General features: G+C 47.2%; 3 protein-coding genes, 1 long non-coding RNA gene and 2 pseudogenes across 4 annotated transcripts; 3 read left to right on the top strand and 3 right to left on the bottom strand.

The window, feature by feature from the left end:
* Window positions 1-10346: 10346 nt before the first annotated feature.
* On the bottom strand, window positions 10347-11106 carry LOC103646480 (uncharacterized). Its single transcript, XR_002267561.1, has 2 exons — window positions 10938-11106; window positions 10347-10852 (listed from the first exon to the last, which is right to left on the bottom strand). It is a non-coding gene; the product is annotated as an uncharacterized lncRNA (long non-coding RNA).
* An 11762-nt stretch (window positions 11107-22868) lies between these two features.
* Window positions 22869-23685, bottom strand: LOC103646482 (actin-like; annotated as a pseudogene).
* A 2034-nt stretch (window positions 23686-25719) lies between these two features.
* Window positions 25720-27067, top strand: LOC103646481 (uncharacterized). Its single transcript, XM_023301777.2, has 5 exons — window positions 25720-26220; window positions 26308-26392; window positions 26473-26597; window positions 26689-26760; window positions 26860-27067. Exons 1-5 carry the CDS (start codon window positions 26028-26030, stop codon window positions 26934-26936), a joined length of 552 nt encoding a protein of 183 aa, XP_023157545.1. The 5' UTR covers window positions 25720-26027; the 3' UTR covers window positions 26937-27067.
* A 20706-nt stretch (window positions 27068-47773) lies between these two features.
* Window positions 47774-49086, top strand: LOC118476234 (uncharacterized). The gene is made up of 5 exons (XM_035965060.1): window positions 47774-47984; window positions 48077-48231; window positions 48320-48532; window positions 48607-48732; window positions 49033-49086. The coding sequence occupies exons 1-5, from the start codon at window positions 47822-47824 to the stop codon at window positions 49084-49086; spliced, it is 711 nt and encodes a 236-aa protein (XP_035820953.1). The 5' UTR covers window positions 47774-47821.
* A 2341-nt stretch (window positions 49087-51427) lies between these two features.
* On the bottom strand, window positions 51428-52296 carry LOC103648666 (trimethyltridecatetraene synthase-like; annotated as a pseudogene).
* A 5362-nt stretch (window positions 52297-57658) lies between these two features.
* LOC100281427 (uncharacterized) lies at window positions 57659-63029 on the top strand. The gene is made up of 8 exons (NM_001368010.1): window positions 57659-57942; window positions 59783-60928; window positions 61173-61263; window positions 61460-61617; window positions 61698-61749; window positions 61968-62047; window positions 62137-62227; window positions 62351-63029. The coding sequence occupies exons 2-8, from the start codon at window positions 59879-59881 to the stop codon at window positions 62848-62850; spliced, it is 2022 nt and encodes a 673-aa protein (NP_001354939.1). The 5' UTR covers window positions 57659-57942; window positions 59783-59878; the 3' UTR covers window positions 62851-63029.
* The last annotated feature ends 8130 nt before the right edge of the window (window positions 63030-71159 follow it).

A 71159-nucleotide genomic window follows, 5' to 3' on the forward strand; every position in this document is an offset into this window, starting at 1 on the left:
ATGTGAGGGTCCGAGCTGCTCATGACCGTGAGCACGGCTAGTATACCAGTTTTACACTCTGCAGAGGTGGCGCATCTTTACCCACAAGTCATGTTACCCATCTGCCAAGGGATCGCGACTTCCCATACACCTCTACCGAGGAGGCGAGGCAGGGTAACACTACGAGGCCTTTACAAAGTTCCACTAGCTTCAGAAAACCCGCTACAGTTTATAGGAAGCTCCAATGCAGGAATCCCTTGTAGGACCGCCATCGCAGCAAAATCCTCCCGAGGGCCTCCCTACACTGACCACTCCCCTACTGCCCTTGCCCCTTTCGGGTAAGGTAGTCTTCCACTAGCTTTCCTAATTAATCAGCCAAGGGCGTCCCATTAAACCCTTGTGGTAGCACTGTTTTCCCGGGTGGTCGCTCCATGTTCCAATTAACATAATGATCTTATCATGAACGATAAATATAACAACGGATAACAAAAGTATAATCATGAGTAATGTATCTTTATACCCAAAACCACATAAAGCACTAGCAAGTACTACCCAAAAAGTTCAGTGGTAACAAGGTATAAAGATAATCAAACTAGGGTAACCTATTGGGTCCCATCAAAATTAACCTATGCAGATCATTATGATTAATCAGAACATGGCTAGGTAAAAAGAAGTGATCAAGGGCACAACTTGCCTGGGACTTGAGATTCCAGGTACCAGGATGATCTTCAGATGACTCGTGACCTCACTGCTAGTCGTAGCAATACAGACAAACATTGTATAGGCAAAATTAACATTACACCAAACATATATGCAAAATACACAGTAATAATCTACACATTAAAATAAAATTCTAGGAACAGAAATCATAATTTTTGGACTTATAGATTTTAAGTTATGCATTTTCAAATGTTTTATGTGTTTAAAATGGGATTAAGTAAGGAATTAAATTTATTACTGTTTTCATGACAAAACAGAGGCTCTAAGTGATAGAGAATAAAATTATAAAATTTTAGGAACTGGAATGGAGTAATTTGGAGTTCATATGCATTTTCTATGAATTATTGAAGTTCTAGACATTATTTATACATTGAAAATCAATTTGAAATTTAAATTCTCGGGTTAAAACTATTCTGGACGGGGCCTCATTTTCTGGAAAACGCAGGGGCCGACGCGTAAAAATTCATAAGACTCAGATTCTACCCGCGGTGGACGGCGGGTTTATTTTTCAGAAAGCAGAGGGCTCTTTTGTAAAACGTCCACGGCGAAGGGGTATGGGGCACTGTGAGTCGTTCGATCCACTACGGACGGCATAGATTAGAAGCTATCCAAACAGAACCGGTACGCATTATTAACCGCTGGATCCCGAACCAAGCGCACGGATTTAATGAGATCTAGATCTAGCACTGACCGTCGATCCTGCGACCGATGGCCACGATCAAATCACGTGCTGAGTTGAGCGGCGTCTAATCTACACCGTCCAAATCTGGACGGACGGACCAGAAACCCCCCCCCTTCTTTCCCCGGCCAACAGCGGCGGCGCCGCCCGAAGCGCGGCGGCCCATGGCCGGAGAAATGGTGTCGGCCCTCCAGCGATCCAGTCGTCCCTAGAAACGCGCAAAACGAAATTCATGCACGTGCGAACTTGATAGAAGGTGCAGTACCAGATGGCGTGGCGCGGAGGGCACTGCCCATGGCGCCATGCGATCCCGCGGCGAGTTCTCAGTTCCGGTGAGCAGCCATCACGGATTCGCGCCCTCCAACGACGGATTGATGGCCACCGCAGCATTACTTTGTCTTGGCGCTCCTCTCCAGACACCCACCGCAGACGGGACGACGGTGTACCAGCGTCCATGGTGGCAGCCAGAATCTCCTTCTCTTTCGGTCTCTCTTCGCTCTCTCTCCTTCTTCGTTTGCCTCTCTGTTCGAGCTGGTAATTGCGGCGACCAGCACTTATATAGCCCAGAGCTCCAAGATCGCGCGGTAGCATCAGGCCGAGCATCGCAGAGTTTGTTGGGATCGAAATCACGGAGTTTGTTGAGATCCGGCAGCGCTATCGCACAAGCGGAGAGAAGATAGGGAGGGGATGACTGACGAGGTGGACCCACCGGTCCGAGCGCATGACAACAGGGGGAGGGGAAGGAATACAGGGTTGCGACGACCCGGATTCATCCCGTGATCCACGGCGCAGGCCCTCCCGTCAACTACGCGACGCGATTTCTGTTGCGCACCAAATCCAGGAGGAAGAAGCAGGTGTGGATGACTGACAATGCCGGCCCACAAGTCAGTGAGGGTGAGCCAGGCGCCTGCGCAGATAGGGAGGCTGACCCCCTGACCCCACCGGTCAGCGCGGGGGCAGCGACTGGGCTGGCGCGGACGGAAGGGAGTTGGTGAAGATGGGCCGAGTGAGGGGAATTTGGCCCAAGTGAGGCTTATGTTTTTCTTTTTCACTCTTTTCTTTTCTATTTCAAATTCCAATTATTGAAACTCAATTCAAATTCTTGTTTTGAACTCCAGATTCCAAATATCAAGAAAAAGTATACATGAATTATAATTCTACTGTTTGAAATAATATTATTTATTATTGTTATCTTATAATGTGTATTCTTTTCTTTTTCTTCTCTTTTCTCTTTTATTTCCCATATTCTAAATTTTCAAACTTAAACTTGTCTCACAAATTTGAATAAAAATGCAAACATACAAGAATCCAGCATGGAATGCACATTTATGTATTTATTTATTTGTCATTTGACTACTTTAATTCCTTTAGTTGAATATGCACGAAAAAAATCAAGAAATCCCCAAAACTCTAGCATATAAGTATATTTATTTATTTATTTATCCTATTATCTTCCTCTTGCACTAATTTTGGGCACTACACTGAAGGCCTGCGGACCGGGTGGTTCGGGCGAGGGACTCTGATCCTCCCCGCTGTCGTAGCGTCCCCCACGCCTGGGGTGGTAGCCTCGGCGCACCCTTTCCTCGAGGTGGGCCCGCGGTCGCGACGATGGTGCTCGTTGCCGAGGTGGCCCGGGCCCGCAGGCGTGGTGTTGCGCGTGCGCCCGGTGTAGACCGAGGCTTCCCGCATGAATCGGGAAGTCGCGGCATGAGGTTCCGAGGGGTATCCCTGCCTTCGGGAGGCAGAGCTCTCGGCCCGTCGGGCCGCAGCGCCTTCTAGAAGATTCTTGAGCTCTCGCTGGATTCGCTGACCCTCGGTGGTTGATGGCTCCGGCATCGTACGGAGGAGCATCGCTGCGGCTGCCAGGTTCTGACCGACCCCGCTGGATGCGGGTGGCGGCCTGACCCTGACGTCGTTGGCGACGCGGTGCTGGAAACCCTGGGGCAGGTGACGTATTTCTCCGGCCGGGGGTTGGCCCGCCCATACCTGCCCGACGTCCCGGCGGATCAACTCGAGCGCTCCTGCTCCCTCGTCGAGCCTGGCCTGCGCCCCGCGGACTTGCTCGAGCTGTGGGTCGTGACCCCCCGCCGGAACGGGGACCACAGCTAGCTCCCGCGGGATGTCGGCGCGAGGCACCGGCCTAGGGAGATCACCGTCCTCCGGCATGCCGAGATGGTTGCCTTCGGAGGGATCCCCTAGCTCGACGTGGAAACATTCGCGGCTTGGGCCGCAGTCCTCGTCGTCAAGGCTGCGGCTACCGTCGGAACAGTCGGAGAGGCAGTAGTCACATGCGGTCATAAAGTCCCGCATGGCACTGGGGTTGCCAAATCCAGAGAAATCCCAGCAGATGCTGGGATCGTCATCTTCCTCGGACCCAGAGGGCCCGTAGGTCGAGACGTCCGTCAATCGGTCCCAAGGCGACCGCATACGAAACCCCAGAGGGGTTGCACTCGCCTCAACGAGAGCGCCCGCCAAAGCGAGGTCGCTAGGCGGGTTGAGGTCGAGTCAAAATGACGTAGGATGGGAATCAGTCAGTACCTTTTGGTCGACGAGGAGCGACATAGTCACATCGGGGACTGATTGCGCCGTCGTCTTAGGTACGAGGGCGACGTCCTGCAGGCCCTCCGCGAGCGCGCTGGCATCGTCCACTTGCTCGGGATTGGCGTGTCGCGGGGGGACGGCGCTCGCCTTCATCTCAAACGCGAGGTCGACGCCCGACACGCCCCCCGTTGGGGCGCTGGGGACGTCGATTCGCTCGACAGCCGACGAAGCGTGGCCTCCCGCTCGGCCTTGGTTGCCCCGCCTCCTCCTCCGTTGGCGGGGGAGAGGACGGGGCGAGCTCGAATGTTGTTCTTCCACCACGCGGGGAAGATGTCGTCGATTCCGCCGCCGGCGGGCGAGTTGTCGGCCGCCATTGTCGTTGTCGCGCGGCGGTGGAAGGAGTATCATGTCGTAGCTGCCGTCGAGGGACATGAACTCAAGACTCCCGAAACGGAGCACCGTCCCGGGTTGGAGAGGTTGTTGGAGACTGCCCATCTGGAGCTTGACGGGAAGCTTTTCGTCAGCACGCAGCAGGCCCCTACCTGGCGCGCCAACTGTCGGCGTCTCGAGACCGGGGGTTCCCTAAGCCGACGAGTGAGTGTGTCGCGTGCCCCAGCCCAGATGGGTCGAGCGCGTGGGCGAGCGCGAAGGGGGGAAGCGAGGTGGCTGGAGACGGGCGTGAGAGAGGTGGAAATCCTGCGGCCTTCGTGTTCGTCCCGCGCCCAGGTCGAGTGCGCTTGTAGTAGGGGGTTACAAGCGTCCACGCGGGTGAGGGAAGCGAGCGGCCCCAAGAGAGCGTCTGTCCCGTCCTCGTCCCCGCGCGGCCAACCTTCTCTAAGAAGGCCCTGGTCCTTCCTTTTATAGGCGTAAGGAGAGGATCCAGGTGTACAATGGGGGTGTAGCAGAGTGCTACGTGTCTAGCGGGGGAGAGCTAGCGCCCTAAGTACATGCCAATATGGCAGCCGGAGAGATCTTGGCACCTACTGGTGTGATGTCGTGGCTGTCGGAGGAGCAACGGAGCCTGGCGGAGGGACAGCTGTCGGAGCGGTTGGGTCCTTGCTGACGTCCCCCTGCGTAAGGGAGCTGAGAGCCGCCGTCGTCACAGGGCTAGCGGGGCGCCATCATTGCCTATCTGGCGGAGCTAGCCAGATGGGACACCGGTCTTGTTCTCTGCGGCCCGAGTCGGCTCGGGGTAGGGTGATGATGGCGCTTCCTGTTGACGTGGCGGGCCTGTGCCCTAGGTCGGGCGACGTGGAGGCTCCTCCGAAGCCGGGGTCGAGTCTGTCTTCCATGGCCGAGGCCGAGCCCGAGCTCCTAGGTCGGGCGAGGCGGAGGTCGTTCGGCAGAGGCCAGGGCGGAGTCCGAGCCCTGGGGTCGGGCGAAGCGGAGTTCGTCGTCTTCTGGGGTTGAGCCCGAGTCCGAGCCCTGGGTCGGGCGGAGCGGAGTTCGCCGTCTTCCAGGGCCTTAGCCCGAGTCCGAGCCCTGGGTCGGGCGGAGCGGAGTTCGCCGTCTTCCGAGGCCTTAGCCCGAGTCCGAGCCCTGGGTCGGGCGGAGCAGAGTTCGTCGTCTTCCGGGGCGTAGCCCGAGTCCGAGCCCTGGGTCGGGCAGAGCGGAGTTCGCCGTCTTCCGGGGCCTAGCCTGAGTCCGAGCCCTGGGTCGGGCGGAGCGGAGTTTCCTATGGCGCCTTTGGCAAGGCCTGACTGCCTGTCAGTCTCACTCTGTCAAGTGGCACTGCAGTCGGAGTGGCACAGGCGGCGCTGTCCTTCTGTCAGACCGGTCAGTGGAGCGGCGAAGTGACGGCGGTCACTTCGGCTCTGCCGGGGGGCGCGCGTCAGGATAAAGGTGTCAGGCTACCTTTGCGTTAAATGCTCCTGCGACTTGGTCGGTCGGCGCGACGATTTAGTCAGGGTTGCTTCTTAGCGAAGGCAAGGCCTCGGGCGAGCCGGAGATGTGTCCGCCGTTAAAAGGGGGGCCTCGGGCGAGACGGAAATCCCTCGGGTCGGCTGCCCTTGCCCGAGGCTAGGCTTGGGCGAGGCATGATCGAGTCGCTCGTATGGACTGATCCCTGACTTAATCGCACCCATCAGGCCTCTGCAGCTTTATGCTGATGGGGGTTACCAGCTGAGAATTAGGCGTCTTGAGGGTACCCCTAATTATGGTCCCCGACAATCTTGTTTTTCATAATCCGTATCCTGACACTTAATAAATATGTACGTTGTAATGTTATGCCCTTCTACATGCTCTTGGATTTGCAATGCCTTCATTTGCTCATGTTTTGCTTATTCTGGCTCCTGACACAAGTAAACTATCTAAACGACATGGAGCTACTTCTATGGGGCAGGTAACTTACCGATTATTTTCTATCTCAAATCTCTGCCAACATATATTGTTTTATACAAGAATGAAGTCTGATGTTTCTTTATCACCGCACAGTATAAAGAGATGGTCAATTATTTAGCACTACTGGGCTGGGGTGATGGTACTGAAAATGAGTTCTTCACTATCGATGAATGCATAATTAAATAGTTAATTTGTATCGATCTTCTTTTCTTGTCATTGTTAAATATGGTTTCCTCAGTGTTCTATATAAAGATTTGTGATGAACTCAGCCTTAAATTTAAACTAAATGCGGGCTTTTTTTTGTCTTGCTTGAGTTTTATTATATAGTCACAGTAAATAAATGGAAAATAATTTGTGAATTTTAATATGTGCTTTTATATGCAATTGGTTTAATCTTGCTCTGATGAAGTCTGTCATTTTTTTAAAATGCAGCTTGCTTTCACTTCTTAGTGTACCCTTCACTGATCCTGGTTTAGATGCATCGGCCAAGCTGCTTATCTGTCCCAGCACCATAACCTTGACGCAAGCTACCAGATCGGGTTCTACATTGCAGTTCCTGGTACGAACACTACTGCCACTATCTGGTTCACGTATGTACTCTACATTGCATTATGCTTTCAGTAGTGAAGTCGCCTTCGAAGAAGCGATGGAGTGCTTGATATCCTAGATATTGTACTAGCTTCAGACCTCGCCGAATTGACACCTTCGAACAAATGAAGTCGCCAGATTGGTAGGCTCTGAGTGTTTCACCTTTGAACAAATGGTATAATTTTTTAGCATAGGAAATCGGCACTACTGTGCTAGATAGAAGTTAGAAAGCGCTGGCTTTGATACAGGATCATAAGAACTTCCACTTATGCAGGTGAAGGTTCTCAGATCAATTCAGAAAGTGATATGAATAGAGTGGGACAAAGCAGGGTAAGTAGCACACCATTGTCCTTTCAATAATAGAAAATGGACTCATTATCCTAAAAGTTTCAGCTAGACATCGACATCTGCAAGTTGATTTCAGTGCGCAAGGTACCCAAATCTGCACAGAAACAGGAAGAGGGAGGGCAATGTGCAGTTTGGAAAGTTTGGTCAACGTGGATGAGTACCCCAACCTGATCTATAGGGATGTTCCATACCATTTCCTGAAGGACTCAAAGAATCATCCCTCCAACCGTGGGGCTTATAGATGGTGTAACTAACTCTTTGAATTATGTCAAACATAATGTTTCAGCACTAGATTACTATCATCATGAATTCGTGCTGAATCATAGAATCAAGAAAGGCTTATCTTGGAACGTGCAATGCTTTTCTTTTTACATGGGAATGGCAAGATGGCTGTGTGATCATAAGGCTAATGAGCCGGACCATGCAAAATGGAATTGTAAGAAAACAAGGAGGCTGACAGATGCATCATCATTCACTTAAGGCAAAATGTCTGTTTTTTTGTGCTACTGTACTAATGAGCATTTATGATGCCATTTGGTTTTCTATGATTTAATTTAGCTCACCAGTGCATAGAGACGCTTGACTGAGGAAAACTTGTGTTTTCAGTGTAATCTGCATTTCTTTACTCAAAATGGACAACTTTTATATATAATTGAACCCAGCTAAAGCTAATTTCCCATTGCTTTGGCTAAACTAATCACGAAATATTATTATTTTTTATTTGATACTTGAGATCACATTTATCTCCTGATATAGGTTGCCATTCGTGGTGGCATTACTATGGATGGTGGTGGAGGTGTTTCCATTCCTGGAACATTCCACATTGCAACTTATAGGACAGTACATCACTTTTATTTTCTATAGATTTTTGTGGCGAGCTTATATTATTTTCTTTTTGATGCTTCATGAATAGTTTAACCGCAGGTGTTTGATATATTTTTTAACGCAACTATTCCAAGTATTTGTAACTCGAGAAGTTTATATTGGATTTCCATCCTGATGTTGCAGCCTTCTTTTATTTGTGGCATCTTAATAATATGGAGTGAAAAGTCTTTTGGTGCAAGCAGGCAGACAAGGCATCCATGTTGGATGAAATCTCTATATTAATTATGTGCTTATCGTAGGCGTCCACAATTCACAGTGGTGCACGGTTCTGCCGTCGCGCTGCGCGCCTACCATCTCCCTCCTTCCTTCCTTCGACGACGCTCCTTCCTTCGACGGCCCGCAGCGGCTCCCCTCGAATCTCGCCCGCGCGCCACCTCGCATCCCGACCGCTCGCCTACTATGGAATGGGTGTCCCTCGCATTCCGCCCGCAGCGGATCCCTCAAATCCCGTCAGCAGCGACTCCAATCCCCGCTCCTATCGCCATTGCTTGATAAATGATGACAATGGTGATGGTCATGATATATGCTCAATATTGTATTGATCTTTTTCCGAGTTTTAGGTTGTCATGTTGTTTGCTGGAATGGAGATATTTCATTGTTCACTTGGTTCATGTGACAGAGTTAATTACCTTATTTCCGTCCTTTCTTAGTACCCTTTTTCTGAGATTTGAGTTGTAAATAACACTTTCCTAATCGTGTTGTCATTATAACTCAATGACATTATTAAAATCATATATAAAAGTCTATATGGTACCGATGGTTGCAATGTAATGGTGAAATAGCTATATTAAAATAACAAAATTTATGTAGGGTAGGATCACAAATGGATTCTGAAACATTTTCTCATAACAATATAACACACATATGTACATAAGTTATCGTGTTATTATACGGTTCCGTTGCAACGCACGGGCACTCACCTAGTAAATAATAAAAAGCTTGACGACAGCTTTTTTCTTTGTTTTAGCACAAGTGTATGGCTTCCGTGTTCAACATTGTTGTGCTTGTTTATATGTATCAACTATAGCCATTATTGAGGAAGATAACGAAAGGGGTTAAATAAAGCATCCGTTCCTTTTTTTATTATATTTTTATATGTAATCTGGGATGGATTGTGAATAGGGTAAATGTAGTCTTTATATACAGTAAATAATGTTCTTTAGTCACTAAAACTAAATAGAGTACTTTAGTGGCTAAAGACTAAAGGAACCAAATAGACCAAAGGACGTGTACAACCTCATTAATTAGGTGGTCTCTAAGAGGTATGTAGGTGGTTAATTGAAAAAAAAATACAACCCATCTCTACACGATTCTTTATACGTAACTTTATTTATTTTTTAGGGGCTCAGAGTTATACCATACAACTTTTTTTGTCTACTTATAAAACCGTTCGACCTTCTCGTGGGCCTAAGGCCTTATGTGGACAATGTGGTCGGGTGGGAACGCTACGTACAGTGTGTCCTGTGTTCGATGGAGCCCATGAAATCGAGCGGTACGGTGAGCCTGGGCTTTAAGTTTCGACCCAGCAGAATGGGCGTATCTGGGCCAACCCGTGCGCTGAGTTGTCCGCTCGCAGCCGGACGTGTATATATAATAGAAATACTAGTTATATACCCGTGCGTTGCTACGGAATCAATATGATAAAAATGCATTAATATGCAAAAACACTAATTATTATTCTATATTTATGTTAATATCACTAAAAGGAGATGTTTAATATTCAGAATTGATGGTTTGGTACAAGATTTTTATATTACAAACATATATTAATATATTTTCTAACATATAAAAGTAAAATCCTAAAATTTGATACAATCTTAGAAATTGATAAAAAAACATGCTCAATCTAATGGTACCTAGCTTAGAATTATTTAAATCTTGCATACTCTGTTTGATTTTTATTTGCTAGTACTATATTTAGTCTACCTTGACTCGAACATGCTAATCACCATATCACAAAAAGAAACATCCTTTGTTTTCAGTTTCTTGTTTATAAACATGCAAATGAGTTCCGTTCGTTGATTTTAATTAATAGCACAAAATGGACATGGTCGCACAAGAGAATAATGTAACAAAACAACTTTATAAAGTAATGTGAACCTTTTTGTAACACAGTAAATGACTCCAGAGGAGAACAAAATACTTAACGAAAGCCATAAACAACTTATATATAAATCATATCTGAAAAAAGTAATAACTATGGGCCAAATAATGACGATACAGCTCCGCAGAGGTCCCAAGAAAGCAACAACATATGAACAGTGAGTTAGATGTATGCTACACATCAACAACGCACATCAGGGGGCGTAAGCAAGTCCAAAGATAAAAGCTTCTATGGGGGCTCTTGAGCTCCGACCATACCACCCTGGAGGTCACTGCCCCGCATATAGCATCATGATCTACCTATGATTTTTCTCTCTAAACAATCTATTGTCGTGATTTCTAACCCTTCCTGCTTCAGGCAGAAAGTTCCCTCGTGTCAGAACACATTTTCATCGGGGAGGCCAGACTCAGACGTCGGATTCAAAAAAATCCACTGGTCTTTATCCAAGGTTACTCAGGATTTCCCTGTTTTCTCCCGAATGGACGGACCGATGTTCCAATGCCTTTGTTACCATTTACTGGAGCAATTCTCAATGGGTGAGCTTCAGTATTGAAAACACACTCCTCAAAGGATATGACTGATGGAGGGGAGAAAAGTAGGTAGAGGTACTTGAGCGTCTCTGCCAGGAAGAAGCTCTGCATCATGTTATCTTTTTCACCAGTGTTCACCTGAACACAAATGTTCCAACAATAGCTGTGTCAGACAAATGTTATTCAGCAGAAATTCATCAATGGGAGTTATGAGGAAACATACATCTCTCAGTCCCACATATCCAGATTCTACACGGGAGTTCTTCTCAAATGCCTAGAATATGTCCCACCCCCAATCTTGGTACATTGTATTCCCCGTCAAGCGCCATAGGTACATAAGTGATTCAACAGTATCCGATCTCAAGATGTTCCACGATGTGCCCACACTCATGTCCTATGCTTAGTAGGAAAATAACATTCAGAATTGATGGTTTGGTACAAGATTTTTATTGTTGGAAGAGGAAAAATAAAGGAGTGCCATACTACCTGTCCAGCATGGAAAAAATAATTTTCGCCAACCAACTTTGTGGGAGTGGTTTGGTAGAAATTATAGCAGGTCCCAGCAAGCTATGACATAAATGGAAAAGGGAAAAAGTCATACCAGCAAACATAAAGAAAACCATATTCATTCTCAAGTGTGTCATGCAAAGACTTGAAATATTCGATAAACAGGAGGATTGCCACAAGGATTTACCTCTTTTGCCATATTCATAATTTGCTCTGATTGTTCTGGCCCATAACCAGAGGCTCCTAATGCCAGCATACCAGGGGCAAAGCAAGCAAGTTCATCCATCTGTGTTTGTCCCAGGCAGAACTTGTTAGAACTTTAGAGAAGAATGGGGGATAAGCTTCAGCAAGCAGCCTGCCATCAATAAAGAACACACAACTGAATGAGGATACATTACCTTGTCACACAATGAGCCACCATTCTTTTCACAAATGTAGTAGTAATTAGATGGTGTAGTTTTCTTTGTTAAACTTAATAGACCTTCCATTGATGTATCCCACATTTGTCTAAAATGAAAAACATGAATGGAATTGTTATCCATGTTGAATCAAATAAATTGCAATGCCTACTTAACATTATGAAACCAGGTTGACAATAGTCCCAAACCTATTGTGTTTTACATGCTCAGTTTTATTCCCCTGGATCCAGACCTTGAGCAAATATTCATAGAAGCTGAACAGTTGCCACGAGAGTTAAAGGCACAAAGTCTACATTCATAAAATCTAATCACTGGACTGCTGCAACTAATTTCATTTCAATAGAGGATACATGAAAAATGTAGTCAATGAGTACATGATTATAGGTTCAAATGAAGAACACACAAGTTTGTTAGTGACCACATACCTTTACTCTGATGAAGCAAGAGGCGTTTCTAGTAACTTTCAGGAGAAAAAAGAGACAGTGATTCAACCATAGATGTGGAACAGTGAAAAAAAACCTGACCATCAGAGGGGAACCTGGTACACTACAAATGTAGGATCTTAATACCATAGATGTGGTGCTTCTACCTCTCAAATGGAAATGCATGTGTGTTAGTGGATTTGAACATATATGCACTGAATAGTTTAGATATGGCCAGTAGGCACATCATAAAACATGTTGATCTTGCTTGCCTAGTAGAAGAGCAAGGAAAGACACTTCACAATAACAATGTATACTACCTCCATTTTTATTTATTTGACGCCACTTTATTCAAATTTGTACTAACCGGCAACAAATAACAATTAATGGTGGGACTACCTAGATAAGCAATTATATCATGTTTAATGATAGACCCAGCAATTGCATTTGACATTACTCTTACCCATAACCTGTACAAATACACTCCTTTTCTTCTCTGTCGTCAAACCTTTGCGTAAGCCTTGAAGCGCTTCATTCTTTGGCGGAGAATATTTCAAATGATATATTTTCCCTGTTACAAGATCAAGTCATCTTCCAACCACCCTTTCAACAAGGAGTTAATCTAGAACCTATAACAATAAAGAATGGGTTAAAGGCACAAATTCTACATTCATAAAATCTAATCACTGGACTGCTACAATTAATTTCATTTCAATAGAGGATGCATGAAAAATGTAGTCAATGAGTACATGATTATAGGTTCAAATGAAGAACACACAAGTTTGTTAGTGACCACATACCTTTACTCTGATGAAGAGTAGAGTGAATGAAAGAAATGCTGATATGTTGTGCTTCTTTGAGCCTGTCTCCTGTAACTGCAGATCGGTCCACCCTTTCACTTCCTGCAAGGTCCACAAGATGCAGAGCACCACGCAAAGTGTTACTGGTTTTTAAATCCTGGCCCTGGACATGGATGGTCACAACACCACACAAAATAAACAAAATAAACAAATTGCCCACAAGCAAGGTCTCTTTATACAAAGGACAAGCAGCACAAGTAACTTACCTGTGAGATCTGCTGCTCCTCTCGTTCAAGGCTGTTGCACTCATGGATCTATTGTTGTGCCCTGTTTGCATTAGTTCAATAACATGAGAAGTCGAATCAACAGGACACATTGTTGCATCAGGAACTGCAAGTCCATTGGGCTGGGTGGTATTCTGGATCCCTAGTGTGCGCAAGTTAAGGAAAACGAGTGGTTTGTTACATCACTTCAGTCAGCAAAAAACAATGGAATAAATTCCTACAAGCAGTATGATGGCAGTAGAATCTGAAAAACTGGTATCACTTAACTCATTGAGGTTTTAAAGAACTCAGATTTTTGGAATGATATATTGAGTGGTTGACTGAAGTCTTCCTCCATCCAAGTGCTCATAAGGCCTTGTTTCGATGTTCATGTATCCCCGCAATCCATGTGTGTTGGAGTTAGACCAATAGAACACTTTCTTTTTTTGTTCTGGTCACTAAGCAAGAAACAAAACTGAAACATAAACTGGGAAGTCACTATATTATAAGCAAATATTGACATCTTAAGAAACATTCATTGTATATGCTCAAGTGATAAATAGGTGGCAACACAAGACAAGATTATACTCCGGAATGTGTGCTCTGTATCTTTCCCAACACAAGTGTAAGGAACTTATGTGAAGGATGTTGACAGACCTGAGCATCCTCCCATTGAAGGTGACAGTTTTATCAGAGTGACCATCTACGTTGGCAACGAATGCTGCACAAACTGAACCAGCTATGTATACTGCTGCCTGAAGATAGAAGAATGCAGAATTTTTTTTATACGGACCAGACATTGAAGATAAAAAAAATCAGAATGAGGGAACCAGCTATGTATACTGCTGCCTGAAGATAGAAGAATGCAGAATTTTTTTATACGGACCAGACATTGAAGATAAAAAAAAATTCAGAATGAGCACTGGAGCATGAGGGACTCACCGGAAAGGCCATCTCGGCGGTGTCTGCTTCTAGTCGTGCCTAGACGTCGTCGTAGAACTGGTACTGGACTGCCTCCTCCCATGTCTTGAACTGAAGTTATTCCTATAAAACTTACTGACTGTTTCTACTATGTGAGTTAAGGAAAGCTCAGCGAAAAAGAAGTTGGTTAGGTATGCAGGAACCCATTTGTGCCTTATTATTTCATACAGTGACTGCAGCCAATTATCGTCTCTTAGGCCATACTTGTCAAGAATGGAGCCCCAGAGCATGTCAAAAATAACTGCGATATCACACCCATTGACACATCTCTTGAGCTCCTCATGTAACCCAGGAAACCTTGTGCGGGCATCAGTCAGTCTCTTCTTGCATCTAGACAAGATGCGCCATCTGCAAAGACGATGGAAACACTGAGAAAATACTTTTGCAATAGCAGCTGCTATTCCCTTACCTTCATCGGTAGTCAAGGAAAATGGTAACCTACTATCCATTGCTGTCAACCACGTCTCAAAAAATCCACTCCTCGCCCATCTTGTCGTCGGGCTCGGCAGCCTGGTCGTCGGCCTTGGCAGCGGAGGTAGGTTCTTGGGGCTACCGCTGAGGCACCGATACGTGACCAGTGCCGCGCTCTGGACCACCCACGCCGAGTACTGGCCCTTCACGCGAGCATAATCCGGGGTGAGGCCAGATCCGTGGATGGCAAGGCCGATCCGGGGAAGAGGTGGAGGTCCCTTCCATGGAGACCGAGCGGGGTTTAGGGATGACGCGAGCATCACGGACGCCTTCCATGGAGAGCGTGGATGCGGACGCGGATCCAGGGCGGAAGGTGGCTGGGACACGGATCTGAGGCGGACGCGCTTGTCGAGGGTGCGGGGGAGGGAGCTTGCCGAGGGCGCAGAGGGAGCTTGTCGCGACATCCTCGGTGTGGACGCGCCGAGATTGCCGCGGGGGAGAGGACGCTTGCCGCGGAGTGCTTGCCGAGGGCGCGGGGGAGATTGTCGCGGAGGAGGGGGCGTCTACCGAGGGGCTGAGATTGCTGCGGGGGAGACGGCGCCTGCCCAGGGCTCGGGTTCGAGGGTGGGGATCCGCGCGGAGGAGGGGGCGCCTGCCAAGGGCCCGTGATGGCGGACCGGTTCTGCTCCTCGAGCGAGAGGTTGAGCAGCGCGGTGACTGTGCTCTCCTGCGCCATGGGTCGGTGCTCCGAAGCAGCGGCACGAGCGCCGGGATGGCGCCCGACACGCCGATCTGCTCGCGGATGTCGGAGCGATGCTTCGCCAGCACCCGCACGCATGCTAGCACGAACGACTCCATGTGCTCCAGCGGAGCAGCGTCCGCCGACAGATCCATGGACTCGAGGTCGTTCAGATCCACGGCGGCCGCGTCCGGCACGTCGGATCTGAGCGCCGCCCCCGTCGTGGCAGCGAGGCGCTCGAGCTCGCCGGAGATGTCGGAGTTGAAGCCGTGGATCGCTTTCCACCAATCGCCAATCGCGGCGTGTGTGACGGGCGTGGTGCAGACGCGCGACGCGAGATCCAGGGGACAGCACGGAGGCGGTTGGAGAGGCTGGGGCGAGGATCCAGGGGACGGCGCAGTGAGGGGGAGAGGAGGGCGACGCAGTGAGGGGGAGAGGAGGAGGTGGCGGCGTAGTGAGGGGAGAGGAGGAGGAGGTGATTGCGTAGGGGCGCGGCGAGATTTCCGGACGCAGGGGCGTGGAACGAAGGCAGAACCGTGCACCACACCGGGTGGACGTCTACACTACTATCTTATAGAGTAGTATAGAATCAGGACAATACCCGTATGGTATAGTCAGGACAAAAGCCATACACTCATTGTACGTAGTAGAAGGTAGCAGAGAGATGGGAGAAGCATATCCATCAATGCATATCCATATGGTAACGACTGACTAGTGGGATGGGATTTGTACGAATGTATTCGGAATCCTATCCTATCGCATCACACTCCAATCATATCCCGGCGCAGAGGCGCAGAGCCGATTCCGGTCTGATTAAAAAGCTCCGAATCCCACGTATCGTGCCCTCATCCCATCGTTAACAACAAACAGCCAAGCTTGATACGGGTCCCCGTCTCGATCGCTCGAAGTTGGCTGGCCCAGGCCTAAACGAATCCTTTGGATTTGGATCTGGATCCTTCGATGCCCCGGTGCATGATCGTGTGCGCGCAGCCCCAGAGCCCGAAAAGTGGTCATTTGTCAAGCCCGCCCGCGAGAGCCTGGTACTCTGGTCGCCCGTCCCGATCCCACCCCATGTGCTCTAAGGCCTCGCGGGCGTGGACTTTGCACGTAAAGAACACGAGCCACTTGACCTGCAGACTGCAGTTCCAACTCCCAACTTGTGCAGCACTCCGCTCTCGCCCCGCGGCCGCCGCATCCAATCATGCGTGGCGTGGCGGAGGATTCCCCAGTCGGCAAAGCGCAGTGCGTCGTGCAATCACCAGGCAGCTGGCGCTGGGCATGGTGGTACATTTTAGCACTGGCAGAGTGGCAGAGATTCGTCGTCGTGGTTTGTATGTCGAGCACGTTCAGCGCGACCAGCCTCGGCTGAGCAACAGCTCCTGTTCGTGCGGCGAACCGCAAGGCGGACGGGCGGGCTTCCCTTTGTCTACTGGGCACGCGCGCGTCGTCGTCGACTGGATTGGACTGGACTGGACTGACCAACCAACCACGGCGCGTCGGTCGGCGGCGTAAAAAAGTAGCGTCGCCGGCCGGACAACTTTTCGGAGTTAATGCGCTGGGATCCTCGCGAAAAAGGTGCGGAGATCTTCGTGGCGATGCTTGGCCCGGTGGAGTGGAGCAGCACATGCATGCTCGGCCGCGTTGTTTGGAGGACAGCCTTTGACTTGAGTACGTAGTGACATGCATCCAGACTTTAGTAATCCTCCTACTATAGTTAAGCTTAACCAACGGGTTTCTTTGCCACTTGCGGCTGCATGTTTGTTGGTTAAGCTAGGAATGAGATATGATATACTATTCCCTTGTGTGTGTGATTGGGGTTGGGGCTTGCGAGTTATATCTCTTATGTTTCTTGTTCCTCCGAGTCTCACACGAACAACCACATCTTTGTTGAGCGTGTACCCCTAGCTATAGGTATAGATGGTCATTTGGCACTAACACGACGGGCCAATCCAGACACGACACAAAAAGCACGGCCCAGACATGACCTGGTCCAACTAGTATACTATAGTGCCGTGTCTGGACCACCATCTCGACCCGTAGTACTGGCACGGGCACGACACAATTACATTTTTTATTTTAAAAATAATAAATTACATATATTTAGCATAATAATTCACCATATCTCTACTAATAATTAAGATCCCTCTGTAAACCGCCCCCGCCCCCTACAACCCCGCGCCCACCTCCACCCACCTCCGCATGCCTGCGCGCGCCGGAAACGTCGCCCCCAAATCCGCTCACCACCGCCCACATCCGCACGACTGCGCGCGCCGGAAAACTCGCCGCCTCAGTCGCCTACCTCCGCCCACCTCCGCACGCCTCGATCCCAAGCCGCAGTCCCGCCTCAGTCCGCCGCGAAATCTGCGATGCCGCCCTACCACCATCCCCACGCCGCGCCGCAAGCCCGCCGAGACCGCCGCGAAAGCCGCTCGCACGCCGCGAACCGCCCGCGCCGACCATTGCCACATGCCTCAAACCAAGCCGCGGCCCTTGGCGAACCACCCTAACACCCGCCCTAACGCCAGCACGCGCGCAATCCCGCAAATCCCGTCGTGCGCCACTGCAGCCACCTCAAATCCGTTGCGGCGTCCATTGAGGCGGGACAAACTCCCTAATCCTACTCACTACGCCTTACATTGATCATATCCCCGCATGCCAACATCCTCTTTCCCCTAACTTCCCAAACCCCCGTCCCTGGAGGATCCAAAGGAAAAGGAGCTTGGCCCTCTGCCGTAGAGGGAGGAATACTAATATTGCTTCGGTCGCGGGTGCCTCAACCAAGGTATGCCATGCGTTCTCCTTCCAGATTTGTTAATCCGCGTCCCTAGCGCAGATAAATTCATGTCAAACTTAGAATGAGTACGGGACCTTCTTTTCTAGGGGAAATTCCTTTAGAATTTAAATACCCAAGGTTGTAAGGTATGTGCAAGGACATGTATGTTCTTGTACAAGAGCAGGTCATGCGGCTTGAGAGGGATGCAGTGCTATGTATTTTGGACAACTATAGAAACTTTACTGTTAATTCGTTAATAGATGATGCCAAAAGCTGCATTACATGCTTCCAAGATTTTCAGAAAGAACTCCAAGATAAACAATGATTAGTTCTATGTTACCTGTACCAGCTGTTACTTGGGATTTGATAGAATGCCCTTTGTCCCTAAACCATTCGGCAACAAATGGAACACCCAAAAACTTTAGTTAACAGAGGAGAATGGCATATCTGCCAGCTGCAATTTTATGTTTTGCGATCAGATAAGATGTCGGTTTCAAACTTTGTTTTCAGTTCTTAGTTAAGAGGGCATTAACAAACTCGAATGTGCTTCTTGTGCTTGTATTTTCTGGCATTTAGGCGAAGCAACTCAATAAGTGGTTGTAAAAAAACAGATATCCAGTTATGTAGCTTCCAAGATTTTCAGACAGAACTCCAAGCTAAACAATGATTAGTTCTATGTTACCTGTAGCAGCTGTTACTTGGGATTTGATAGAATGCCCTTTGTCCCTAAACCATTCGGCAACAAATGGAACACCCAAAAACTTTAGTTAACAGAGGAGGATGGCATATCTGCCAGCTGCAATTTTATGTTTTTACATCAGATAAGAGGTCGGTTTCAAACTTTGTTTTCAGTTCTTAGTTAAGAGGGCATTAACAAACTCGAATGTGCTTCTTGTGCTTGTATTTTCTGGCATTTAGGCGAAGCAACTCAATAAGTTGTTGTAAAAAAACAGATATCCAGTTATGTAGCTTATTCAATACCATATGCCAACTAAGAACACGGACAGCATAGAATCAAAAGCAAACAAAATATATTTAGCATCGAGGGACAGAAGGGCTGATTAGTAATGGCTAAAACCTGTGGCAGCTGTTACTTGGGATTTGATAAAATGCCCTTTGTCCCTAAACCATTCGGCAATAAATGGAACACCCAAAAAACTACAGTTAACAGAGCACAGCTTCTTACCTGGAAAAGAACAGATGATAAGAATAGCCTGAAGTGCACCTCTGCTTCGCTTCAGCATGCTGGATGAATTCTGCCTTATTTCCTTGCACATTGATGTGTAGCCGGTTTTTCAGTGTCTCTGCAAGTTTTTCTTCCCGATCCTTTTGAGCAGCCTGCAGTTTTAGTTTTTCATCGAGCTTGATATTATTGCAGAAAGAGTATGAAATGCAAAAGAAAAAAACAGGGATAGGAATAATATTGACCAACCAACAACCATGATGATATTAAGTTATTAACCAACTATCTGGAAGTTTATAGAACAATCCGGCTAAAGGAACGTACCTGCATTATCTCTTGCAGTTTTCTTGCATCAATCTGCTCATCTTAACCAAAATTATCAAGTGAAGCCATTGATGCCATTGCCAGCTGACCAATATATTCCTCAGAAAGCTCAAAGATATTTAACTATATAACTATATATTGAACCATATAATAAATAAAAGAGACAAGAAAAACTTATTCCATACCATATGCCAACTAAGAACACGGACAGCATAGAATCAAAAGAAAACAAAATATATTTAGCATCGAGGGACAGAAGGGCTGATTAGTAATGGCTAAAACCTGTGGCAGCTGTTACTTGGGATTTGATAAAATGCCCTTTGTCCCTAAACCATTCGGCAATAAATGGAACACCCAAAAACTTCAGTTAACAGAGCACAGCTTCTTACCTGGAAAAGAACAGATGATAAGAATAGCCTGAAGTGCACCTCTGCTTCGCTTCAGCATGCTGGATGAATTCTGCCTTATTTCCTTGCACAGTGATGTGTAGCCGGTTTTTCAGTGTCTCTGCAAGTTTTTCTTCCCGATCCTTTTGAGCAGCCTCTTCAGCATGGGATATAATTTTCTCTAAAGTTCCAAATACAATATACATGATGGTTAATCATGAATCCTGACTCTCTGAGCTTGACACCCTCCCTTTTGGTACAGCCTCTGTTTCCTACTAATAGGATGCAGCAGAATCCCTTTGTCCCTAAACCAGTCCACTTGGTAGCACTTCAAGTTTTATTTTCCTGCTGAGAGCAGCAGCAGTGCAAAAAAAAGGCACTGGACTGGTTTGAAACAGTTTGATTCACATATAAATAAGAAACTTTCCCATGATCCAGCAAGCCCTGGTTCCATTGAAAAGCTTCAGCAAGTAATTTATTTGTAACTGAACGTACATTGAGGTGCCGTCTTTCCCATGCGAGTCATACAGCAACCTGATTCTCATAAACAGATGCCAGTGCATAGTGCATCAAATATAATTTGATAACCTACACAAATGATAAGCAAGTGAGCATAAACCCAACTCACTTCAACAATCTGTGACCAGCCAGTCAACATGTGAAGTTGGGCAGCCTACTCTTCAATATTTGTGTTATATCGCCACGCCCATTTGAGGAAACGATGAACTTATTCTTTTAGTCCAGCTTTCTCAGGCTCGGTTAATTGTGAGTTCAATTCTTGTGAAATCTAAGTAACAAAAAGAATTCATTAAACATGAGATCAATTTTGGAAACAATGAACAGAACAAGGACACATAAGAATGAACACATAACCTGGAGAAGTTTTTCATGGAAAGCATCAAGATCAATCAGTCGGCCACCTCTCTCTGAATAATAATATACACCACCATTTTCAAAATTGGCAGAGTTCCTTAGGATCATTTCAATCTGTGTACCAAAATGTAGTTAGAACTAAAACATCTATGCAACTGGACGTTTAAAGGACATACCTTCGATTCGATTCCCAAGCTGGAAAGCAACTGTGGATACTTCGTTGAAGTATCCGGACATCTAAACTGTAGAACCTCAAGCAATTCCAAAACCTAAGTGCAACGTTTCAAGTGATATAAGGATCTTGAAAATGGCTATGTAGATCAAATAACATACTTGGCTAGCAAATAAATAAGAACCAAAGTAGCTTAAACAATATTTGGAAACTTTGTTTCAAAAGGAAAAAAAGTAATCTGCATGAAGAGTAACACTGCTCTTGTCATGATGGATTTACAGTGAAGTTTTTTAAGTCGTTGTGGTATATGATAGGTGGTGACATAAAGGAAACGTTAGATGAGTTTTTTAACCTGACTGCAGTCCAACACTGATTTAGAGCATCTAGCCAAATGAAAATGCTTGCATTGGAGGTGCAGCCCAAAACTTCGAGATTTCTTTCCATATTTCTATCTAGATTTCAGAGAACATGTACAATCTTTCTCTGAGACAGTTAATCGTGGATTACAATAGCTGGGTGTGGGAACCCATTTTCTATGCGCGATTCGATTTGCTATTTGCTTATGCACAAGGGGTGGTGCAATGACTAAGTGCTTTGTTTGCTCTGTTGGATGGTATTGAAAGAAGGAATTGAGAATCGAAGATTTACACTCATCTCCTTTTGTATATACTTACTACCTTCTATCATTAGTCTGATTAATCTGCATTTGTTCATTGGCTATGATGCAAGCTACACCAAAATATTGGACTGTCGTTGTCGAGTTATTTTCAATGAATTATTGAAGTGATAAATTAGTGCGGTTTCTGGTACATTTCAGATTGTGTGAATTTGGTAAAGGGAGCCAAGGACAATCATTTGAGGGTTAAGGGACCTGTCAGGATCCCTCCGAAGGTTCTCCACATCACCACTCCGAAGTCCCCTGGCGGTAAAGGTATCAAGCTATTTCCTATCCTCTGCTGTTGAAGCTGTTCTCCACATAACTTGCATTGGAGCTATAATCTGAAGCAGAGGTGAAGGCTTTACCAATGTACCTTTTTTTATGTTACCCTGTTTTCTGTTAAGTATGTTTGGGTCCTTCCATGGTCCCTTTTCAGCCTTAAGGCAGCCTCCTTATTCAATTCCCTGAGCAGTTTTTAACAAATTAAATATAATAATCATAAGAGATCAATTAAGAAAATATTATGCTATTGTTAATTTTATTTTGGATTCCATTTTTTTCCTTAAACAGATTTTTCTTACTACTATAACATGTAAAACTATTGTATCTATCCTGCACCATGGGAGGTGATTTTTGTTATTTTTACGTTATTATCTACTCCCTGTGTTCCTAATTATTGGTCACTTTGGCTTTTCTATAGTATGTTATTCCAAACTTGTGTGTATTTCGGGTATTTATTGGGGTAGTCTAAAGTTTATATGCATACTTCCTGTATATAGAGGTTGATGCTATTTATCTAATGATATATTAGTAAGGCTTAGCTAATAGTATGATTTGTGTACGGTGAGTTGTATCCGTTCACAATTCTCTTTCTCATATGATCCTCGAACCTTCTATTTTGTATCTGCCATTAAGTACAAGAACAAACACTTTATTATTTATCCCAATACAAACGATTTGAAGGATAAACAATTTATTATTTATCCCTGTACAAACGATAATATCTGTTTCATGAAAGGAATAGAACAAACAGCTCCAAGTAGAAATCATCAACACGCACGCCACGCTGGGGCACTGGCCACGAAATGCGAAACCTGTTCCACGTACTGGAGTGCAGAAATGGACCCAGATCTCACAAAGACGCAAACTGCACGGGCGACAACCGACACCCTTGCATTGTGTAAAAACCCATACCAACTGCACACATCAGGAACATCCTAATATGGCACTGTTGTTGGGAAAAGCAAACTAAACTGCCCTGAGGATCTATACCACTGAAGTACTGCACACGTTTCTTCATGCAGTACATCAATCGACTTTACCACCTTGCACAATGCTCCATGGCCAACTGCTCTTCAATATCCAGAAAGAATGAAGAATGCTAGAGAGACCACGGGAGAAACTTGCATCCCAACTAACTGAAAATGCAAGCAACATATATACTGCTCCTGAAATTCAGAAGCACTTCATGTGGACGATGCCCGGACCAGATTCGTCATGCTCTTCCTTGGAGATCCACATCTACAACACAATAAAAAGACTAAGTCAAATTTCAAATACAATAGATTGCAGAGCAAGCAGAAACGTCTCATTTAGATTTTGAGAGGGTAACAACCTGCTGAAAGGTACTGAGGGAGGCCAGAATGGAACCACCAATCCAACACACTGTACTTCCTCTCTGGCGGAGCAACCACCTTCACCTTCATGCTGCTAGGGGCAAGTGCAGTAATCTCCTTGCTCATGCGATCACCAATACCAGAGAACATATTGGAACCACCACTGAGGACAACATTACCGTACAGATCCTTTCTGATATCGACGTCACACTTCATGATGGAGTTGTGCGTGGCTTCATGGATGCTAGCAGATTCCATGCCAACGAAGGATGGCTGGAATAGAACCTCAGGGCACCTAAACCTTTCTGCACTGATTGTGATAACCTGGCCATCGGGCAGCTCGTAGCTCTTCTCAACACTGGAGCTGGTCCTGGCAGTCTCTAGCTCCTGTTCATAATCAAGGGCACTGCAGGCAAGTTTTTCCTTGATGTCCCTGAGGTTCATGATTAAGAAACTGGACTTGACTTTGTGTTAAAAAAACTGATACTTGACTCATGCGTGTATAAGCTGTCAAGCAATTCGCAGAGACAACCAGACTTTGGTGCTAGCTGATAGTCGATCCTGGGACCTGTGGGTTATGGCCCACCACGCTTCCATGAAGCCACTTTGCTGTTTACGTCCATTTTATCTAGCAGTGTTTATATCATAAACACAAACAAAAGATAAAACCGCGAACAAATAGATTAGAACAAGCATGAGAGAGCGCAAGAAATTAATACTCAGTATACATAATGTTCGAACTAAGGGGGTCTAAATTTCCAGGCCCAAGTTTTTGTTTTTTGATGGTAGTCTGCTGGCAGAGTAGCATCATTATGCTCCAGTTTAATTACCATGCATCCTAGAATAGTAAGAAGTAATAAACTTATCTGAAAGTAGCAGTGACACCTCCTCTAATATTTGGCTATTCCCTATTCTCTGAGAGTAGCAGAACTGTACAGATTATTTAACTTGATGCAGAGATATGAACGACTCCTCTAATACTGCTGCATCATAGGAGTTTGTGTTTGCAAACCATTTTTTAAAAATAAAAACAGTAGTAATCTAGGAATAATTCATGATGCACACTAGGTCACCAGCAAAAAAAAAGGATTCTTCACTCTACCCATGTTTGGATCTTGAATCGAGAGTCAAGACACACACAACAAACCTCGATATAAAATAACACAAAACACACACATATCAAAGTGATATATAACCAAACTGACAAGATAAAACCTCAGCTAGATTACCTCCGCTGCGGAAGCAACGATTCTGTTTGTCCGCTTTCACTGCTCAGACTGTGACGTTACCAAGCCCAAGTTTCTGATGGTAGTCTGCTGGCAGAGTATCATTATGCTTCAGTTTAAACTACCATGCACCCTGAAATAGTGAGAAGTAAACTAATGAGTCCTTGGACTGACAAGCCAATCAGAAAACTATATAAGGATACATTATATCCTTAGATTACTGTTATAAGTACTGCTGTTTGGTGATTTGACCAAACACATGACAGAACACTCCTCTGATAGTTGGCTGTTCTCTGAACGTAACCTCCTCTAATATTGCATTATAGGATGTTACGTTTTTTCTCGCCCAGCAGAAGAAGAAAATAATGCAAAAAAAAATACTTGTCTGAGCAGAATACTTGATTGGCCGTAAATTCATTATGTTCATAAGACACGGAGTAGGATTACAGGACTACACGTACGCCGGTAGCTTTTGCTCGTTATGCTGGATAAATTTACAGCATACCAGACCACCTATCCGAATCCCAGAGCCGAGGCGAGCATGACAAAAACAGCCGCCCGATGTACCCAGTGTCGCCCACCACCAGCACCCGGCTCTTCTCCATGGCTCTGGCTCGCGAGAGGACGACTGATGGATTGGGACGATTGAGGGTGCGGCAGCAAATAAGAGCGCATCATCAGGGCGGCCCGAGGCGGATTGCGGAGGGCGGGCGGGGATTACGGCGTTCGCGGCGGGGAAAATTATCAATCTACCTTGTTTGGTTTATTTGGAATGGCTAAAAACTCACCACTATATTAGGTCTGTTCTTTTCAACTGCCAGTAAGGTTTTAGGCATTGTGTCATCAAATGTATTTAGTATGAGCTGCAGACGCCGTACTTGAGCACCAACTGCGCAATACAAATCCGTCATACGCTATCATGCATGCCATCCACCTCTGCATGAGCTGCATACTGGTGAACTACAAGCCTTAATCACAGTCACACCTACAGTCCAAAATAAGTGCTCAACCAACCAACCCACACTGCTCCTATGCCGTGCTATATCAATGCATTGGACTATTTTACAATTTAGTTTAAAATATTTTCAACTGGTAATAGGTTTTGATGGAGCCAGCCGTATTGAACCGTGAAAGAGTTGCATTGGACAAGAAAAACAGGATGCCTAAGTAAGTTATATTATAAACAATATTTAACACAAGATTTCGCTATCAAATCTATGAACGTTATTTAGTTGCATGTGTAATATAGCTTCAGGTTGTTCGATGACTATAGCGATGAAGATTTTTATGGGGTACAACGGAAGTATAGTATTGTCGCTCGAGTTGAAGTTAAATTCCCGATTGAACCACGTTATCGTGACAGGCAACATTACATTTTATCTGACATCAATGTAAGACAACCCCTCTCTAGGTATCATTTACATAACTATATATAATGTTCGTACCACAATCTATTTTGTGCTGAAATCAAATTAGGGAGCCAAGATCGAGGCCATTGCAAATCGGTATGAGATAGTCAAATACTTCAACAGTTTGCTCCATGAAAAGCATGTCTACAAGATGCACAACGTATGGTTTGGTCTTAATCCGGGTGCATTTAATTTTCGACATCTAAATGGTACCATGGAGTTGTATTTCACCCACCAAACTGTCGTAGAGCCATACGCTGTCCCAGTTCAAATGCCGCCATTTCCAAAACATATATTCTTGAACCTTGATGATATTGCCGAGCTGCCAAACAGGACTTTAGTTGGTAAGAATATATCGATCTACTAAGCCTATTAAAAATTCCTTTACACAAAATTGAGTATTAATCCATATTAAATTGTGCTTTTTGTAGACATTATGGCTATTGTAGTCCACTTGGATACAATCCATCGCACAATGTGGGGTACATTCAGGAAGATTGTTATAATGGATGCTAGGTATATTACATTAATATATTACCAATATGATGTTAAATCTATTAGTACTAATCTATTCTTCACAAAATCAATGTCACAAGGTGGTCTTTACATACCATTAAAGTTTGGGGCGATTTACTAAACAAAAATGCACTACGCTGGGCGTTGGCTAATGAGAATTATAGCATCATAATTGGGACCATGTTTCGGCGGTTCAGAAAACAAGGTACAACATATGTTTACGCCTTGCAAACACATTATTCACTAATTTTTCTTTTATAATGATTAATATTGAATATTTAAATTTGCTATTCTAGAGTGTCTCGAATCAACTGACCATACAACAATACACTTCAAACCGTTCCATCACAACACCCATTATTTTGAACGTAACTATTTTATAAGATTACATACATCAAAATTATGTACTTGTTTTCATTATATTGTGAACTGAGTATACATGTGATTAAATGCTGCACTCATTGCAGCAATTCAAAAGGCTTTGGTGGCGCGAAACGATCGTCAGTTTGCTGTTAGATATCTTGACGAACAAAGGCGTAGATAGAGTCTGTAACTTTTGCAGATCTGAATTTTATGATGGAATACATGTACTTTTATTGATGCACCTTACATGTGTCAAGATTTGTAAAACATTTTGTTCTACTGTGACATATCAATGAATAAGTGGAACATCAAATCGTTTAGCCCGTACGTTTTCCATTTAGAACACTAATATTGGTTTAATGTTGTGTCATTTTGATATTAAATTAGTAACTTCGCTCGTGAAATTATGTCAAATATACAGATCAAATCCAGAACAACTTTAATGTACATTCGGTATACCGAAGCCCATCTATAGGAGCTAGGCATGCACCAGGAAGATATTCCACATCATCAGAGTTATGAAAACAATTACTTAGCGCGTCACCCATATCTATCTATGCAGTTCAAACTTGAAATATAATACAATATCTTATACGGACACCAAAATCGTTCTCCTATCAACTCTCTCTAGATCTTATCTCTTTATTCTTGGTTATGATGCTTGTTTCTATAACCTCTATTACCAAGGGCATCTTTTTTGATCTTCTATTCGCTTCGTTTATTGCAGTCATATCATTTCACCCTTGGTTCTTGCAGTATTATTTTTATGCTCATGTTTTCTCGGGTACTGTTCTTGTTATAGATCAGATGGGACATAATGCCGGTCGCAAACCATTCACAGACATCTCTAGCAATATCATTAGAGGTAAAGTGTAAGGAAAATGGACCCCGGACCATTTGGCTAAGTAAGTTTTGGTGTTTGATGATTAACACAATCTGTGGACTAACAAGTTTCCTAGTGTTTATGATTGTAGTTCACAGGATGCGAGAACTACTTGGACTAAGGAATTGAGGAAAGCAACACCTCAAAAGAAGACATTAAGAAGATCAAGAAAAGTCCAAGAAAGGAGGCGTGTGCTGCCTGCGGACTGTCTGTGCGTGGAGCACCGGACTGTCCGGTGGCACACCGGACTGTCCGGTGCCCACACGCCGGACTGTCCGGTGCACCTGGGAACTGCAGCCCAACGGCTAGTTCCAGGTGGCACCCGGAGCCTGCGGCGCCAACGGTCACCTGCTCTGACAGGAGGCAGACAGGCAACGGCTAGGCGCACCGGACAGGCTACAGTGCTCTATCCGGTGCACCACCGGACTGTCCGGTGTGCCGCAGAGAGCAGCAGCTTTTCTCCAACGGCTACAATTGTGTTGGGGGCTATAAATACACCTCCAACCGGCCATTCTCAAGAAGGGGAGCCCAAGCAACATACCAAGGCATATAGTGCACATTTCCAAGAGCTCAAACACCCAAGTGCTTAATAGAATCACTCGGTGATTAGCGTAGGTGCTTTGCGAAGTGCTTAGGTTAGTTAGACCGCTTTAGCGCTTGCTCTAGGTGAACCCTAGTTAGTTGAGTGAGTTTAGACAAACCACACAACCCCTCGGCTCTTGCGTGAGTCGTTGTAATTGTACCGAGTGGGGCGAGAGTCTTGCGAGACCGTGACAACCGCGTTTGTGTCACGGCCGCCACCGTGTACCGGAGGGAACGAGGCCCGCGGCATTTTGGCCGGAAGCTCGATAGTGGAGACGGCGGGGAGCGTCCGAGAGGAGCCGGAAGCGGAGCACCACTTGCGTGTGGAGAAGGCCCGTGGCTCTCTACGGAGTTACTCGACCGAAGGTGCTTGGCCCTCGCGTGGGCTTCCCTTTGCGTAGGGGCACCAACGAGGATTAGTCGGAACCTTGTGTGGTTCCGGATACCTCGGTAAAAATACCGGCGTCATCCACGAGAGTTTGCTTCTCTACTTTGCTCTTTAAGTTTCCACATTTATATTAAGCATTTAAGTTTCAATCTTGTATTCATACATATCTAGTGTAGATTGAAACTTCGCCTTTGCGGTAGAGATAGCAACACTTAGACAAAACCTAGTTTGCACATTCTAGTTTGTTTATTTGCATAGGTTTTGCTCTAGGGATTTAATTGTGGCCTAGTTTAGAGAAAGTTTTAGAAGTCCTAATTCACCCCCCCCCCCCTCTTAGGCGTCACCCGTTTTCTACAAGTGGTATCAGAGCCTGGTTTGGCTCATTTGAAACGTTTTAGCTTCACCGCTAAAAGAGCCGACGTTTTTTAGAGGAAGGGATGGATACCCATAGGCCACCGCATTTCGACGGCACTAACTTTCCCTATTATAGTGCTAGAATGGCTTGCTACCTAGAGGCCGTTGATCTAGGTGTTTGGAGAGTCACTCGTGACGGGATGAAACCCCTCAAGAATCCCGAGAAACCAACCACGAGCGAGGAAAAAGAAATTCACTTAAATGCTAGAGCCAAAAATTGCTTGTATGAATCTCTTAGCATGGATACTTTTAATCAAGTATTTACCTTAAAAACTGCTAATGAGATTTGGCTAAAATTGCATGAGCTCCATGACGGCACATCCAATGTCCGTGAGCAAAAACATTGCCTTGTCTTAAATGAGTATAATTCTTTTGCTATGAAAGATGATGAGCTTGTTAGAGACATGTATTCTCGTTTGAATCTAATTATCAATGAGCTCAATTCGATTGGCATTAATAAGCTAGGTGATGCGGACATTGTGAGGAAGATTATCTCCCTGCTACCACAACAAAGATATGGGAGCATCATCACCATCCTTCACAACATGGAGGACTTGAGCAACATGACCCCGACCATTGTGATTGGGAAAATCACGGCTTTTGAGATGTCGCGAAAAATGAGTCGGGAAGAGGAGCCAACATCCTCAAGACCATATGCTTTTGCATGTGACGAAAGGAAGGGCAAAAAGAAGGCTCCCACTCCAAGTTCCTCAAGCGAAGAAGAGGAAGAAGAAGAAAGGGATGATGATGAAGATAATCAGCCATGCACATCATCCTCCGAGGACGAAGAAACAATCCGACGTGTCGGAAAGGTAATGGGGATGATCCGCAAGATTAATCTAATGGGTGTCCCCCTGCAGGTCGAAGATATTCTCTTTAACATTGACAGGAAAAAGCAAAGAAAGAGAGGATGCTTCGCATGTGGGGAGAAGGGCCACTTCAGGGACAGCTGTCCAACTATGGCCAAACCCAAAAAGGAGAGGAGCAAAGGCAAGGCGCTAACAAGTGTTAGAACTTGGGATGACTCTTCAAGTGAAGATGAACCTCCAAGGACGCGCAGCCACCGGTCCTCATCACGCTCATCACGGTCATCACACAAATGCCTTATGGCAAGAGGTAACAAAAGCATTCCATCCTCTAGTGATGAAAGTAGTAGTGATGATGAAGGTGAGGGAAAGCCCTCCGTAGATGAGCTTGCGGAAGCTGTTGAATTTTTCCAGGATGTTTGCACTAAGCAAAAAGCCCAACTTAAAACTTTGAAAAATAAGTTGATTAGCTCCCAATATGATTACAAAGGTTTGCTAGAAAAATTTGAAACTTTTGCAAACTTGAATAGTGAGTTATCAACTAAAATTGAACTATTAGAGTCTAGTGCTCCATCCACTGCTACCGATGATGGCCTTATTAAAAAGAATGAAAAACTTAAGGCTAAGTTAGCTAGCTCCCAAAATACTATTGAAAATTTGCTAGAGAAAATGGAAATTCTTAGCATACACAATGATGAGCTAACTACTAAGCTAGAAAACATTGGTAGCACCCCAGTAGCCTCTTTAGTTGAAGTTTCTAAAATTATTAAAAAGGATGCTTCTACTTCTTGCTTTGATTTAATTGATGATTCTAACCCCTGCAACCAAGTTTTTGTTGAGAATATTATTGTAGAAACATCTTCGGATGAGGTTGCAAAGGAAAATGAGCAATTAAGGCAAGAAGTGGCTCGTCTTGGCAAGGTTTTGTATGAAAAGAAAGGCAAAACCAAACAAATCCAACCTCCACAGGATAACACCACTGCGGGAGTGAACAAGCCTATGGAGGGAGAAACCGTGATTTGTAGGTTATGCCACAAGGAAGGCCACAAGTCTTTCCAATGCAAGACGATGACCGGGGATAAGCAAAGGCAAAAGCTCAAGCAAAAGCCATCAAGCAAAATCTCCAACACCTACATCAAAAAAGTGGACAAAAAGACTGCTACACCATATTTGATCAAAAAGAAAAAGAATGGAAAGGTGATAGCTATCAAGGCCAACAAGCAAGCCAACAAAGGAAAGGGAGCCAAACGCATCTGGGTGCCAAAAGAAATAATTTCAACCATGAAAAGCACCAAGAAGGTTTGGATCCCGAAAGGGAAGTGAGTGGACCGAAGACAACGGGAAATTTGGAGACTTGGCAAAAATGGGATGTATATCATGGGATACATCATAATGGATAGAGTTTATTGCCAAGTGGTTTAGTAAAAGACTTTGGACCCAAATTTCCCCACCCATGACTAAGGTAACTAGATTTATTGTATTTACTATTCTTAGATATGCGTATCTATTTTCTTGTATCTAGCTCTACCTTTCATGCCTAGTATTACATTTGATGTTTACTTTTATGTATGCATACTAGGTAAATCACATGGTAGGATTGCTTGCTTTCAATTTATATCCTAAGCAAACCTACATGGCTTAAAACGTTTATTTAAGCACGGCACATAGCTTCTACATCACTTCATAGTAAATGATACATCATCGGATAACTATGAATTCTAGTAGTGGTAAAACACTCATATCTTACATTTGGTATCATTTAACTTATATGTGCCAAAGCTCGGATTATGGATAACCTGCCCCTCTTGATATCAAATCAAAGTGCATGTCTCCTACAAGAATTCAAAAAACTTGTATGCACATCTTTAGGGGGAGATTACTCTATAATCTAAGACTTTGAGACTAACACTCCTTTCGAGTTTATTTTCTTGTGATAAGTCTCATTGTAAGGAAAATGAAGTCCCCGGAGAAAGACAACAATCTTCCACTGCATATCTCCAAGAACTGTAATTCTACATCATTTACACGTCTTCTCCGACATTTGGTTAGACTACCATTTCATATCTTATACTTCCTTGTTGCTATAAATGCATAAGTGGCTCAATCATATTTTGTTATCTTTGCATAAGGGAAGTTAGTCTATTCAAATCCTGACTTGCTCCTCTAAATTTTACATGCTTTTTCCTAAGTAGTTGATCTCTGTCAGGGGGAGTATTTCTTCGTCTCTAAAAAGGGGGAGAAATTTCTTTCTAAAAGAGAACACTCATTTAGGGGGAGTTTTCATATGTTTTTGTTCTTCAAGAGTTTCAATTCCTTATGAGGGCAAGTTTTATTTACTTCCTACATGCTTTTAATGTCTTCCTTTTCGGTGGTTGATTCCAAAGGGGGAGAATTTTAGGGACCAAAGCAATAAAAAATGTATCAAACACCAAACACCACCACCAATTTATAATCTTAAAAATTCTGCAAGTGCCCTGTCGAGTGGTTTTGGTTATTTGGTCCAAAATAGGAAGTAAGTGAATTATGGAGTTAGGGGGAGGCTTAAGTCCATAATATCACATTAAGGGGACAATCATGCATCCTAACAAGTAGATTGCATATTTACACTCAAATACTTGTATTATTTGCTTGCTTTGGTTGTGTTGTCATCAATCACCAAAAAGGGGGAGATTGTAAGGAAAATGGACCCCGGGCCATTTGGCTAAGTAAGTTTTGGTGTTTGATGATTAACACAATCTGTGGACTAACAAGTTTCCTAGTGTTTATGATTGTAGTTCACAGGATGCGAGAACTACTTGGACTAAGGAATTGAGGAAAGCAACACCTCAAAAGAAGACATTAAGAAGATCAAGAAAAGTCCAAGAAAGGAGGCGTGTGCTGCCTGCGGACTGTCTGTGCGTGGAGCACCGGACTGTCCGGTGGCACACTGGACTGTCCGGTGCCCACACGCCGGACTGTCCGGTGCACCTGGGAACTGCAGCCCAACGGCTAGTTCCAGGTGGCACCCGGAGCCTGCGGCGCCAACGGTCACCTGCTCTGACAGGAGGCAGACAGGCAACGGCTAGGCGCACCGGACAGGCTACAGTGCTCTATCCGGTGCACCACCGGATTGTCCGGTGCACACCGGACTGTCCGGTGTGCCGCAGAGAGCAGCAGCTTTTCTCCAACGGCTACAATTGTGTTGGGGGCTATAAATACACCTCCAACCGGCCATTCTCAAGAAGGGGAGCCCAAGCAACATACCAAGGCATATAGTGCACATTTCCAAGAGCTCAAACACCCAAGTGCTTAATAGAATCACTCGGTGATTAGCGTAGGTGCTTTGCGAAGTGCTTAGGTTAGTTAGACCGCTTTAGCGCTTGCTCTAGGTGAACCCTAGTTAGTTGAGTGAGTTTAGACAAACCACACAACCCCTCGGCTCTTGCGTGAGTCGTTGTAATTGTACCGAGTGGGGCGAGAGTCTTGCGAGACCGTGACAACCGCGTTTGTGTCACGGCCGCCACCGTGTACCGGAGGGAACGAGGCCCGCGGCATTTTGGCCGGAAGCTCGATAGTGGAGACGGCGGGGAGCGTCCGAGAGGAGCCGGAAGCGGAGCACCACTTGCGTGTGGAGAAGGCCCGTGGCTCTCTACGGAGTTACTCGACCGAAGGTGCTTGGCCCTCGCGTGGGCTTCCCTTTGCGTAGGGGCACCAACGAGGATTAGTCGGAACCTTGTGTGGTTCCGGATACCTCGGTAAAAATACCGGCGTCATCCATGAGAGTTTGCTTCTCTACTTTGCTCTTTAAGTTTCCACATTTATATTAAGCATTTAAGTTTCAATCTTGTATTCATACATATCTAGTGTAGATTGAAACTTCGCCTTTGCGGTAGAGATAGCAACACTTAGACAAAACCTAGTTTGCACATTCTAGTTTGTTTATTTGCATAGGTTTTGCTCTAGGGATTTAATTGTGGCCTAGTTTAGAGAAAGTTTTAGAAGTCCTAATTCACCCCCCCCCCTCTTAGGCGTCACCCGTTTTCTACATAAAGGTCAATACACAAACTAACCATACATCGTCGAAACGTAGTAAGTAGGGAACACTAATACACTAACTTACATTATAGGTGATCAAAATGAATTGCTCGGACCAATGGTCGATGCTAAGGAGCGTAAGAGGAAACGGGATAGGGAAAGATATGCAGCGATGTCCGTTGAACAAAAAAACGAGAAGAATAGGAAGCGTCGTGAAGCACGTCAACAAAACAAGGGACACAATGTGATGCCCAATGTGTCAGGAGGTGATGAAAAACGTCCACTTTTGATTAATAAATCTGCGCATAAACCTACAAATGGAATGTAATTGTGTTCATATTTTATAGGTGACCAAAATGAACAGCTTAGGTTGTATAATCAGACACCAAGGCGGAAAGAGGGAAAGTTAGAGTACATAAGAAAACGTAGAGCACTGCAAGCAAGCACTTTGAATCAGGGGTCCATCGCCATGGAGGTCCCAACATATACCTCTGAGGTTGTACACCCTACAGCAGATGTATCAGAACCTGATTCATCCTCTGATAACGCATGCGACTGGGTTATCCCTGAATACACCAGTACATCTTTCATGCCAGCTTCAACATAAACTGAGGATGTCGATTCACCCGATATGTCTACTGGGCCACTAAGACGTAAACATCATGTTCTGCCTGGTGAAAGACAAGCTATCTTAGCCCGTCAAAACAAGAAATTTGAAGCAAACATTGCACGTAACATGACTACTTTGACTGAGGATACTATCAGTGACGTCGGACAAATGGATGATTCGACACAACCCGATTCAACTATAGAGATCAACAACACTGGTAATTATACTAACCAGTTTTAAATGGATCTTGCACGACGACGATAAAATGTAGTCCGACTAAACGTGTGTTTCCATCAGTACAATATAGGAATACACGCCAAAGTGCGATCGTGGCAACACATGGGAGTGCAAACATGGTCCAACCAAGAAGTGGGTTGGAGCAAAGCCCGTCAATCCCAAGGATCATTTCCAATGGTAATTGTTAAAAATCTTTATTGAGGTTATATATTTTCTCAACCCTGAATGCCCTGTCTTTTACTTGGATTGTATTTTCACGATCCAGTTGATGACGATGATGAGGGTGTCATATTCGGAGAGGATAATGATGAGAACGAGGGATATCTATTCGCTGGTAAATGTACTTATGTCAATTTCTATTACAATACCAATGCGTATATAAATTCAAATGTCTTAATCGTTCTTTTCCAAAAAAATATCAGATGAGGACACTAACGAGGACTTCGAGATAGATGGTACTCAAGATCAATCTGTTGTCACTGATATGCCTGACCCGTACGACAAGGTCTACAGTAACATCCCTGAAGAAACACATATGCTGAAGCACGTTCCCGACTGTGGTTATTGCACTGCGAAGAAGTTTGAGTATGAGCCGCCTGGGTTTTGCTGTCGAGGTGGGAAGGTTGAGCTAGCCCCACTAGAGACCCCTCCCCAGCTCAGGAGGTTGTGGGATAGTGCAGACTCTGATGCTAAGCACTTTCGTGATAACATCAGGTTTTTTAATGGCCATTTTTCTTTCACTTCCCTGTACTGTTGCCTCGACAGTATGACAACTAATATGAGGGATTCTGGTATTTACACATTCCGTGCACAAGGCATGATGTACCATAATATCAAGTCATTTGGTAGTGAATGTGGGGCAGAGCATAAGCACCTAGAGCTTTACTTTTACGATGATGATCCCAGTCTCGAGCATCGATACCGTAAGTGTCGTGAAGATCAGATTCAGAAAGACCAAGAGGTTATTAAACAGATAGTTGGCATACTTCGTGGAAATCCGTACTCTGAGCACCTTAGGAGCATGGGTCATGTTGAGAACCTTGCTGACTATCACATCGCATTGAACCTTGACCAGACGTTGAACCAGAAGACATATAACACACCTCTCACTTCGGAGGTGGCCGCTGTCTGGATCGAGGGGAGCGAACGGCGAGGCCAGTTCAGCAAGAGTGTTATGCTACATGGGAAGGATAGGTCAAGCCACGGCATCCGCTCATACCATGGATGCTACGATGCGCTATCATATCCACTGTTCTTCCCTAGAGGTGAACTTGGATGGCATGCAAATATCCCAAAGGTTGGTGTATCCATGGACGAAGTGGATGCATACCGGGCGACGCATAGGGCAAGTAATGCAAATGATGAAGATGCGGGTTAGTTGTTTCTTTGTAATTTCTAAGTTGTTCACATTATTAAATATGTTTTCGGCATCACTAAATAATCAATTCTTGCGTATGCAGAACCTCCTACCCATCTATGTGTGTCCGTGTGTGATTACTACTGCTACAAATTTCAGATACGTCCAGGGGTATTCAATCCAATACTTCATGGTAAACGGCTTTTCCAGCAGTTCGCGGTCGACACATACATTAAGATTGAGAGCTCCCGTTTAGATTTCATACGTAAGAACCAGGATCGGTTAAGGGCAGACCTATACCAGGGCTTGGTGGATAGCATGTTAGATGGAGATGTTAGAGGAGAGAAGGTTGGAAAGCGAATTGTGTTGTCACCGTCGTTTATTGGCGGTCCTCGTGACATGAGACGTCGATATATGGATGCTATGGCTCTGGTGCGGAAGTTTGGTAAACCAGACATCTTTCTTACCATGACATGTAACCCTAACTGGGATGAGATAAGGAGAGAGCTTCTACCTGGACAGACACCGCAAGATCGTCCGGATCTTGTAGTGCGTGTCTTTCATGCGAAACTACAGGAGCTAAAGCATAGGTTGACTAAACAGGATATTCTCGGTAAAGTCCGAGCCTACGTCTACGTCGTGGAATTTCAGAAACGAGGTTTGCCACATGCCCATTTTCTACTCATCATGCAAAGGAAGTACAAGCTCACGTGCCCTGAACAGTATGACCTTTTGATCTCAGCTGAGATCCCATCCAACAAGTACCCTGAACTGCGAAAGATGGTTATCAAGCATATGATGCATGGCCCGTGCGGGTCTCTAAACCCTAACTGCCCATGCACTAAGGGTCGTGCATCGTGCAAGAATCAATACCCACGACATTTCTGTGAGGCAACCATGCAAGGGAAGGATTCATATCCTAATTACAGACGTCGTGACGATGGGCGTAAGGCAAATGTTCGAGGATGTGAATTGGACAATAGATGGGTTGTCCCTTACAACCCTTACCTCCTTCGGCTCTTCAACTGTCACATCAATGTTGAGGCGTGTGGGAGCATCAAGGCTGTTAAGTACCTGTTCAAGTACATATACAAAGGCCATGATCGTGCGTCGGTTGTTATGAGAGATGCGAGTAAGGAAAATGATGATGTAGATGAGATCCAGCAGTATAGAGATGCAAGGTGGGTGACTCCTCCGGAAGCCTTATGGAGGATATATGGATTTGAGCTTAGTCAGAACTCTCCATCTGTGATGCAGCTGCAACTCCATCTTCCAAACATGCACATGGTGACGTTTCACGAGCGACAAATGGTCGAGCGAGTCGTCAACCGTCCAGGTGCTGATAGGTCAATGATTACAGCATATTTTGAAGCGAATAAGCTATACGAGGAGGCTCGGGGCATCCTGTATCGTGACTTCCCTGAGTGGTACACTTGGAAGCAGGGCAAAGTGTGGCAAAGGAGGAAACGAAATACGGGTGGACAAGTCGGTAGAATCGTCTCTGCTCTACCATCTGAAGGGGAGCGCTTCTATCTTCGGCTCCTCCTAAACCATGTGACTGGTGCTACCTCCTATGTGGATCTAAGGACAGTAGACGGTGACACACTACCATCGTTTCGTGAGGCAGCACAAAGAAGGGGATTACTTGAAGCAGACAACACAATAGATGAGTGTCTCAATGAAGCTTGAGAGCACCTAGAGGGGGGGGTGAATAGGTGATCCTGTAAAACTTAAACTTATAGCCACAAAACTTTGGTTAAGTGTTAGCACAGTTTATGCCAAGTGGCTAGGGGGGAGTCAAAACACAATAACCACAAGAATTCAATCACAGAGATGACACGGTGGTTATCCCGTGGTTCGGCCAAGTACAAAACTTGCCTACTCCACGTTGTGGCGTCCCAACGGACGAGAGTTGCACTCAACTCCTCTCAAGTGATCCAATGATCAACTTGAATACCACGGTGTTCTTGCTTTTCTTTTCTCAATCCCGTTTGCGAGGAATCTCCACAGCTTGGAGCCTCTCGCCCTTACAAAAGATGTTCACAAAGAATCACAGAGCAAGGGAGGGATTAGCAACTCACACACGACACAAAGATCACAGCGAATACGCACACACAAGACCCAGACTTGAGCTCGAAAGACTAGCACACTAGAACGGAGCTCAAATCACTAGAATGTCGAACAAGTGCGCAAGATTGATGTGTGAGTGATCAAGAGTGCTCAAGGAATGCTTGGGTATCTCCCTCCATGCGCCTAGGGGTCCCTTTTATAGCCCCAAGGCAGCTAGGAGCCGTTGAGAACAAATCTGGAAGGCCATCCTTGCCTTCTGTCGTCGGGCGCACCGGACAGTCCGGTGCACACCGGACACTGTCCGGTGCCCGATTTCTTTCCTTAAACAGTCCAGTCGACCGTTGCCGACCGTTGCAGATCTGGCGCACCGGACAGTCCGGTGCACACCGGACAGTCCGGTGCCTCTTTCCGACCGTTGGCCAGACCACGTGTCGCGCGCAGATTCCGCGGCCGACCGTTGGCTCGGCCGACCGTTGGCTCACCGGACAGTCCGGTGAATTTTAGCCGTATGCCGTCGGCAAATTCCCGAGAGCGGCGTCTTCGGGTCGAGGCAGCCTGGCGCACCGGACATTGTCCGGTGCACCACCGGACAGTCCGGTGCCCCAGACCGAAACAGCCTATTGGCTGTACACAGCCAACATTCTCCTTTTCTTCTTCTCTCTGTTTCTAACACTTAGACAAATATATTAGTACTCAAAACCAATGTACTAAGGTTTAGAACATACCTTTACTTGTGATTTGCACTTTGTTCATCCATGAGCATAAATTCACATTTAAGCACTTGTGTTTGACACTCAATCACCAAAATACTTAGAAATGGCCCAAAGGCACATTTCCCTTTCAATCTCCCCCTTTTTGGTGATTTATGCCAACACAACATAAAGCAACTAGAACAAGTGCAGAATCACTCCAAATAAAATAAATTTTAGTTTTATTCAACTTTGGCATATATGGATCATCCTTTGCCACCACTTGGTTTGTTTTTGCAAATCAAACTCAAATCTCTATCTCTAAGTCAAACACACATGTTGAAGTATAAAGAGAGTCATTCCAAAAGAGATTGATCAAAGATTTCAAAAACTCCCCCTTTTTTTCATAATCACTACTTCTCCCCACAAAAAGCCAACTTTTGACAAGAGAGACAATAAGAGAGTTTTGACAAAACAAAAAACTCTATTTCACTATTTTCAAAATTTCTCAAGTGGTAGCTGATCCATTTATTGCTTTGGCCTTTATTTTCTCCCCCTTTGGCATCAAGCACCAAAACAGAATCAACTTTGGCCCTTTAACCCCATTGCCTCACCAAAAATCTCCAATTAAGAGCAAATGGCAATAAGAGTTCAATAGATGGACTTGGAATAAGTTACCCTCTCATCGGAGTGCAGTGGAAGTCTTTCATGGTCCAAGTCCACCTTTTCCCTTTCAATCCTCCTTCGAGACTCCTTTGTTGAGGTCGGTGTGTCTGTCGGTCCCCATCGGCGTCTTTGCGGGCTTGGCGTCCTTCATCCCAAACCGCTTTAGCAGATCTTGCGTGTACTTTGTTTGGGAGATGAAGGTGCCGTCCTTGAGTTGCTTCACTTGGAACCCAAGGAAGTAGTTCAACTCGCCCATCATCGACATCTCGAATTTCTGCGTCATCACCCTACTAAATTCTTCACAAGACTTTTGGTTAGTAGAACCAAATATTATGTCATCGACATAAATTTGGCACACAAATAAATCACCATCACATGTCTTTGTAAAAAGAGTTGGATCGGCTTTCCCAACCTTGAAAGCATTAACAATTAGAAAGTCTCTAAGGCATTCATACCATGCTCTTGGAGCTTGCTTAAGTCCATAGAGCGCCTTAGAGAGCTTACACACATGGTCGGGGTACCGTTCATCCTCGAAGCCAGGGGGTTGCTCCACGTACACCTCCTCCTTGATTGGCCCGTTGAGGAAAGCGCTCTTCACATCCATTTGGAACAACCTGAAAGAACGGTGAGCGGCATATGCTAGCAAGATACGAATAGACTCTAGCCTAGCCACAGGAGCAAAAGTCTCCTCAAAGTCCAAACCTGCGACTTGGGCATAACCTTTTGCCACAAGTCGAGCCTTGTTCCTTGTCACCACCCCGTGCTCGTCCTGTTTGTTGCGGAACACCCACTTGGTTCCCACAATATTTTGCTTCGGACGAGGCACCAGTGTCCAAACTTCATTCCTCTTGAAGTTGTTGAGCTCCTCTTGCATGGCCAACACCCAGTCCGGATCTAGCAAGGCCTCCTCTACCCTGAAAGGCTCAATAGAAGAGACAAAGGAGTAATGTTCACAAAAATTAACTAGTCGAGATCGAGTAGTTACTCCCTTGCTAATGTCACCCAGAATTTGGTCGACAGGATGATCCCTTTGAATCATTGCTCGAACTTGGGTTGGAGGTGCCGGTTCCGCTTCTTCCTCCATCACATGATCATCTTGTGCTCCCCCTTGATCACACGCCTCCTGTTGATGAACCTGTTCATCGTCTTGAGTTGGGGGATGCACCATAGTTGAGGAAGAAGGTTGATCTCGTTCATCTTGTTCCTGTGGCCGAACTTCTCCAATCGCCATGGTTCGTATAGCGGCCGTCGGAACATCTTCTTCATCTACATCATCACAATCAACAACTTGCTCTCTTGGAGAGCTATTAGTCTCATCAAATACAACGTCGCTAGAGACTTCAACCAAACCCGATGATTTGTTGAAGACTCTATACGCCTTTGTATTTGAGTCATAACCTAACAAAAACCCTTCTACAGCTTTGGGAGCAAACTTAGAATTTCTACCCTTCTTCACTAGAATGTAGCACTTGCTCCCAAATACACGAAAGTAAGATACATTGGGTTTGTTACCGGTTAGTAGCTCATACGACGTCTTCTTGAGGAGGCGATGAAGGTAGACCCTGTTGATGGCGTGACAAGCCGTGTTCACGGCTTCCGACCAAAACCGCTCGGGGGTCTTGAATTCTCCAAGCATCGTTCTCGCCATATCGATTAGCGTCCTGTTCTTCCTCTCTACCACACCATGGTGTAGGGAGCAGAGAACTCGTGCTTGATCCCTTCCTCCTCAAGAAACTCTTCCACTTGAAGGTTCTTGAACTCGGACCCGTTGTCGCTCCTTATCTTCTTCACTTTGAGCTCAAACTCATTTTGAGCTCTCCTGAGGAAGCGCTTGAGGGTCCCTTGGGTTTCAGACTTATCCTGCAAAAAGAACACCCAAGTGAAGCGGGAAAAGTCATCAACAATAACTAGACCATACTTACTTCCTCCTATACTCAGATAGGCGACGGGTCCGAAGAGGTCCATATGCAGCAGCTCCAGGGGTCTTGAAGTGGTCATCACATTCTTGCTGTGATGTGCTCCTCCCACTTGTTTACCTGCTTGACAAGCTGCACAAGGTCTATCTTTTTCGAATTGAACGTTAGTCAAACCTATAACGTGTTCTCCCTTTAGAAGCTTGTGAAGGTTCTTCATCCCTACATGTGCTAAGCGGCGATGCCACAGCCAGCCCATGCTAGTCTTAGCTATTAAGCATGCATCTAGACCGGCCTCTTCTTTTGCAAAATCGACTAAATAAAGTTTGCCGTCTAATACACCCTTAAAAGCTAGTGAACTATCACTTCTTCTAAAGACAGACACATCTACATTTGTAAATAGACAGTTATACCCCATGTTGCATAATTGACTAACAGATATCAAATTATAACCAAGAGACTCTACTAAAAACACATTAGAGATAGAGTGCTCATTTGAAATTGCAATTTTACCTAACCCTTTTACCTTGCCTTGATTCCCATCACCGAATATAATTGAATCTTGGGGATCCTTATTCTTTACGTAGGAGGTGAACATCTTCTTCTCCCCCGTCATATGGTTTGTGCATCCGCTGTCGATAATCCAGCTTGAACCCCCGGATGCATAAACCTGCAAGGCAAATTTAGGCTTGGGACTTAGATACCCAACTCATGTTGGGTCCTACAAGGTTAGTGCAAATATCCTTAGGGACCCAAATGCAAGTTTTGTCTCCCTTGCATTTTGCCCCTAACTTCCTAGCAACTATTTTCTTATCCTTTCTACAAATAGCAAAGGAAGCATTTAAAGCACAATAGATTGTAGAAGGTTCATTCACTACTTTCCTAGGGGCATGAATAACATTCTTTCTAGGCACGTGATGAATATCATTTCTCCTAGACATATTTCTACCATGCATATAAGAAGAACTAGAAGCAAACATGGCATGAGAGTCAAAATCATCATAGGCATTATAACTCTTATAAGCATTTCTAGTTTGTCTCCTATCATGATACATAAAAGCATGGTTCTTTTGCACACTACTAGCCATAGGGGCCTTCCCTTTCTCCTTGGCGGGAATGGGAGCCTTATGGCTTGTTAAGTTCTTGGCTTCCCTCTTGAAGCCAAGCCCATCCTTAATTGAGGGGTGTCTACCAATTGTGTAGGCATCCCTTGCAAATTTTAGTTTATCGAAATCATGCTTGCTAGTCTTAAGTTGAGCATTAAGACTAGCCAATTCATCATTAAGCTTGGAAATTGAAACAAGGTGTTCACTACAAGCATCAATGTCAAAATCTTTACACCTAGTACAAATTACAACATGTTCTACACAAGAATTGGATTTATTTGCTGCTTCTAATTTAGCATTTAAATCATTGTTGACACCTTTCAAAGTAGAAATGGTTTCATGACAAGTAGATAGTTCAAAAGACAGCATTTCATTTCTTTTAGCTTCTAATGCAAGAGATTTTTGAGCCTCTACAAACTTATCATGTTCTTCATACAACAAATTCTCTTGCTTTTCTAAAAGTATATTCTTTTCATTCAAGGCATCAATTAATTCATTAATTTTGTCTATCTTAGATCTATCTAAGCCCTTGAACAAACATGAATAATCTACTTCATCCTCATCGCTAGATTCATCCTCACTTGACGAAGCATAGGTAGAGTTGCGAGTACATACCTTCTTCTCCTTTGCCATAAGGCATGTGTGACGCTCGTTGGGGAAGAGGGTTGATTTGTTGAAGGCGGTGGCGGCGAGTCCTTCATTGTCGGAGTCGGAAGTGGAGCAATCCGAGTCCCACTCCTTGCCTAGATGCGCCTCGCCCTTTGCCTTCTTGTAATGCTTCTTCTTTTCCCTCTTGTTTTCCTTTTCCTGGTCACTATCATTATCAGGGCAGTTAGCGATAAAATGACCAATCTTACCGCACTTGAAGCATGAGCGCTTCCCCTTCGTCTTGGTCTTGCTTGGCTGCCCCTTGTGACCCTTTAGCACCGTCTTGAAGCGTTTGATGATGAGAGCCATCTCTTCATCATTAAGTCCGACCGCCTCAATTTGTGCCACCTTGCTAGGTAGCGCCTCCTTGCTTCTTGTAGCTTTGAGAGCAAAAGGTTGTGGTTCGTTGATTGGTCCATTCAAGGCGTCGTCCACGTACCTTGCCTCCTTGATCATCATTCGCCCGCTGACGAATTTTCCTAAGACTTCTTCGGGCGACATTTTGGTGTACCTGGGATTCTCACGAATATTATTCACCAAATGAGGATCAAGAACGGTAAAGGACCTTAGCATTAGTCGGACGACGTCGTGGTCCGTCCATCGCGTGCTTCCGTAGCTCCTTATTTTGTTGATAAGGGTCTTGAGCCGGTTGTATGTTTGAGTTGGCTCCTCGCCCCTTATCATCGCGAACCGTCCAAGCTCGCCCTCCACCAACTCCATTTTGGTGAGCAAGGTAGCGTCATTTCCCTCATGAGAGATCTTGAGGGTATCCCAGATTTGCTTGGCGTTATCCAAGCCACTCACTTTGTTATATTCATCCCTGCACAATGAAGCTAGAAGAACAGTAGTAGCTTGTGCATTCTTATGGATTTGCTCATTAATGAATATAGGACTATCCGAACTATTAAAGTGCATTCCACTATCTACAATCTCCCATATACTAGGATGGAGAGAGAATAGGTGACTACGCATTTTGTGGCTCCAAAATCCGTAGTCCTCCCCATCAAAGTGTGGGGGCTTGCCGAGTGGAATGGAAAGCAAATGTGAATTTGAACTTTGCGGAATACGAGAGTAGTCAAAGGAAAAGTTAGAATTAACCGGTTTCCTTTGCTCGTAGTCGTTGTGGTCGTCGTCCTTTTGGGAAGAAGTAGACTCATCACTGTCGTCGTAGTATACGATCTCCTTGATGCGCCTCGTCTTCTTCTTCTTCCCTTCCTTTCGTCTATGACCTGAGCCGGAGTCGGTAGGCTTGTCATCTTTGGGCTCATTGACGAAGGACTCCTTCTCCTTATCGTTGATCACGATTCCCTTCCCCTTAGGATCCATCTCTTCGGGCGGTTAGTCCCTTTCTTGAAGAGAACGGCTCTGATACCAATTGAGAGCACCTAGAGGGGGGGGGGTGAATAGGTGATCCTGTAAAACTTAAACTTATAGCCACAAAACTTTGGTTAAGTGTTAGCACAGTTTATGCCAAGTGGCTAGGGGGGAGTCAAAACACAATAACCACAAGAATTCAATCACAGAGATGACACGGTGGTTATCCCGTGGTTCGGCCAAGTACAAAACTTGCCTACTCCACGTTGTGGCGTCCCAACGGACGAGAGTTGCACTCAACTCCTCTCAAGTGATCCAATGATCAACTTGAATACCACGGTGTTCTTGCTTTTCTTTTCTCAATCCCGTTTGCGAGGAATCTCCACAGCTTGGAGCCTCTCGCCCTTACAAAAGATGTTCACAAAGAATCACAGAGCAAGGGAGGGATTAGCAACTCACACACGACACAAAGATCACAGCGAATACGCACACACAAGACCCAGACTTGAGCTCGAAAGACTAGCACACTAGAACGGAGCTCAAATCACTAGAATGTCGAACAAGTGCGCAAGATTGATGTGTGAGTGATCAAGAGTGCTCAAGGAATGCTTGGGTATCTCCCTCCATGCGCCTAGGGGTCCCTTTTATAGCCCCAAGGCAGCTAGGAGCCGTTGAGAACAAATCTGGAAGGCCATCCTTGCCTTCTGTCGTCGGGCGCACCGGACAGTCCGGTGCACACCGGACACTGTCCGGTGCCCGATTTCTTTCCTTAAACAGTCCAGTCGACCGTTGCCGACCGTTGCAGATCTGGCGCACCGGACAGTCCGGTGCACACCGGACAGTCCGGTGCCTCTTTCCGACCGTTGGCCAGACCACGTGTCGCGCGCAGATTCCGCGGCCGACCGTTGGCTCGGCCGACCGTTGGCTCACCGGACAGTCCGGTGCACACCGGACAGTCCGGTGAATTTTAGCCGTACGCCGTCGGCAAATTCCCGAGAGCGGCGTCTTCGGGTCGAGGCAGCCTGGCGCACCGGACACTGTCCGGTGCACCACCGGACAGTCCGGTGCCCCAGACCGAAACAGCCTGTTGGCTGTACACAGCCAACATTCTCCTTTTCTTCTTCTCTCTGTTTCTAACACTTAGACAAATATATTAGTACTCAAAACCAATGTACTAAGGTTTAGAACATACCTTTACTTGTGATTTGCACTTTGTTCATCCATGAGCATAAATTCACATTTAAGCACTTGTGTTTGACACTCAATCACCAAAATACTTAGAAATGGCCCAAAGGCACATTTCCCTTTCAAAGCTGCTCTTTACCAAATGCCATCAGCGCTACGAAGGTTGTTTGCAACGATACTGGTTTACTGCGAGCCAAATGATGTGGCCGAATTGTGGCAGAGACACCTTGACACAATGTCCGAGGATTATCATCGTATTACTCAGAGCAAAACTCATTTGCAGCAGATGGTCTTGATTGACATTAGAAACATGTTGCAGTCAATGGGTAAAGACATAAAGACATTCCCTCTCCCTGCTATCATCGATAGATATGACGATTCACAAGGTATTGATAGAGAGATTTACGAGGAGGAAAGTATCGAGGCGACGACAGAAGATGTTGCTTTGCACGAAACCCTAAATGAGGAGCAGAAGTCTGCCTATGAAAAGATCTTATCTGTTGTTGACACCAGTAATGGCGGTATGTTCTTTGTGGATGGGCCTGGTGGGACTGGAAAGACTTATCTGTATAAGGCATTGCTTGCGGTGCTACGTAGTCAGGGCAAGATTGCAGTTGCAACAGCTACATCTGGGGTTGCGGCTTCCATAATGCCTGGTGGGAGAACTGCCCATTCACGCTTCAAGATACCACTTACTATTGATGATGGTGCTATATGTACCTTCACGAAACAAAGTGGGACATCAAAGTTGCTACAGAAAGCGTCGCTCATTATTTGGGACGAGGCATCAATGGCTAAGAGACAATCAATTGAAGCGTTGGACAACAGCATGCGTGATATCATGGGACGCCCTGGTCTGCCCTTTGGTGGGAAGACTATTGTGTTTGGGGGAGATTTCAGACAAGTACTCCCTGTTGTACGTAAGGGGTCAAGGGCTCAGATAGTTGCTGCCTCTCTACGGAGTTCTTACCTATGGGAATCAATGTGCCACCTAAAGCTTGTTCGCAACATGAGAGCAAAGAGCGACCCATGGTTTGCAGAATATTTGTTGCGTGTCGGTGGTGGAACTGAGGAAGTGAACAACGATGGTGATGTTCGTCTTCCAGATGAGGTATGTGTGCCATATACCGGTGATGACCACGACCTTGACAGATTGATAGATGACATTTACCCCAGTCTAAACGAAAACATGTCTAATACAAGCTACATCACTTCAAGAGCAATATTGACTACTCGGAACGACTGGGTGGATATGATAAATATGAGGATGATCGATCGTTTCCAACGGGAGCAGATGATGTACCATAGCTTTGACACCGCGATGGACGATCCTAATAACTATTATCCATCAGAATTCCTAAACACGCTGAGTCCTAATGGACTACCCCCGCACGTTCTGAAGCTCAAAATTGGGTGCCCAATCATGTTACTTAGGAATATAGACCCTGCTAACGGACTTTGCAACGGTACACGGCTGGTGGTACGTGGTTTCCAAAAAAATAGTATCGATGCTGAAATTGTCCTTGGTCAGCATGCTGGAATGCGGGTTTTCTTGCCTCCTATACCCCTGTGCCCTTCTGATGACGAGATGTTCCCTTTCCATTTTAAAAGGAAGCAGTTTCCAGTAAGACTAAGTTTCGCCATGACTGTTAACAAGTCTCAGGGACAGACGATTCCTAATGTTGCTGTGTACTTGCATGAACCAGTGTTCTCTCATGGCCAGCTATATGTTGCTCTCTCAAGGGCCACAACTCGATTGAATGTGAAGGTACTTGTAATTCCAGTCACTGATGATAAAATGAAGAAGGGGGTGGAAAAGAAGTCAACAATAAATGGCGTAACATACACAAAGAATATTGTCTATAAGGAGGTCCTTACGACGTAGCTGGACTGTGAATTTATTTCTTTTGGTATAATGTATGTGAACTCGGCCAACACTGTATGTGAACACTATATTTCTAAAGATGTGTGTGCTGGTATCGGATATCGTGAGCATCTTGCAGAACATGTGCGCGTTCGTGCGAGCGGCCTCATGGCGACGCCGTCCTATTTTATATCATATTTTATATCATTTTATTTGCAATATTAATTTTTCATTATTATGTTATCACTAATGCATGTAAAATTGTTTAGCTGGTTATAGTAGAAACATTTGAATCGTGTATCAAATAATACATAGTAACAATGATTATAGGTTTTTGTCTCCTGTGGATGGAATCTAAAGAGGAAAATGTTGCACTTACAATCATCCAAAGAGATAATACATTATCTATAGATGAATCTCTACTAATGTCCTTGTCTCATAACAAGCCAAAAAAATCGGTGACTACTACAATAGTTCCGAAAGGTATGATAACTTCCATACTATCGTCTGCATCAATTTGTATTGTTTTTATTGCAAGTGATTCATGTTTGATCTCATGACTGTTTCGTTCGTAGATTATATTTGCACGCAGGGTGATCTTGCACTCATCGATTGGATTAAAGAAATCCCTTGTGAACCAAGGGTAGAAGTCGTGCTTATTGATGATGCTTTTGTGGAAAGGAAGTGGATGGAATGCCTATTTCAACCGGACGCATATCTAGGTGATGAGGTAATTCATGATAATTCAACTAGCTAGGAGCACCACACTTCCAAGATACTCACCCTGGTATTTTAAGCCATAACTTACATACTTGCAGGTGATAGACTGTTACATAAATTTAATAAAAGCTCAAGAGCATCTAAAATGCCGATCTGGAGGTCGTGTACACATAGAAAATGCTTTTCAGTTCAACTTTCTAAAGCGAGACGGTGATGTTGAAACTAAAACAGATGAGTTATATCCAAGTAAAGACATGGCACAAATATCTAGCGCTGAAAGAAGAGTTTTACTTTATCTAGACCATGACATGGTAAATACGAGATTGCAATCTACACGGTTAGTGTTTACATGTATTATTATGCAATATTTATAATTGACTTGTAGGTGTTTATTCCAATAAATATCCGAGAAATGCACTGGTATCTTGCTGTGATCAATGCAAGAAATATGGAGATACAAGTGCTCGACTCACTTGGTACATCATCCGGTCGCAATGACCTCATTGCCACTGTGAGTTTATACAAACTCAACAATTACGAATCCCTTATTAACTTAAACTCTCAACTTCTAATTCTATGTTTTTATAATAATAATAAAGATAAAAGGACTCCAAAGACAAATTGATATGGTATCTCAGCGTAAGGAGTTAACAGATCATAGGTGGCCAGACCTCCGAGTTGCTTCTTGGCCACTTAAAGAAATAGAAATGGAATATGCAAAGCAAACAGATAGGTACACCATATATTCTTATGTGTTGCTATTAATATTCATTGCTGTTAATCTTCACATTTTATCATCTGGTTGATGTAGCTCCTCGTGTGGCCTCTTTCTACTAAACTATATCGAGTACTGGACAGGGGATGAACTATCTGATAATTTTACCCAGGTATATTATTACTACTATGACATTACATGTGGCTATAACATGAATATTTGTTTGCTGTCTTCTGTTATTATTATGTCAATCCAATTGATACATATAATTGCTAAATAAATTGTTTCTTATTTGCAGGACGACATGTCACACTTTAGGAAAAAATTGGCTGCTATATTACTATCCTCAGATATAAACAAGAGAAAGGGGTGTCCGTTATACAAGTATGACAAAGAAGTCGATGCTGGATGCTCCTCTGATGTTCAGATATTAGATAGTCCCACAAATCCTAAGAAGAGGAAACTACCTTGTGTATCTGAAGAAAACAAAGTATTGATGGAAGATGGTGATGGCCCCATCACTCAAGCAGACTTAGAAAGGTGGTTTGTTCATGATTGGGATAAAAGAACTCCTATAAAAATCCCGACCGATGAGTGCACTAATGAGTTTTTACTGAGTGGCCTTTCCACAAAGGACATGCCAGTGACCAAAGCCGATTTAATAGATGTTCTATGTGATTGCATCATGACAATCCAAGATGATACGACATTAGAGTAAGTGCTCATTGTTTTATCTATTTTATATGTACCAACTACGTAAAGTTTTGATATATACTTTTGTCATGTTGCATTACAGGATGACATGGGTGCGAAGTTTCAACCCTTTTAAGATAGAAATATCTGTCAAAGACCTGCAAAACGTATTAAGGGTAAATCTAGATATGACTCTAAAATGTTTTGACATGGCTGTTCGATTGTTGGCCATTAAAGAGTCACATATGTCGAAAGATGAAATGATAAAGGATAAAAAACATTATATGGACATGCGCTTCTGGGTAAGTTTGTTTCCAATCAATAATGTAGTAATATATTGTATCTATACATATAATCCTAATGTGGACATGTATATATATTTATCTAGAGAATGGTTGGTTTTGGTAAACTTGCAAAGTACCATCAGGATCCTACAGCAGAAGAGTTAGCCAAAACACTCGACTGTTGGCCTTCATTGAACTATTATATCACTGGTTGTAAATATGTAAGTATGTGTTCATTTCGAATGTATTTATAAAAGGCACTTCGTTGCAATCCTAATGACTGGTATTTTGTAGGTTCTTATGCCATGGAAATTCAACGGATGCTACGCACTTTTTATAATCGATCATGGTAAAAAGCACGTAACTTTTATGGACTTTACACCCACTGAAGATTGGTGTAAACACATGCCATACAAGAGGTTTGCAGAAGCAATTATCATGGCCTCTAAGAAATATAAGATTGCCTACAATAAGAAACGTTCTGGATGGGCACATGATATTTTTAAGTGGGAACATACAATTCGGTCTGGTCTTCCATTGGACTTAAAAGGGTATTTTCTTAATACCATATTCTCAACAGTTTAAATTTTTTCTATGATAACCATTGTATATAATATAGTTGGCCAAACATTATTCTGTAGGGTTAATACAAGCTACTTCGTTCTACAAGCTATGGTCATGTGGGGGAGTGGTAGACGAATGGAATTTAATAGGGTGAGTGGAGTACGTTTGGTTCATGTTTAAACATACATTTCAGTTACATAATATAAATTTGACGTATTGTTCTCTTATGTCTTTGTGTGTAGGATACAAAGATTCTTCGAAGGAACTTTGTAATTGATCTATTAAGTTACGAGGAGAATTCATGCCGCTATGCTATCCCTCCAAACATACAACAACGACTTATCAGTATCGCTAAAAAAGATTAGATTAATGTACGGTTGTCGACATATTTGACTATTATTAGAAATTGTAAGACAAGTTGATTCGTGCAATACCGATGGTGCATCAACAATATGCGTGTAGAACTACATATTTTCCATGTCTTCTTTTTCTCGTGTATTATTTTTCAAGTCCGAAGAACATCTGCCATGATATACACTTTCTTGTGCAGACCACTTTTTTGTGTGCTTGCAATTGCAACTATATTGCCTTTTCGTCCTGTGGAGAGGTTAGTCCACCTAATGTTTTCAGGTCCCAGTGAATGCACAGGCAGTGGCTTTGTTTTCTTTCCTAAACATTATAACACATTTGTAACCTTTTTCTATAATATTATAACACATTTGTACATGAGTTATTGTGATATTTTATCTTCCCGTTGCAACGCACGGGCATCCACCTAGTAACATAATAAAACCGCAGTTTGCATTGGCTAGATGGGTGCATTTAAATATCTCATACACTAGGATGTGGGTTCAAACCTCTACAACTACACATTTTTTACTAAATTATACAATATACTCAGATGGGCCAACGTGCCACTGGGCCGGCCCGACACAACATTTTTTGCTAAATTATACAATACTAGGAACGTGCCCGTGCGATGCCACGGAACACAAATTGCAATCCTCCAATGGACTTAGAGCCCTGACGACGGGCGGCGTGAGTACAATAGTGACGGCAAAATATGTGATTATTAAACATAGATACAGCAGCAGGTCGACCATGTCCCCGGGCACGAACGCGTCGCCCTCCCGCCGCCGCCGCTCGCCGTGCTCGCGCAGCACGTGCTCAATGAGCCGGTCGAACTTCGCGGCCAGCCGCTTCATCCTGCCCACGTACCCGTGCGCGTCGAGCCAGCCGAGCCACGTCACCATGTCGCCCACGTGCAGCGCGCCGTTGAGGAAGAAGATTTCCTCGATCATCCACCTGAACTCCTCGGACGTGGTCGCGGCGCTCGGCCTGGCGCCATCCTCGCCCACGTACTTCTTGCCCAGCACCATGCGCGAGATCACGTTGAGCGTCACCATGAGTAGACGCTCCTTGAGCACCACCGCCGTCGTGCTGGTGCTCGTGGCCGGGTGCAGGTCGCGCAGCATGGCGCGGACCTCCTCGACGCGCACGCGCTCCGTGAGGCGGAGCTGGCGCGCGCTGAGCAGCTCCGTGACCCATAGCTCGCGGAGCTGGCGCCGGTAGGGCCCGTAGTGCGACCACAACATGCCAGAGTAGTTGTACACGGTGTGCTTGCCGCAGGCCATGCGGGGCCGGTCGAGGTACGCCAGGTCCTGGGTCTTGAGGAGGACCTCGACCACCTCGACGGAGGAGCCCACGGCGACGGGAAGGAGCCGAAGCAGAGCGACATGAGCGGGGAAGGAGGCGGTTGCGCGCATGGCGGGGAAGAAGGTGGGGGCGGCTGCGCGGGGAAGGAGGCGGCTGCGCGCATGGCGGGGATGGAAGCGGGGGCGGCTGCGCGGGGAAGGAGGCGGCTGCGGGAGCGGGAGCGGATCCGGCGCGACTCGCAAGCGAGGATGGAATCGCAATCGGACGGTGGGGATGTACGCAATCGGACAGTCGGGATACAGGCGGGGCACGGTTGTGCCTGGTCTACACTATCGTCTTAAGGATTAGTAGAGATACTCAGATGGGCCAACGTGCCACCGGACCGGCCCGACACGACTAGCAGGCTGACGGGCTGTGCCTGGGCCGCTACCGCGGCATGTGGGCCCATTAGACACGACACGGTTAGTGAGGTGGGCCTGACGGGCTGTGGTGAACACGGGTCGTGCCGGGTCGGGCCGTGCCGGCCCGTTTGGCCATCTATAGCTATAGGTGCCCCTTGGCCCTTACTCTCCAGGACGTCAACTGGTACACAATCTCGTTTAATTCTGCAAACTTTCAGAGTGAGGTATTGGTGCTCAGCACAAGCAAGACCCCCTTTGATAGAGCTGTTTTAACGACTTCTTAAAAAAATTACTGAAGTAGAGAATTTTTTATGAACTCTTCTTAGAGAACACGGAGGAGCTCATCTAAAAAGACCGGTAAGAGCCAGGAGCCATAAAAAGAAGCTTCTACCGGCTTCTCTCCCATGTTTTTCTCTTCGCCTATGTTACATCGTAGGAGAATCTTCATGTGGAGTTATATTTGAAACCAAACATAATCCTCTTTCTAGAGCCCTTTCTAAAATAAGGATGAAACTTTTTTTATGAACCAAAGTCAGGCTACGGCTGGTAGAGCAAGAGCCCTACCAAATGGGGACTAAATATATTTGCAGATTCACTTACCAGTACACGTCGACACCCACCCCAGCCAGCAATTTGGTACAGGATCATCCTGACAGGCGAAACACGATCCCGCGGGGCTCGCGACCCTATCACGCTCCGATCCTGCATGCTGCTAGCTCCCTGCAGATACGATGTATATTTTATGGTTAATAACAATGGCCAAAAGCCGATACGCTCCATGATCATCTATCTGCTCGCCTACTACCCCCGGCCAGTCGTGGCCAAGTGAAGACGACGACGACACTCTTTGTTAGTTATTATAAATCCGTGGGTGGGGGAGCAACCAATAATCGCCACCTGACGCACGCACGCAAGCAGCGCGGATCCTTTTGTGTGTCAGATCGAGCGTGCGGCTGTGGTTGTGGTTGTGGACGTCGCTGGAGAGGAGGTTCCTTTGGGTCGTGGAGGCACACGAGCACGACACGTGCTCTGCGCGCCAGGCGCCACTTGCAACTTCCCACTCGCGTGTACAACGCCTTCTCCATTTGGGTTTTTTTTCTTTTTGAAAAAAAATGCAAAGCTGTATGAACGCAGAGTGGCAACGCACCGGTGCTGCTGGCTAGCAGAGAATAGCATGCCGCTACGTTTGGCTGCACATGGATCCACCCCTTGTCCTCGCTCCGCCACCATTTGTGCTTATAGATGTCCATCTTGGCCGGACCCACCGGTCGCCCGTGACACGGCACGAAATTGGCCCGGCCAAGAACCGGCACGACCCGGCTCCTATCTTGTCTGGGCCAGCCTGGTCCGTTCGCCGAGTCGGGTTGGACCACGAAAATCAGCCCACCGGGTTTAGCCTGACCCGGTCCGTTTGAGGAGGAGGCACGCGGTGGCCCGGTTTATGTTAACCGGCCGCGCGTCCCACCCCACTCCCTCGACTCGGCTCTGACGCTCTCGCCTCACATTTGCGCTCTCGTCCTCGCCTCGCTCGCTCTCTCTACGACTCCGCCCAAACCCTAATCCCCTCTCCCCTCTCGGATCTGCGGTTCACCATCGGGCGCCGGTGTCTCCTGTGCTTGGACTCAGTTCCCCGCCGGTCGCCGCCGCCGTGCTTGGACATCTATACTTCCTCTCTGTCCTTACCTTCCTCTCCTGGTCCTCTCCCTAACCCTAATCCCCTCCGGTGTTCCTCGCTCCACGGATCCCACCCATCGTCCGTCGTCTCCGGTGCTCCTACTGCACAAGGTGAGTTCCTCAGGCTCTACTCCTATCCCTATTCCTATCGGTGTGTTCCTCGGGCCCTACTCCTAATTCTAATCCTTCCGGTGTGTTCCTCAACGTAGGTATCGGTGAAATCCGGTGTCGCGTAGTCGTTGAGGAGTCGGAGACGTGTGCGAGAGGTCGAGGACTCAAGGAGCCGGGCAGCCGGCTCCAGCTGTGCTCCTCGTGCTCGTTGTCGAGGTCAAGGTCTCAAGGCTATGGATCTTGACCCGGCTGCAGAGGAGGAGGAGCGACAGCTTGAGGACCACAATGAGGCGATGGATGCTAGACAAGCCTTAATGGGTGTTGGTGTCACTCATTTAGATCCTATCGAGCTTGAGGATTTTGTCGGCTCTAGAATAGGCACTGCTACGGATTCCACGAGCCCACCAGCATCTACCACTGCCTCTGTTGGTGGCGGCTCAAGGAAGAGATCCAAAGTTTGGAACAATTTCGACGAGTTAACCAATCTGGTAAATGGTAAGCGTGTAAGGTATGCTGCTAGATGCAAGTTGAAACATTGGGCGTGTTCGGCAGGCTGCAAGCCGACACTGTTGTAGCTGTTTGGACTGCTGCAGCTGCAATCCATAGAGAGAAAAATACTGTAGAAGCCGCAGCCGCAGCCGGATTGCAGCCGCAGCAAGCCGCAGCGAACAAGCCGATTAAGTGCTAGATCCTCTTGCGCACTTGCCAGGGTGCCGGGAGACTTTGGGACGCGCAGCATGCCCGACGTAAGGTACACGTCTTCTCATCGCCGGTGAGTGGAATACTGGAGTCCATTCCGCCTCTGTTCGCCCGGGCGGGCGAGCGAGCGACCAGGACGGTGCCCACCAGCACGTTTCCCTCCTCACCGATCATCGTTGGCTCGCGCGAGGAATTTTAGTGCACATATTAAGTGCGTGTTGGGTTAGCTAGCCAGGATTGAAGGTAAAAACCGTTCCGGCTTATTAAAGTTACACAAATTAGCGAATCATTCCACCCAAAATTATTCTGGTCGCCGGTTCCAGATAAAACGAACGGGCCCTAAATCATCACCACTTATTTTAGACGTCTCTAATTATTTGGTACATTAAATCAACATGATAGGTCCATAGCAACTAGCCACAAAAACCAAAATTCATGGACCGTCTCTTAAGGTCTGACCCCACCAAAATTCTCGTTAGATTTCATTATTACATCAACAAAGCTACTATTATATATTGCCTATAAAGCTTTTTTTTTGGAACGTCAGACAGCTCTGCACTTCGAAGATTAAATTAATGTCAAAGGCGAGCGCTTAATGCACGAAAATCACCATATCTATATAACAAGTTAATTCGGTATTAACTACGTGAGAGAAATGCATCGTTTTCTTATATACAGTGGAGATCGCTGTAGGATTGTAATAGACGACGAGATCGATTGGACGGGCAGTCAAGTGATCGTTGCCTAAAATTTTAAACTTGCCCCAAACACACCCCGTGTGGGTTAGGACTGAGGACGAGCGATCTTAGAGATAGTGTTCCCTTCACGGCGCCGTAAAAGAAGCATGAGATCGGTCAACACTGAGAAAACAATTTTAAGTTTTAAAAGTTTTTATATATAAAAAAGATAAACTCCAACAAAGTCGTTGCCGACGAAGAATCGCCGGATCGGCGACATTGCAGTTGCATGTTGCCGAACTTTTCGGAGTTAATGCACAGATATCCATGCAAAAGGCGTCGAATCCTTCTACAGTAGTAGACTAGTAGTAGGCATTAACGAATCCATTCCCCCCCCCCCCCCCCCCCCCCCCCCACCCCCACCATCTCATATCTTCCTTTGCAACCCAACTCCTGGCAAGTTCACGGCCACATGTTCAGGCGTTGTTTACATGGTGTGGGGGCAGAAGAGACAAAGTACGCCTCTTTTTTTATATAAAAAATAAGAAGGAAGAACTACGAAGCGAGGCTTTGACTTTGCTTCTCATACGCATACTGCATACATAGGGCTTAAGCAATGCTATTCCTTCAGTTGGTTACAGTAACAAGAGCACTCCCGAATCCCGATACTGACGATCTGTCTATTCTGTTCGTTGGTTTGGTGTTCCAAGCCTTAGTTAAACGTGTACTACTATAAATTGGTACAGTAGGCGTCAGTAGCTAGGGTCATCTGCAGCGCAGGCCTTAACCTTTACCCCGAGTCCCCGACCGTGTCCGTGGCTGCGACGGCCGGGGCAGCAGACCCTGCCTCCTGAATCCGGACCAGCGACCGCCGGGCGCCGGCTGCCCGGCCGGCCGGCCGGCTGGCAGCCTGGCACCTGCTGCTCGCTTCTCCTGTCACAGCACCAATTGTTCAACTCAGGTGCGCAGCGCAATTGTTCCCCACTTGGCACTTGTTTTTGGTTTGCTGAATTATGTTCAGCCCATTTGGCAACATGTTACAAATACCGAAGCAGCAAACTAGAAGGCCAGCACCACCAAAGCCAGGGAACTTTTGGCTTGCTAATCAATCAATCAGAGTATGCTCGTAAACTGCTGGATCATACATACAGCAGTATCTCGGTTCATTGTTGGGCTTAATCTCTATATGTTAACATAAACAGCACCTGGAAGAGAAAAAAAAAGAATGCTACTAGTGCACACCATTCCGTTTCCCGTGTAAAGTGCTGCTAGCTAGTTAGTGTGCCCGTGGTAGCCTGGTAGGAAGAACAATCGGCAAAAGCGTGACCTTGCTTGCCCCGTGCTCGGATGCAAAAGTATGTATTCATTCATGTCCTTTGACAGCCTAAAAAGTGGGTTCGGTCATCAGGACTCGGCAGAGCTGGGAGACGACGACGGTGGGCGATTCGTGACTTGATTTAATCCAGGCCACTAGTTCCCTTCTTCCACCACCACATGCACCTGTGATGCGATGCAGTCTGGACTACTTGCACACGGGGATCACGCTTTATTTCGTCTGCAGGATGGATCAGTGCTTCGGATGCCTTGCGCTGTTTTTTTTTTGTATGGTGAGATGCCAACAAGTATGTAGTAACGTAAGGTTCCAGTAACTTTTCTGGCTCCTTTTTTATCTGAACCAGTGCCCTGCCCTAGCGAACGACATGTCGCTGCTGGTACGACCTCGTCGCCTTTCGTCAATTTTTTTTTTATCTGATGACGAAAGGACATGCTCTGATAGGGAGAAGAGTCGTAGCACAGGAATCCAGGGGCCGGCGAGCCGGCCCACCCTGGCCCGAGTCCGGCCCCGAGAAAGCGACGCCACGCGGCCAATTGGAAGACCGCGTCGGGGGTCAGCCCACGCCCGCCCAGCATAATAAGAGCGCCTGCCAATTGAGAGACGGAGACAAAACGCCCGCCTTGGAAACCAAGACCACCAGAGACGACGGACGGACGGACGGAGACCGGAGCAAACGAGGCGGCCGGGGTCCGGAGCAGAGGACGCGTCCAATACTACAACAGGAGCGCCCGATCCTTCCCATCCCCCAAGCTCGCCCGCCTCCGATTCCCGCTGTCCTGTCCCCTCCAAACACCCTCCCGCCGAAGGCCTCCGATCCAGGCCGCAACCGGGATGGCGCGTGCCGGCGGGAGGAGGTCGGCGGCGGCGCCGGCGGCTTCGGGAGAGCCCTCCGTCGAGTGCTCTCGCGGCGGGTGAGTGCCGTGCCTCTGAATTCTCGGTGCTCTCTCTTCCGTTTTAGGCGCCGCGATCCGCTTTGGCTTCTCCGCTCCGCCCGTCTGGTTTTTTTGTTTTTTTTTGTTTTTGTTTTTTTACCTACCATCTCGATCGGTTTGGTTGCGCGCGTGAGTGATTGGAACGGTTCGAGCTGCTCCGAAAGAGCACCGTCGCGGCGCGTCGCCCACATTTGATTCACATCAAATACAGAGTGGTGAGTACTACCCAATACCATGCAAAAATAAGCCCCGGATACCAGCGCTGGATTTTAGGGGAAAAAGTCGCCCTGACCCCTGACTCCGCGCGCCTCCGTTTTCGCTTTCGAATTTCTGTCGGGTCGGGTCGGGTCGGGTCGGGAATGGACCTAGAGCGGCGTCGCCCTTTCGAACGGAAGCCGTAGCCACATTTATTATTAACACATCCTCCTCCGGTTGGGACTGGGAGGACCGGAGGCCGAATTGTATTGGCGCGGTGACCCGCAGAGCACATGCAACCGAACCAAGCGCTTCGCCTTCTGTTCATATTCTGTCAAACAATCCAACGCTACCAGTAGTCAATTATTTCGGTTCACGGAAGGGTATCTAAACTTGTGTTGTTGTTGTTGTTGTTTTTTTGAGACTTCGACTCTGCATTTCTGCATATATGTAGGAATTAGGTTCTGCCGTAATTTTGTTTCTCTCTCCACCGGAGCAGTTCCTCTGGACTGAAAGGCCGCAACTTTAGTGGCCATGTAGTACTACTACGCGGGAAGAGCGAGCGAGCGGAGTTTAAGTTTACTACGCCCCTACGCCTGCCGGCCGGGCCGCGTAGAGCCGCAGACGCGTAGAGCCGCCGGCAGGCCCCCCTGCTCCCCCCCCTCCCCGCTTTCCCATCCACGGTACGCTACGGCACAGTGCGCGGGGCGCGGCAGAGGCTGTTTTTTTTTTATTACGGGACACTACCCTAGTCGAGAGAATCCTTTTTTTTTTACTTCCGAGCGTCTTCATTGTCGCTAGCCTTTCCGCGCTGTTTTTCGCTGCTGCTCCTCCAGTTTCTCGGGATCCGTGTGGGTTGTTGTTGCTCCGTCCGTCCGGTGGGATTCCCTATGTGCGGCGGCTTCAGGTGTACGGGTGTCGAGTTGTTGCCTTGGTGGTGAGCATCGTCAGGAGTGCACGACAGAGGCCGGGTCGGGGATTAAGGTTAACCTCGGCCGCCATATTAGTTTAGTGGTGGTTAGCCTTGTGCTTTCTTTTCGTTTGCTTTGTTCTTGACAACCTGTGTCAGTTCACAGTTGTGGGCCTGGTGAGCACTGCTGTATTTACTAGCAATTGCTTTGATTTGCTTGAAATGGCAGTGGTTTGCATTGCTCCGCGAGTGAGGATTTTCAGTTCGGTCTGAGTATCTTGCTATATGCTGCCGCGCTTTTGGCCCATCTCGGCGAACTTTCCTCTCGTCATTCGTGGTACTGTAAACAGTGAACTGCTTTCGGCGAACTGCTTCCGAACTAAACTTTTTTGGGTATCTCTTGTTTTGCAGTACCATTTTATGCAGACCTTCATACTTTGCTTTGTGTATACCTTTTTTTTGAGTAATTGACCTAGCTACATCATCCTGCTTTGCTTAATAGTCCTACTCGTATGTATCTTTAATGTAAGCAGAATTTACTTTTGGTGCGTGCGAATAAGAACACCGAGCTTTGGAAATTTTCTCTTAAAAAATATTCGCTTGCTCGTACTTTTACTGGGAGTCATTTTCTGGGGGTGCTGCTCCGTCTTCTTCTCGCGTCACCGTCCTTTTTCCTCCTTTACCAAAGCCTCATATTTGCATTGTCGATTGCAGATAACAGTCTGATACCCCCCCACCCACTGCCTTCACTGACTGCTAGAGCCCCTCCTTGTCAGTACAGTGTTTGGTGCTGAATCAAATCCACTGAAGATGCCAAGTTCTGAACCAGACAGTGATGATGTTTTCTTTGACGCATTTGAAGATGTTCGATCTGCAGGGGAACCTTCATGTTCAGAGGATTGCAGCACCAGCGATGAAGTTTCAGTGGTGAAATTTGAGTATGAGATTTGGGCAAACGAGCCGATGAGCGTTCAAGAAAGGCGGCAAAGGTTCCTCAAGGGAATGGGATTCGATGATTTCGTGTCTAGTAGAACAGATTCTTTTCAATGCCATGGTGAAATCACAGCCGTTGAGTCTTCCACTGGCATGGAGGTGAGAACGGCCAGTTGCCATTCTTCCGTGGATTCATCTGTTTGTGACAATGAATCGGAGTTTGACGGTGCCTGTTGCATAAGGGATATGGATAGTAGAAAGAGAGATATTGTCAAGGGTGGACATAGCAGTATAACTGACATGCTCAAGGAGGTTGGATCAGATAAGGTGATGTCTCTTCTGGAGTTCCAGAGTTTGCCTGGCCTCTCTCGGGCTGTTCAAAATTTAGTTCGGAGGGGGTGTGGTAAAAGTCCTGCAAAAGAAACGAAAAGTGCTAAGAAAATGGATGCCAAAAGCTTGTGGAAGAAATTCATGATAAAGAGAAGCTTTGGTAGCGTGTGCAAGTATGATGTCCATGTGAAAAACTGCACAAATAGTATACCAACCAGAACAAGAGTTCAACATCGGAAGAAAAATTTCCTTGAATTCTCTGCTGTCTACATGGATCAAGAAATCAGAGCTCACAAGGGTTCAATTCGGGTCATGAAATTCAGCCCATCTGGCTGGTATTTAGCAAGTGGTGGTGAGGATTGTGTTGTACGGATATGGCAAATCATACAAGTAGAAGCATCTCCTAAGTTGTATAGGGGAGAGGACCCCTATGAAAAAGTGGAGAAAGTTCAGGTCTTTAAGACAAGTATAGAAAAGGGGCAGAACCAGGCACTTGCAGTTATACCCAATAAGGTTTTTCGTATATCAGAGACTCCATTACATGAATTCCGTGGCCATACAAGTGATATCCTTGATCTGGCATGGTCCAAATCAGATGTAAGTCTTCCTTTGCATTCTGCCTAAGTCACATATCTTGCTCAGGCCACTTAACCTAAAGATGAACAGATACTCCCTCCATTTTTAAATATATGGTTCTTAGGATAAGCTAATTAGTTCAAAAAATAAACTAAGTAGTTTGTCACTAAACATCATATATTTAAAATGGAGGGAATATTATTTAGTGCTATTTCCCTGTTAAATTGCTTACCCTTTTGTTTTTTTTGCCTTGGTTTGACTGCAGTATCTCTTAACTTCATCCAAAGATAAGACAGTGCGCTTATGGAAACCCGGCTGTGATGGTTGTCTTGCAGTTTTCAAACACAAAGACTATGGTAAGCAGAATATCAGTAAACTATGACATGTTTTCAAAGCTTAATTGGAATCATTGCTCAATGTGTCGCATCATTTGTGATGTTGAGAAAGACTTTCTGATGTTCTCAGTACATTGAAACATACTAAGAGCTTAGATATTTTTTCCTTGGATAAGAACCTGACTCCCCTTTTGTGTTCCTTTGTAACTGATAACAGTAACATGTGTTCAGTTCAACCCTATTGATGAGAAATACTTCATCAGCGGTTCAGTAGATGGTAAAGTGCGCATTTGGGACGTGTTGGACAAGCGAGTAACTGACTGGGCCGATACGCGAAATATCATAACTGATTTGAGTTACCAACCGGATGGAAAGGTGTGAATCAGATACAATTGTCGTTGCATATTATTTTTTTTCCCAGTAACTCGATTCTAATTCACGCTTTTGCAAACCAGGGCTTTATTGTTGGCACGATTGCAGGCACATGTCGTTTCTATGATCAATCAGGTACATCAAGGTCTTTTTTTTTTCTTTAGGGCTAGTTTTCCCATTTTCCCTTGGGAAAATAGAAATCCCATGGGAAAATGTAGTTCCCAAACTAGTCCTTAATGTAATTCCACTTATGTTGAGTGTTCCAACTTGTGTAGTAGTGAACCATCGTGATCGCCAAATACGTTTACGAATAATTCAGTACTAAGATGGAGTGGTTCAATTTCCCTGTTCAGGTGAAAGCATCCAGCTAGAGAAAGAATTGTTTGTGCAAGGGAAGAAAAAGTCAGCTGCCTGTCGGATCAACAGCCTAAAGGTTCATTTCTCCCTTGGTGGCAGCACTAGTATTCTCGCAATTATTAAATCATATGAAATCGCTAATTCGTGATCTCTGCCTTGTTGCAGCTATGTGCAATTGGTTCCAACAGGGTTATAATCACATCAGGAGATTCCAAAATCCGAGTTGCCAATGGTGATACCATCCAAAAGTTTGAAGGTAGATTAGATTCACACGGAAAGCAGAAAACTCATCATGTTTCAACCCATGTTACGCGTCCTGCAGGCTTCAGTTACTGATAGATTCTTCTTCTTCTTCTTGTTTACTTTGTCTCTGACACAGGGCCTTGGAAGTCGAAGGCTCTGTCATTACCGTCTCTAACATCAGACGAGAGATACCTCATATCGGCCGGCAAAGATTCCAACGTCTACATCTGGGACTTGGCCAACTCGAGAGACGACGCAAAGCCAGTCCACTCGTGCGAGCTGTTCTTCTCCAAGGACGTGACGACCGCAGTGCCATGGCCGGGAGTGCGGCAACAAGACGGGCACGCGAGCGCGAAACCTGCCTGTGTGGCCGAGAAATCCGCCAGCGCGCCCATCCTGCGCCAGTCGGCCCCCGGGCCGTGGCCGTTCGTGGACGGCGGCGGCAGCAGCAGCAAGGGGTCGGCGACGTGGCCCGAGGAGAAGCTCCTTTCTGCAGCGAAGCCTGTGGAAAGCAGCCCGCGGCTGGACGACTGCCTCTCCATGCTATCCGCCGCGTGGAGCACGGTCATCGTGACCGCCGGCCGCGATGGCGTCATCCGGTCTTTTCCCAACTACGGCTTGCCCGTCAGGCTGTGAGCTCCGTCACCGGTCTGGGCTGCTGGTCAGTGGAGGCGCAGCAGCCGTGGTTGGCGACTGATGATAGATAACCTGCTAACGTCTTGAAGTTTTTTTTTCTCTCTCTCGTTTTTCTGGGCGGAGTTACTAGAAATTCTTTTTTATGTAAGCATTTGTTAGATCATGAACCTTGTCATGAAGAGATGATCTGTAGTAGTCAGTTCAAGTCCAAACACTTGTGCTCTGTGTGTGTGTGTTTTTTTTGCTGGATGGTTGTGACAAGGTAAAAAAACGCAAGCATTCAGTTAGATGTGACCAGCCTTTTTTTTGCCCTCTAACATCAGGATGTTTATATTGAAAATATATTTAAATAGTTTCTTTGTTTGTTTTCCTTATCTCTGCGAGCACACACTGTACCTGTCGTCGCAATTTTTTTTCTTCCATTCATATACTGTGATCTGCATTTTGTGCCGATGATAAATCAAGTTAGTCTATAATTTTGTCTCGATGGGCTCAGTTCTCGGTAAAACAGTCCAGTTGTCTAAGAGCGATTCCAAGAACAGCTAGCGCTTCATTTGGGGAGGAGAGCGGCGCCACGGCTGTCGGAGAGCAAATCTCCGCCGCCCCCGGCCGGGCGGCGGAGTGCACCCGCCTTAAATCCTGAGATGAGAAGTGGCTTAGGCGTTTTGTTTGATCGTTGGAATGAACGGAAAGAACTCAAGAACACACAAAGATTTAGAGTGGTTCAGGCCGCCGGAGCGTAATATCCTACTCAACTGTGAGATGTATTGCTTGAGAGCTTGTATGAGCTTGCGAGTCTAAGGGCCCGTTTGGTAAAGCTCCAGCTCCTACTTCTTTAGCTCCAGATTCTGATCCTCGTGAGGAGCTGATCCTCCTGATTCTCCTAGAAAATCAGAATCATTTTTAAACCGTTTGGCAATTAAACTGATTTTTGTCCTCTAAGAGTTGGTGGTCTGTGGCGATTGTCTGTTTTACCCTTTGCAGTTCAACTTTGTTACAAACCAATAAGTAGGATGTATATACGGAAAAAATATGAAACAATAACATATAAAATATTCTCATCATAGTAGTGCATAAAATGGTCTCAAATGTTTAATCCATAAATTGGCTCGTTATGTTTTTGTCCAATGGCAATTGCGGGTAATTTCGATCAAACTTTAAGGGGAGATCCATATTTGGTTGGTTGAGGAGCTGTTTTAAGGGAGGGTGGATCAGGTTTTTTTAGATCCCACCTTTCTTCATAAAAACGACTCCTGATCTTTCGGCTCCACACGAGAATCAGTTTTAAAAAATACCCGTTTGACACGGCTCCTCTAGATCATCGCTTAAAATCAGGAGCTGGAGCTGTGCCAAACGGGCCCTAAGGTGTGACCTAAGATTGTGTATGTGTGTAACGCCGCAAGCCTCCCCTTTTATAGCTGAAGGGGGGCATGCACAAAGTTACTGGGCCCCGACATGTGGGCCCAGGGACATAAAGAATATGGCGCTTGGAGCCACTAATGTCTGTTGCCGAGACGGTCTTCTTGTGCCCTGACGTCCGAGATCTGCGTATCCTCGGCGTGCAGGGGAAGCTTCTTGTAGAAGGGAAAATGAGTACAGCGCGTCGTTCGGCACGGGCGCACTATTTGCCAGTAGACTGATCAGACGCGCCGTCGCTGGATGGGTCTGACACCGTCTGCCAGCAGATGGGACGGGGCGCATTAAATGCCGAGAGGGCACGTCGCCCGTCAGCGTGGTGGAAGGCGGCGCGTCCTCTCCGCAATAAATGCAAAGACTGCATGGCTGTATGGACCTTGCTTCGGGCTCGGCCTGCTAGCTTATGTCACGGGCCACACGCCACGTGGCAGCAGCGGGCCTTCGCCTGAGCGGGAAGCGTAGGGCAAGGCCTGGACACGTGCCGGCACCGGACCCCTACCCATGCCGGGGTCCTCCTCGTCCCGGGACCTTGCCAAGACCTGGACCTTATTGAGGGGAGTCTAGAGCTTATTCGAGGGACCCGACATGTCCTCTTGGGAGCTCCGGACCTGTTCGTACAGGGGTCCGGTGTCCCTTGGAGGTCCGGACCCATCGATGTACCTCGGGATGTATTATCTTTCCTTGCCACGTGGCGCCCTTTGGCCTGCCCATGCGGTGGGGTCAGGCGCCGTCTCCCTCGTGGCTAGGAGACGTCGCATGGGTGCGGCGTCTTCATGCTGTAGAAGAGGGTACCCCTGATTTAGGGTACCGATAGTGGCCCCCGGGCCCGCCTCAGGGGAGGATGCGAGCCTGCAGGTGGGACCAGAGTCTGATTGGTGGTTGGACCGCTGCTCCTACGCGCCTGTTGATGCAATTACTACCGGCCCGCCTATGGCCATGCCAACTGCTACGCCCATTCCCACGGCTGACTGGCCCGTGACCATCGTACTTAATGTCACTGTTGGGCCATGCGCGGTGGTACCTCGAGTCGCTGCACTGGTTCTGAAAAATTTACCTTTTCAGACTCCCGTGACGGCCCCGAGAAGATGTGGCATTGGTGCGAGCGGCGGTGTGGTTTTTTCGCACTTGGTAACCGGCGCGCCGGTTGCATGACATGTGGGCCTGGGCCCCCGTGTTCGACCGCCGGTTGCAGCGAAGCTGAGGGGGGCGCACAACCGTGTGACGATTGTACGCTTCTTGCGCGACGGTTCGCCTCTTTGACCGCTGGTTACGGTGAAGATGAAGGGACGCTTAACCGTGGGGCGGTTGCATGCCCCTTGCACGACGGTTTGCCTTCCTGACCGCTGGTTGCCTCGAAAAGGAAGGGGTGCATAACCGCAGGGCAGTTGCACACTCCTTCTTCGGGTTAGTCTGTATGACATGTGGGGCCTGGCCCTCGTATCATAAGGTGGGACCCTTGGTGCACGCCGGGGGAGACTTCACCCGTGACGCTTCAGGGGCGCGAGTGGGGGGATCTGCCTTTAAAAAGGGGTCGATCCCCCGGGCAGTAGAAATGCCTCGCTCCTCTTGCGACCATCGCGCCCTTTCGCCTTTCGGGCCTCCAGATGGGGTGCGCCGGTGTTCTCTGGAGGGATCTGCGCCAAGGTCGTCCCTTCCGGCGACTTCACCGTCGGAGAGCGCGCGCTCGTGGTGGTGTCGCTGGTCTTGTCTTCTTCTTGCTGCTGTTGGGGGGGTGCAACCCCATGGGAGTTGGCATCCTTCCACCATCATTCGGCTTCAAGGATTTTCATCATGAAGCCTGGCTGCAATCTCCCACCAGTGGTCATCTAGAAGGATGACCACCAGCCTTGTGGTGGGGAGAAGCAAGTCGGGCTGCGGCCTCCCTCCTACCCTCAGCTTCAAGGATGTTCATCATCCGTGCTGGGGAGGAGGGCGTGCCGAGTTGGGGCACTGCCTCCGCGTGGGCTAGCGGTCCGCTTCTTCCCTCAGTACTCGGGGGAGAAGGGCGTTCGCCATCCATGTGGAGGAGGCGAACTTTGGGTACGCGGGGCTGGCCGACTGCGGGTGCCGCCAGCCACCGCGTGCCCGATGCCTTGGCTTAGATGGCGTCGGCGCCGCCTCTGACGCTGCCTCCTGCTGTTGGGTCGGGGCGTGGCTGCTCGTTCACCGCACGGGCGACGGTCGCGCCATGTGCAGGTCCGCCACACCCACGGCTTCTCCCGCGCCGCCGGCTGTACTGGTGGGTCGTACATGGCGCCGTACGTCGCGGGGGCAACGACCGTGTTCTTGGATGTCCTCACTCCCTTAGCAAGGATGGGAGTGAGGACCTACAAGCACGCTGAGGCAGCCGTCGCCCACCGGTGCATGGGTGGTTGCCGTCGCTGTTGAGACCATCAGTGCTACTTGTCGCCGAACCTCCAACTCTTTGGCTTTAATGGCCTCATTGCTGCCCCCCGTAGGAAGACGGGGGCGAGGACCTTTTTGCAGCGGCATACATGCTGAGATGATCTCTGCTGCTGGCGAGTCGTCGGTGCAGAGGCGGCCATCGCCGTCGGTGCTGATGCGGTCGCCTCTACTGGCGAGCCGCTCGGGGCTTGTTATCCCGCGGCCCTTACTGGTGTGGAGGTAGTTCATTCCTGCAGAAATGGAGCTAGGGTCCCGCTTGTAAGGGAATGTAATGACATTTGCTTGAGAGCAGAATGTAATAACATATGTACGTAGGATTTTAGCCTGGAAGCCAAGTTGTGTGTTCGGGGCCCTTGGATGGTGGCTTCAAGTACTAAGACACCTGCCGCAGGGCGGCGGAGTATGCAGGCTCACGGTACGGGACCAGGCTGAGCGGCTACATGGTTTCCGGACCCCCCAGGAGACAAGTGCCCGTTCTTCAGAGTCGGACCTCCGGGTTGTTGGACGCACAGGACTATAGTTTTAAATACTAGGACACCCGCCACGGAGTGGTGGACTGTGCAGGATTTCGGGTACGGAACCAGGCTAATCGGCCACACAGGCTCCGGACCACCCTATGGAACGGGCATCCGTTCTTTAGAACCGGCCCCCAGGCCTTCCCCTCTTTTTGTAAAGTAATAAATAATGTCTTCTAAGCAGCATTTAACACTTATCTGTGTATTGCCCGTTCCTGCTGTGCGAGATGTTGCGGTGTTGAGTCCCCCTGGTACCTGGCCCACCGCTTGGGATGCAGGCTTGATGTGTCGAGGTTGGATACCAGCGTGTTCTGAAAGAGTTGTCAACAATTCTCGGGAGGGAGCCTCTCCGAGACCTGGATCTGTGCACAACTTTTAGCTAGGAAGCATTAGTAGTACACCTCATAGGGTTCTCCGTCTGTCATTAGTCGTCCTTTGATACATGCTCGGGACCCGCAGGTTTTAGTCCGGGTGGCCAAGTTGCGTGTCCGGACCCCCTTGGGTCGCGGTTCTAGATACTAGGACACTTGTCGCAGGGCGGTGGAGCGTGCAGGCCCATGGTACGGGACCAGGCTGAGTGGCTGCACGGGCTCCGGACCACCACAGGAGACTAATGTCCATTCTCTAGCTCCGGTCCCGAGGTTGTTGAACCCGCAGGACTTATAACTCCAGGTACTAAGTTCCCGTCACGGGGTGGCGGAGCATGCAGGCCCACGGTACAGGACCTGGCTGAGCGGCTACACGGGCTCCGGTCCATCCTATGGAACGGGGTCCCGTTCTCTAGAACCGCCCCCAGGCTGTCGGAACACCCTACTTTCGTATCAGGGGCCCTAAACTACAAGCCTGGCTGCTCAATTCGGATGTCGCCATGTCCCGTTAGCTAAAAAGTATTATCTGAAAGACTGCAAGGTAGGACCATGGAGCAGCAAGATGGAACTATCACAAGAGCACAACTGAGGGGGGTAGTTTCTCTTTATAACTTGTCGTGCATGTGTGCAGACCAATAGTTCGGGTTCATGGGGGCAGACCCCACCGGGTTGTCATACACGTATGCGTCATCTAGTTACAAAAAAGGGAAACAAATTTGACCCCTTAGCTTTGCTCTATGGATAGAACTTACAGAGATGTTTGGCATCGGGGTAAGGTACTCCGCCAGTCGTAGCTAGATGGTTGCCCCTGGGTCGGTGCATTCCCGTTACCTCGAAGGGTCCTTCCCAGCTGGGAGAGAGTTGTGGAGCCCCTCTTGGTGTGGTACTTGCCGTGGGGCTAGGCCCAGACCCAGGGTTCCCGTCTGCATTTGACACGAGAGCCCTCGTCTCTGGCTGTGGCCACTTTTGCATGTACCTGTCTGCAACCCGGACCCGTGGGAGATCCGGAAGGGCCTCCGAAGGAAGGCGTGCTTCAGCTCCGTAGACTGGGGAACACGGGGTCCCTCTGGGGCCCGTCTAGTTGTCGGTGTTTCGACCCCGGGGGGTCCCTAGACCGACGAGTAAAATTGTCGCTGCGTGTCCCAGCCCAGATGGGTTGGCGCGAGATGGAACACAAGGGGGGAATACGCGGCTCGTGTTATCCTGCGCCAGGGGGGTGCGCTCGTAGTAGGGGTTACAAGCGTTCGCGAGGGACAGAGAGTGAGCCTGTTCGTCAGCCCGTCCTCCCGCGCGACCCTCCCGCATGAGGGCCCTGGACCTTCCTTTTATAGATGCAAGGAGAGGGTCCAGGTGTACAATGGGGGTGTAGCTATGCGCTAACGTGTCCGGCAGAGAGGTGCCTGAGCCCCGTGTACATGCCAACGTGGCTGTCGGAGAGGTGCTAGAGCCCTGTGTAAGCGGTATCGTGGCCGTCGGAGGAGCGCTTGAGCCCTGTAGAAGCACAACTGTTGGGGCTGCTGGGATCTTGCTGATGTCTCCTTGCTTCCGTAGGGGGCTGAGAACCACCGTCGTCATGGACGCACGCGGGGAGCCATCATTACTTGTTACCGGGGCGAGCCTGGATGGGACACCGGTCTTGTTCCCCCGTAGCCTGAGCTAGCTAGGGGTAGGGTAATGATGTATCCCTCATGGCGTGGTCGGTCCGAGCCCAAGGTCGGGCGAGGCGGAGACTCCTCCTAAGGCCGAGGTCGGGGTAGGGCGAGGACGCGATTCCTCCTGAGGTCGAGGTTGAGGCCGAGCCCTGGGGTCGGGCGAGGTGGAAACCACCCTCCGAGGCCGAGGCTGAGGCCGAGCCTTGGGGTTGAGCGAGGCAGAGTCCTCCTTCCGAGGCCGAGGTTGAGGCCGAGCCCTGGGGTCGGGCGAGGCGGAGTCCTCCTTCCGAGGCCGAGGTTGAGGCTGAGCCCTGGGGTCGGGCGAGGCGGAGTCCTCCTTCCGAGGCCGAGGTTGAGGCCGAGCCCTGGGGTCGGGCGAGGCAGAGCTTCCTGTTGCGCCTGAGGCTGAACTTGGCTGTTGCCAGCCTCACTCTGGCGGGTGGCACAACAGTCGGAGCGGGGCGAGCGGCGCTGTTTTCCTGTCAGGTCGGTCAGTGGAAGGGCGAAGTGACTGCGGTCACTTCGACCTTGCCGACTGAGGCACGTGTGTCAGGATAAGGCATCAGGCGATCCTCGCATTGAATGCGCCTGCGATACGGTCGGTTGCTGAGGCGATTTGGCCAAGGTTGCTTCACAACGAAGCCTGCCCGAGCTGGGCTTCGGGCGAGTCGAGGGTGCGCCCGTTGCTTGAGGAGGCCTCGGGCGAGGTGTGAATTCGCCTGGGACTACTGTTCCCGCCCGAGGCTGGGCTCGGGCGAGGCGAGATTGCGTCCCTTGAGTAGACGAAGCCTTGACCTGAATTGCGCCCATCAGTCTCTGCAGCTTGTGCTGATGGTGGTTACCAGCCGTGTTTAGGAGTGTTGGGGGTACCCCTAATTACGGTACCCGACAGTAGCCCCCGAGCCTCAAAGGGAGTGTTGGTACTCGCTTGGAGGCTTTGCCGCACTTTTTTGCGAGGGGACCGGCCTTTCTCGGTTACACTTTGTTCCGGTGGGTGCGCGCGAGCGCACCCGCCGGGTGTAGCCCTCGAGACCTCGGAGGAGTGGTTTGACTCCTCTGAGGTCTTAATGCCTTTCGTGATGCCTCGGTCGGTCTGGTTGTTCCCTCATGCGACCTGATTGTAGCCCGGGTGCATGGTCAGGTTCTGAGTTTTCAGGCTGGTTTGTTGACGCTGTCAACGGTTTGGCCGTAGCCGGGTTTGCGAGAGCAACCCCCGAGCCTCTGCACGGAGCGAGAGGACGATCAAGGACTGTCTCGACTTTTATCATACGCCCCTTCGTTGCCTTTCCGCAAGGAGGAAGGGGGGAAAGCGCCATGTTGCCCTCGGAGGGCGCCGAACATGGTGTCTCCAGTGAGTTGCTAACGGGTGATCCGAGTGGACGCTCGTGCCCCGTTCGATAAGGGTCGGCTAGTGGCCCAGAGGCGCGCTCCAAAAGTACCTGCAGGTGATTTGCCGGACCCGGACCCGTTTGATAAGGTCCAAGGGCTCGATGCCTCCCTCTGATGGGATTCCATTACAAAATCGCTCATGCTGGTCTCGGAAATGTCCTAGGGTACCTCGGGAGCGTAGCCCGAGCCTCGACCATGTAACGGACGTACCCAGAGTCATCCCTCGCTCTGCGTGCTCTGGGGCGGCTGTCGAACCCTTCCGAGGGGCCAGCCTTCGAACCCCTGATCAGTAGTGGGCGCGGAGCCCGAGTGCTCTGAGGCGGCTGTCGAACCCTTCCGAGGGGCCAGCCTTCGAACCTCTGATTAGTAATGAGCCTAAAGCCCGAGTGCTCTGGGGCGGCTGTCGAACCCTTCTGAGGGGCCAGCCTTCGAACCCCTGATCAGTAGGAGGGCTCGGGGCCCGCTTCCTTCACGGAGAAGGATCCCTTTCGAAATATCCCCTTTCCCGATCCCTGTAGCAAGAGAGAGAAAGGGGAAGAGGAAAAGGATATGAATTTAAACGG

The sequence above is a fragment of the Zea mays genome, chromosome 2 (genome assembly GCF_902167145.1).
Source record: "Zea mays cultivar B73 chromosome 2, Zm-B73-REFERENCE-NAM-5.0, whole genome shotgun sequence".
NCBI lineage: Eukaryota > Viridiplantae > Streptophyta > Magnoliopsida > Poales > Poaceae > Zea > Zea mays.

Excerpts from the sequence above, each read along its gene's own strand:
- LOC103646481 (XM_023301777.2), top strand. The coding sequence starts at position 26,028 with ATGCACAACGTATGGTTTGGTCTTAATCCGGGTGCATTTAATTTTCGA. Across the intron at positions 26,221-26,307 it reads GCCAAACAGGACTTTAGTTG|ACATTATGGCTATTGTAGTC; the intron begins GTAAGAATATAT and ends TGCTTTTTGTAG. Across the intron at positions 26,393-26,472 it reads ATTGTTATAATGGATGCTAG|GTGGTCTTTACATACCATTA; the intron begins GTATATTACATT and ends CAATGTCACAAG.
- LOC118476234 (XM_035965060.1), top strand. The coding sequence starts at position 47,822 with ATGATTATAGGTTTTTGTCTCCTGTGGATGGAATCTAAAGAGGAAAAT. Across the intron at positions 48,533-48,606 it reads TTTATCTAGACCATGACATG|GTGTTTATTCCAATAAATAT; the intron begins GTAAATACGAGA and ends ATTGACTTGTAG. Across the intron at positions 48,733-49,032 it reads GCAATGACCTCATTGCCACT|CTCCTCGTGTGGCCTCTTTC; the intron begins GTGAGTTTATAC and ends TGGTTGATGTAG.
- LOC100281427 (NM_001368010.1), top strand. The coding sequence starts at position 59,879 with ATGCCAAGTTCTGAACCAGACAGTGATGATGTTTTCTTTGACGCATTT. Across the intron at positions 61,264-61,459 it reads TTTCAAACACAAAGACTATG|TAACATGTGTTCAGTTCAAC; the intron begins GTAAGCAGAATA and ends AACTGATAACAG. Across the intron at positions 62,048-62,136 it reads GTCGGATCAACAGCCTAAAG|CTATGTGCAATTGGTTCCAA; the intron begins GTTCATTTCTCC and ends GCCTTGTTGCAG.